Here is a 72,089-nt window from a genome sequence, read left to right on the forward strand (position 1 = left end):
GCTGAGTCACTAGTGGCTGAATCTTCTGCCAAGGTTCAGTGTGTTTGCTTAAATAATCTAAGAGCGTAAACAGTGCCTGCGCTGGAGATGAGCTTATATATATATATAACTGGATACATTCATTCATAGTTTAATATAATTTGTACCTAGAGGAATATACCTGAAGGCTTGAGTGTAGGGAGTCCTTGAAGTGATTCCGACTTAGTTGTATTTGTGACGAACTGTGACCGCCGCGGCCACAATACGTCACAAAACCGTCACAGCGCCCCTAGTGGTCAATCCGCAAACAGGCCTCCCAGCCACTTTCAGCACACCGACAGTCTAACTTGAGTCCGTACAGTCGATAGGCTGAAAGCGCAGGGATTGGACCGCCGATTGACCGCAAGTAAGCGTGTGAGCGACCGGACCGGAACCACACACAGGGTAGTTTAACTGCCACCACCTTGCAATTTATGGGAGCAAGGAACCCACTATCTGGATAACAGAACCGAGTAGCTTTCTCTTCGGAGAGGCTAGGGTAAGTTTTTGCAGTGTTTGAAAACAGGCATATGGCTAGAGAAATGACTTGGAGGTCATTTATTATATATATATATAAAATACAAATTATCAAGATGTACAGTAATTATTAAAACAATAATCAAGGAAAGTATAGTCCAATAAACAAAAAGAGATAAAAGAAAGAAAATACTTAGTTTCTGCAGATATGATGTCCGTTGGTGAAATAGTCCGTTGCAGGGATAAAGTCCAAGAAGCCTTTGTCCAGTGTAATAATCCGAATATGCCTACAGCCCACAGGTTCTCTGGCTGAGGCCCTCTTCAGGTGTTGTTAAAAGTGGAGAACTCCTTTAGCAGATTCTAGGTCTTTGTTATAAAGGGTCCCAGAATCAAGGCGGGGAATTGAGAGTCCGCCTGCTGGGGCCGGCTGTATTTCTGAGATGAATGCCAGTTCTGAAATATGGTATGTGCCATATCTCGGGATGTCTCCGCTGTACATAAGTAACGAGCACAGATTCACATTCCCCACAAAATATGGAGTCCAGGGATACCAAATATGACTATTATACCTGGTTCTATGATGGGGTAACACCATAACTTTACCTGGGCACCTCCTAGAGTTATGTTTGTCCTATGTACATGTCCAGTGAATTCTAAGTGATACAATGATGTAATTTTTATGTCCGTAAGATGCATGGTCTCTCTTAAAAAGGTAAAAATCATATCTCAGATTCATGTGTCAATCTGGGAACCTTGGTGCCGGCCTGGCTGAATCAAGCTAGCTTACAAGCCCCTTATGGCAGCGACACCAAATGGCTCCCCCCAGGTGTAGTCTTCACACCTAGCTGTGATATCTCTGCAGAAAAGGAAGTTCTTTTGTCAACCTAAGGAAGCCAGCTGTAATTGCGTTATCTGCTGGGCATCTATTGACTGACTTGAACAAAAGGACTATTTTGTTCTCTGGGTACACAGGAGGAGACGCTCTGAGTAATCAGATGGTAGGTTCTGGGGCCTAGGGAAATAAATACTGTTTAATAGATCTACTGATCAATAAGGGAGAGTAATATTGATAATATTGGGAGGACAGTTCAGTATTCTCGCAGATCATCCGTGACACCTCCCCCCCGCTTCTGCGGCTAGACATCCGTACACAAGACGGGTGGCGTCGCCGCTAACCTGCGCTGAACGGTCTGGATCGCCGTTGCATCGGGATAAGCCATCTGCATTTTGATGTTTGCTGCCTGTCCTGTGCTGGATGGTAAAATCGTACTGCTGCAGCAACAAGCTCCAACGTAGGAGCTTCCCGTTGGACCCCGCAGTACGGTTCAGCCAACTGAGAGGATTATGGTCCGTAATGATTGTGAAGGAGCGGCCGTACAGATAGGATTGAAGCTTCTGTAGGGCCCACACAATCGCCAGACACTCCTTTTCTGTAGTTGAGTAGGAGACTTCTCGGGGAAGAAGTTTCCGGCTCAGGTACAGAAGAGGATGCTCGTCCCCTTTTTGTCACGGCGGACAGGTACTCAGATACACAAACAACCAAATACACCAGTGTCTCGTGCCTGGGCTGCAAACACCCTAAAATCCCTGAGATGGTGAAAGGGGAGAAGGGGAAGAAGACACACAAATAGCCTAGAACGCAAATAATACAAACAGAAAAGCAACTTATCTGAGCTGGAACAGACAATCCTTCCTTCCTGAATCCAAGACCAGAATGAATACTATAACCCACACGGCCCTCTGGGAGAGAAGGCCATTTAAGCCAATGGAAGGAAGGCGGATCCAGCATGATTCCAAAACAAACAAAAAAGGTTAGACACGTGCTGCCAATCTGACAGATCTCCGCACACTGTCCGAGCCGGGCATGACACTTTTCCATCCACCTGGCTTAAGACAGCGCCGAGACCGTAATCTGATGCGTCTGTTTGCACTATGAACCGACGGCTGAAATCTGGGGCTTGAAGCACCGGGGCGCTAGCTAACGCCTGCTTCAAGGCCCGGAAGGCGTTCTCACACTCAGGGGTCCACGTAACCACTTTCGGGTGCTTCTTGCCAGTGGCATCCGTCGGGGGCTTCGCGATGGCACTATAGGCCGGTACAAACTTCCTATAGTAGCCCGCGGTCCCCAGGAATGCCTGAACCTGTCGCTTGGTGATAGGCAGAGGCCACGCTAAGATGGCATCAACCTTTCCCGTGTCCGGTTTCAGGGTGTTCCCTCCCACTCGTGCTCTAAATACTGGACTTCCGTCATGCCGATCTGACACTTACTTGGCTTAACTGTCAAATGAGCTGCAGCCAGCCGTTGCAGTACCTGGGACAGATGTTTGAGGTGTTCTTCCCAGGTGGGGCTAAACACCGCAATATCGTCCAAATATGCTGCAGCGAACGGTTGCATTTCCTCCAGCAGGTCGTTCATAACCCGCTGGAACGGGGCAGGCGCGTTTTTCATTCCAAAGGGCATCGTCGTAAATTCGAAGAGCCCGAAGGGAGTGATAAAGGCCGACTTCTGCCGCGCATCCGGGGCAAAAGGGGTCTGCCAGTACCCCCGGCTCAGATCCATGATTGATAGATAGCTGGCAGCCGCCAGCTTATCTAGCATCTCATCGATGCGAGGCATGGGGTAGGCGTCTGTAGTGGTTACAGCGTTCAACTTCCGGTAGTCCACGCAGAACCGCGTTGTCTTGTCTTTCTTGGGTACCAAGACGACGGGTGCCGCCCATGGACTACAGGACCGCTGAATGACCCCCAGTTCTAGCATTTCCCCCACCTCTCGCTGCATGTCTGCCTACACCTCCGGAGAGACCCGATAGGTGGATTGCTTGATGGGGGGATGTGTTCCGGTATCTACCCGGTGAGCGACCAAATTGGTCCGTCCTGGGATACCTGAGAAGGTCCGGTGGTACCGACCTAACACCTCCTGTAACTGCTCTCTCTGGGACGGGGAGAGCTGCGGGCTGACATTTATGTCCCCGTCCGTCTCCCGGGTGTCAGCCAGCAGTTCTACCAGAGGGTCTGTCTCGCCCTGTTCTAACCGGCTGCACACTGGGAGTACATACTGGGTTCTATCGTGGTGAGCCTTCAGCATGTTAATGTGACTTCTGTTTTCTACCCCCCATGTTCACCAAGTATGTCAGGGGGTTCAAACGCTTCTCTATGGTGTATGGCACATCCCATGCCGCCTGTAACTTATTGTGCCTTATGGGAAGAAGGGCATAGACCTTGTCTCCTGTTTCAAATGCCCGGTCTCCTGCGGTGCGGTCATACCATAGTTTCTGTTTGGCCTGGGCCAGATTCTCCGTTACCATGGCAGAGAGTGACTCCATTTTGTCTCTGAACTTCAGGATGTAATCCAGTACAGAGACATCCGTGGGATCACTTTTGCCTTCCCACATCTCTCGCATAAGCTGTAGCGGCCCTCGGACGTTCCTGCCATACAGGAGTTCAAACGGGGAGAACCCGGTGGACTCCTGCGGTACTTCCCTGTAGGCAAACAGCAGATGAGGCAGGTACCGTTCCCAGTCCCCACCCTGCGACTCACCGAACGTGGCCAGCATCTGCTTTAATGACGCGTTAAAGCGTTCGCAGAGGCCGTTGGTTTGCGGGTGGTATGGACTGGAGACGAGGTGCGTCATCTGGATCTTTGCCGCCAGGGCGTCCATCAGTTCAGACATAAACTGGGGTCCCTGATCTGTGAGCATCTCCGCAGGGAACCCTACACGTGAAAATATGGTAATTAGCGCGTCTGCTACCTTGTCTGCCCTCAGGGAAAAGAGGGCGACCGCATCCGGGTAGCGAGTCGCGTAATCCACCAGTGTCAAGATGTATCTCTTGCCGCTGTGGCTGGGAATGGGCAGAGGTCCAATTATGTCAACTGCCACTCAGCGAAATGGCTCACTTATGATTGGCAGTGGACACAAGGGAGCCTTGCGCGGATTCCCAGCTCGTTTTACCTTCTGACAAACCGTACAGGAGCGACAATAATTCATGACATCTATCCTCATTCTAGGCCAGTAGAAATGCCCCTGAATACGGTCAAGTGTCCTGCGAATTCCTAAGTGTCCTGTCAAGGGGATGTCATGTGCGGATTTCAGCACATGCCCCCAGAAGGCACTAGGTACCACAAGCGACTTGGTACTCACGGTAATTTCGCCTTCGGTGGGTTGTATCGCCTCACTATACAACTTCCCACCTTCCCAGTACACTTTGAACCCGGCCCCGTCCGCGAGGGGCTCAGAAGCCTGTCTTCTGAGACCCTCGAGGCTAGGATCGGTTTGGAGTGCGTGATCCGTTTCAGCCAGCTGGCCCATGGCGTACGAGGCCTGCGGCTGACAGTCACCCTCCCTGGGGTCAAAGGAGTGGGAGGAGGCCGGAGCCTCTTCCCCCTGTTCTGAGTTCAAGTTTTGGGTGGCCCGACTCTGAGTCACAGCTAGGACAGGTATGACTTCGGAGCAAGGCAGATTAGCATTTTTAATATCACATGTAGAGATCACATTAGCAGGTACGTCATGCATATCATCAACATTAACATTGGAGACATTCAACCCCCCTCCCCCAGATCTTTGCCCCCGGGTGCCAAGCACCTGGGTGGGGGCAGAGGGCGGACCCTCTTCCTGGGATCCCGAGGGGTTCGTGGCGGGTTCATAATAGGATACCAGCTTGCCTAGATCGGACCCCAACAAAACAGGAACTGGTAGCTGGTCTAGGATACCAACTACCTTTTCTTGAACACCCACACCCCAGTCGATGGAAACCCGGGCTTGGGGAATGTGAGAAAGAGTGCCCCCCACCCCAGTGAGGGTGAGATACTTGTCTGGGATGATGTCCTTTGTGGGCACAAGGTGCAGACGCACCAGGGTGACATCGGCTCCCGTTTCCCGGAAACCGGTGACTAGCTGGTCATTTACCGTAACAAGCTGATGATTGCTGGTGATAGGGTGAATCTCCTCCCCACCGGCGAACAAAACAGTTGAAGATGATGGTTCACGCTGGGACGCGCTGGCTGGCTGTGTCTGTCGTGGGCGAGGTACAGGTGGTTCAGATGCTGGCTGTGGCTGTCTCCGCTCAGGACAGTTGAATTTCATATGTCCAGGCTTGCGGCAGTAGTGACAGGTGATTCCATTAGGTGCCCCAGGTCTGGAAGCAGTAGCTGCACTTGGTGGCCTCTGTGGTGGATGGCCCACAGAGGCAGGGGGGTCTGCCCTGACTTGGGCGGACCTCCTCTCCAGTTAGATGGTGCAGATTTACGCAGATCGGGCACTCGGGTTATTACAAAAGTCTCAGCTAACTCTGCAGCAGCGGTTGCTGACGTAGGCTTCCGTTCTAGCACGAATTGTCTCACATCCGCAGGGCAAATACAAAGAAGCTGGTCTAGCACCATCAAGTCCTCTAGGAGGTCATAAGACCCTTTTGTTAGGCCTAAAGTCCACTGGCGGAATGTAGTGCGTAAGCTGCTGACCACATCCGGATAAGAGTCCGTACGATCCTTTTGTAAGGACCTAAACCTTTTCCGATAGACTTCAGGGGTCAGCTGGTATTTAGCAATGATAGCGTCTTTTATGGCGGAATAATCTTCATCCTGTCCATGGATAACTCCGCAAACGCGTCCAGCGCTTTGTAGCGCAACAGGGGTGTCAGGTGTCTGGCCCACTGCTCTTGGGGCAGACGATACTGACGGCAGGCTTTCTCAAAGGATCGCAAAAACAAGTCTATGTCAGTGTCCTTTTCAAAGGGAGCAAATTTAAATTTTGCACTCACGTGTGATGCTGTTCTTTCAGCGGGGAGGCTGGGCGACGAACTCCGGCTGGACTGTTGCACCCTGGCCATGTTTAATTCATGCTGACGCTGGCGCTCCCGCTCTGCGGCATCCCTCTCAGCTCGGCGTTCTGTGGCCTCCCTCTCTCTCTCCACTCGGCATTCTTCACGCTCCGCCATGTACTGTAGGTACTTTACCGGGTCAGTGTCCATTAGTTTTTGGAGAGCCTGCTGCATCATAGGGTCCGTACAAATAGATAGTCCGGTACTGGCCAGTCCGGTACTGGCCAAATTAGGATCCGTACTGAAATACTGCGCTGGGGGGCCAACAGGGCCCGCAGGATGTTCCCCCTCCGAGTAGTCAGGATTCTCAGTCTCCGGTTCCTCAGGACTCGAGTCATATGGGCCAGTGTCTCCCGCAGTAGACACATCCAACAGCCGCAGTTGTTGGCTATCCCATCGGAACAAGTCTTTTATCAGGACGGTCTTCGTCTCGCGACCGACTTCAATGCCCCGTTCTTGGCACAGATTTTCCAGATCTGCCAAAGCCATTTTCTTGTATTCCCCGGACATTTTCACACCAAATAAAAGATAGATAAAGAAAACAAGATATCGGGGAGGGTACTGGACTACACAATCTCTCTGTACACACAAATAAATGTATTGCACTCAGCCACACCACCACCAAATTGGTTTGGTTCTGACAGAGGTAAATTAGTTAATCTCTGTTTAGATGTTTTAAACACATGCAAAAAAGAATCCCAGTAGCTGCCAACCAATATGTGACGAACTGCGACCGCCGCGGCCACAATACATCACGAAACCGTCACAGCGCCCCTAGTGGTCAATCCGCAAACAGGCCTCCCAGCCACTTTCAGCACACCGACAGTCTAACTTGAGTCCGTACAGTCGATAGGCTGAAAGCGCAGGGATTGGACCGCCGATTGACCGCAAGTAAGCGTGTGAGCGACCAGACCGGAACCACACACAGGGTAGTTTAACTGCCACCACCTTGCAATTTATGGGAGCAAGGAACCCACTATCTGGATAACAGAACCGAGTAGCTTTCTCTTCTGAGAGGCTAGGGTAAGTTTTTGCAGTGTTTGAAAACAGGCATATGGCTAGAGAAATGACTTGGAGGTCATTTATTATATATATATATATATATATATATATATACACAATACAAATTATCAATATGTACAGTAATTATTAAAACAATAATCAAGGAAAGTATAGTCCAATAAACAAAAAGAGAGAAAAGAAAGAAAATACTTAGTTTCCGCAGAAAAGATGTCCGTTGGTGAAATAGTCTGTTGCAGGGATAAAGTCCAAGAAGCCTTTGTCCAGTGTAATAATCCGAATATGCCTACAGCCCACAGGTTCTCTGGCTGAGGCCCTCTTCAGGTGGTGTTAAAAGTGGAGAACTCCTTTAGCGGATTCTAGGTCTTTGTTATAAAGGGTCCCAGAATCAAGGCGGGGAATTGAGAGTCCGCCTGCTGGGGCCGGCTGTATTTCTGAGATGAATGCCAGTTCTGAAATATGGTATGTGCCATATCTCGGGATGTCTCCGCTGTACATAAGTAACGAGCACAGATTCACATTCCCCACAAAATATGGAGTCCAGGGATACCAAATATGACTATTATACCTGGTTCTATGATGGGGTAACACCATAACTTTACCTGGGCACCTCCTAGAGTTATGTTTGTCCTATGTACATGTCCAGTGAATTCTAAGTGATACGATGATGTAATTTTTATGTCCGTAAGATGCATGGTCTCTCTTAAAAAGGTAAAAATCATATCTCAGATTCATGTGTCAATCTGGGAACCTTGGTGCCGGCCTGGCTGAATCAAGCTAGCTTACAAGCCCCTTATGGCAGCGACACCAAATGGCTCCCCCCAGGTGTAGTCTTCACACCTAGCTGTGATATCTCTGCAGAAAGGGAAGTTCTTTTGTCAACCTAAGGAAGCCAGCTGTAATTGCGTTATCTGCTGGGCATCTATTGACTGAATTAAACAAAAGGACTATTTTGTTCTCTGGGTACACAGGAGGAGACGCTCTGAGTAATCAGATGGTAGGTTCTGGGGCCTAGGGAAATAAATACTGTTTAATAGATCTACTGATCAATAAGGGAGAGTAATATTGATAATATTGGGAGGACGGTTCAGTATTCTCGCGGATCATCCGTGAGAGTATTCTTGTACTTTGATGGGATGATGATCCTCCTCAGCATCTTGTGGCTCGAACCTTCGCGCATGTGCAGCTCTGGCCGTTAACTAGCGCGCGCTAGTGAGAGCCGACAGGTAGAGATGTTGCAAACATAAAATTTTCCGTTCGCGAGCAGCGAACGCAAATTTTCGCAAATGTTTGCGAACGGGCGAACCGCCATTGACTTCAACGGGCAGGCGAATTTTAAAACCCACAGGGACTCTTTCTGGCCACAATAGTGATGGAAAAGTTGTTTCAAGGGGACTAACACCTGGACTGTGGCATGCCGGAGGGGGATCCATGGCAAAACTCCCATGGAAAATTACATAGTTGACGCAGAGTTGGATTTTAATCCATAAAGGGCATAAATCACCTAACAATCCAATTTTTTTTTGAACAACTTGGTTTAAAACATCCAGTGTGTGTATACGATCAGGTATGATGTTGTATCGATCAGGTAGTGTAAGGGTTATGCCCGCTTCACAGACATTGACAGACCAAACTCCCTTTTTAACGCACCGCAAACCACCGCAAACAGTCCATTTGCCCAACCGCAAACTTCCCATTTGCACAAGGTTGGATACCAAGCTAGCCATGTCCCGTTGATGTCATTGAAGGTTTCTTCCTCCACCCAGCCACATACAACACCAAGGGTCCCAAAAAGGTGAATTGAATTGATATTTCGAATGGGGAGATGGTTAAAAAAAATGCTGGCTCCCTCCCCTTTGTTTGAATCCACGGTCACTACGTCTGTGCCGTGCAATTTACTGTCCCACGCGATATGAGTGCTATTTTCTATAGTTCTCTCTTCTCATCAGTTTAATCCCTGTTATGTCCCCAATCTGGGGTCCATTTATTAAATAGATTTTTCGAACGGGGAGATGGTTAAAAAATTGCTGGCTCCCTCCCCTTTGTTTGAATCCACGCCACGGTCACTGCGTCTGCGCTGTGCAATTTACTGTCACACCCGATATGAGTGCTATTCTCTGTAGTACTATTCTCATCAGTTTAATCCCTGTTACGTCCCATATCAGGGTGGGATTGCCTTTTGTGAAAAAAAATATTACACCGGGTATCTTCGACTGCCTTCACAGTGACAGACCAAACTCTGATACACCAAACTGAATTGATTTTTGGAACTGGGAGATGGAAAAAGCAGCTTGGTCGGTCCTCTTACTCCCAAGTTGGGGCACTGCGCGTGCACGGAGCAATGTGCTGTGACACCCTATATGAGTGGTGTCTTAACTAGTCCTATTCCTATCAGTTTAATCCCTGTTACGTCCCCTATCCGGGGACGGATGTCAAATTGATTAACCATTGTCGAATTAACGAACCATTAAATTGTCTGAATTATTTCTAATAAACTATTAAGATACTTTATTATGATTTTTTTATTTTATGTATTAAAAACCCACCCATACAACTTAAAAAAGATAAATAATATTTTTTTAGTTTTTTCTATGAAAAAACATCCAGCCGTCCCGATCGCTTTTGGTCTGATCATAATAAAGCAACGGCCTTATCATCTGGGGTGTGGCAACATTGCCAACACACTCATAGAGGTGATGATCGCTTCATTGTGATACGCAAGCCCCTTCACCACTGTGACGACCACCCGCCAATCCCGTCGTACTATGCCACAGTTGCCATACAGGTCTCCACTAGAGACTTCTGGAGGCGAATCCACTGTGAGCACAGAAGACGTTTAAGATTGGTTGGTGGGCCCAGAAAGGATGCAATCACGATTGTATGTACAATCGGTAAAAATAAAATTACTGATTTCACGCGGGAAATCAAATTATTTTGCTGCCACCACTCTTCGTATTGAATCGGGGCGAAGAGACCCTGGCTAGCTAATCCTAAAGGGACGAAATGGTTATTTGCAACCTAGCTAGTACATTAACAATTTATAAAAATAACACAATTTGGTAGTATGTCTTCTGAGGACAGAGTTCTTAGCATAGATCAGGTCATCAAGTAACAAGGGCAAAACTGGAACGATGAAATCGCTAGTTTTTATTCTAAAACTACACACAAAAATATATATATTATAACTGACAGATAAATCTACCGGCCAGTTGAACAGATTGGTTTGGATAGAAACAGGTAAGAGGTGGAAGGGAATAGAATTTCTGTAAGTTCAGAATTACCGTGGTAGTGTCCAGTAATAGGCAAAGTCTTTAAAATAATAATCCAAGATGGTGGGGTGCCCGTGTCCCTGCGGGCGGTCGAGATGTTAGACGACGTCAGATGGTAGGTGAAGGACGCAGGACCTGAGTGTGTCACTGTTTTTACCTACTCTTAAGCGGGGAGTGGTTATGACTAGAGTTGAGCGAACACCTGGATGTTCGGGTTCGAGAAGTTCGGCCGAACATCCCGGAAATGTTCGGGTTCGGGATCCGAACCCGATCCGAACTTCGTCCCGAACCCGAACCCCATTGAAGTCAATGGGGACCCGAACTTTTCGGCACTAAAACGGCTGTAAAACAGCCCAGGAAAGGGCTAGAGGGCTGCAAAAGGCAGCAACATGTAGGTAAATCCCCTGCAAACAAATGTGGATAGGGAAATGAATTAAAATAAAAATTAAATAAATAAAAATTAACCAAAATCAATTGGAGAGAGGTTCCATAGCAGAGAATCTGGCTTCCCGTCACCCACCACTGGAACAGTCCATTCTCAGATATTTAGGCCCCGGCACCCAGGCAGAGGAGAGAGGTCCCGTAACAGACAATCTGGCTTCATGTCAGCAGAGAATCAGTCTTCATGTCATAGCAGAGAATCAGGCTTCACGTCACCCACCACTGTAAGAGTCCATTTTCATAAATTTAGGCCCAGCACCCAGGCAGAGGAGAGAGGTCCCGTAACAGACAATCTGGCTTCATGTCAGCAGAGAATCAGTCTTCATATCATAGCAGAGAATCTGGCTTCCCGTCACCCACCACTGGAACAGTCCATTCTCAGATATTTAGGCCCCGGCACCCAGGCAGAGGAGAGAGGTCCCGTAACAGACAATCTGTCTTCATGTCAGCAGAGAATCAGTCTTCATGTCATAGCAGAGAATCAGGCTTCACGTCACCCACCACTGTAAGAGTCCATTTTCATAAATTTAGGCCCAGCACCCAGGCAGAGGAGAGAGGTCCCGTAACAGACAATCTGGCTTCATGTCAGCAGAGAATCAGTCTTCATATCATAGCAGAGAATCAGGCTTCACGTCAGCCACCACTGCAACAGTCCATTGTCATAAATTCAGGCCCAGCACCCAGGCAGAGGAGAGAGGTCCCGTAACAGACAATCTGGCTTCATGTCAGCAGAGAATCAGTCTGCATGTCATAGCAGAGAATCAGGCTTCACGTCAGCCACCACTGCAACAGTCCATTGTCATAAATTCAGGCCCAGCACCCAGGCAGAGGAGAGAGGTCCCGTAACAGACAATCTGGCTTCATGTCACCAGAGAATCAGTCTGCATGTCATAGCAGAGAATGAGGCTTCACGTCAGCCACCACTGCAACAATCCATTGGCATATATTTAGGCCTAGCACACAGGCAGAGGAGAGAGGTCCCGTAACAGACAATCTGGCTTCATGTCAGCAGAGAATCAGTCTGCATGTCATAGCAGAGAATGAGGCTTCACGTCAGCCACCACTGCAACAATCCATTGGCATATATTTAGGCCTAGCACACAGGCAGAGGAGAGAGGTCCCGTAACAGACAATCTGGCTTCATGTCAGCAGAGAATTAGTCTGCATGTCATAGCAGAGAATCAGGCTTCACGTCAGCCACCACTGCAACAGTCCATTGGCATATATTTAGGCCCTGGCACCCAGACAGAGGAGAGGTTCATTCAACTTTGGGTAGCCTTGCAATATAATGGTAAAATGAAAATAAAAATAGGATTGAATGAGGAAGTGCCCTGGAGTCCAATAATATATGGTTATGGGGAGGTAGTTAATGTCTAATCTGGACAAGGGACGGACAGGTCCTGTGGGATCCATGCCTGGTTCATTTTTATGAACGTCAGCTTGTCCACATTGGCTGTAGACAGGCGGCTGCGTTTGTCTGTAATGACGCCCCCTGCCGTGCTGAATACACGTTCAGACAAAACGCTGGCTGCCGGGCAGGCCAGCACCTCCAAGGCATAAAAGGCTAGCTCTGGCCACGTGGACAATTTAGAGACCCAGAAGTTGAATGGGGCCGAACCATCAGTCAGTACGTGGAGGGGTGTGCACACGTACTGTTCCACCATGTTAGTGAAATGTTGCCTCCTGCTAACACGTTGCGTATCAGGTGGTGGTGCAGTTAGCTGTGGCGTGTTGACAAAAGTTTTCCACATCTCTGCCATGCTAACCCTGCCCTCAGAGGAGCTGGCCGTGACACAGCTGCCTTGGCGACCTCTTGCTCCTCCTCTGCCTTGGCCTTGGGCTTCCACTTGTTCCCCTGTGACATTTGGGAATGCTCTCAGTAGCGCGTCTACCAACGTGCGCTTGTACTCGCGCATCTTCCTATCACGCTCCAGTGCAGGAAGTAAGGTGGGCACATTGTCTTTGTAGCGTGGATCCAGCAGGGTGGCAACCCAGTAGTCCGCACAGGTTAAAATGTGGGCAACTCTGCTGTCGTTGCGCAGGCACTGCAGCATGTAGTCGCTCATGTGTGCCAGGCTGCCCAGGGGTAAGGACAAGCTGTCCTCTGTGGGAGGCGTATCGTCATCGTCCTGCCTTTCCCCCCAGCCACGCACCAGTGATGGACCCGAGCTGCGTTGGGTGCCACCCCGCTGTGACCATGCTTCATCCTCATCCTCCTCCACCTCCTCCTCATCCTCGTCCTCCTCGTCCTCCAGTAGTGGGCCCTGGCTGGCCACATTTGTACCTGGCCTCTGCTGTTGCAAAAAACCTCCCTCTGAGTCACTTCGAAGAGACTGGCCTGAAAGTGCTAAAAATGACCCCTCTTCCTCCTCCTCCTCCTCCTCCTGGGCCACCTCCTCTTCCATCATCGCCCTAAGTGTTTTCTCAAGGAGACATAGAAGTGGTATTGTAACGCTGATAGTACTCAAAACAGCGCAACAGGGCACACAGGTCTCGCATGGAGGCCCAGTCATTGGTGGTGAAGTGGTGCTGTTCTGTAGTGCGACTGACCCGTGCGTGCTGCAGCTGAAACTCCATTATGGCCTGCTGCTGCTCGCACAGTCTGTCCAGCATGTGCAAGGTGGAGTTCCACCTGGTGGGCACGTCGCATATGAGGCGGTGAGCGGGAAGGCCGAAGTTACGCTGTAGCGCAGACAGGCGAGCAGCAGCAGGATGTGAACGCCGGAAGCGCGAACAGACGGCCCGCACTTTATGCAGCAGCTCTGACATGTCGGGGTAGTTGTGAATGAACTTCTGCACCACCAATTTCAGCACATGCGCCAAGCAAGGGATGTGCATCAAATTGGCTAGTCCCAGAGCTGCAACGAGATTTCGCCCATTATCACACACCACCAGGCCGGGCTTGAGGCTCACCGGCAGCAACCACTCGTCGGTCTGTTGTTCAATACCCCGCCACAACTCCTGTGCGGTGTGGGGCCTGTCCCCCAAACATATGAGTTTCAGAATGGCCTGCTGACGTTTACCCCGGGCTGTGCTGAAGTTGGTGGTGAAGGTGTGTGGCTGACTGGATGAGCAGGTGGAAGAAGAGGAGGAGGAAGCCGAGAAGGAGGAGGTGGCAACAGGAGGCAAAGAATGTTGCCCTGCGATCCTTGGCGGCGGAAGGACGTGCGCCAAACAGCTCTCCGCCTGGGGCCCAGCTGCCACTACATTTACCCAGTGTGCAGTTAGGGAGATATAGCGTCCCTGGCCGTGCTTACTGGTCCACGTATCTGTGGTTAGGTGGACCTTGCTACAGATGGCGTTGCGCAGTGCACACTTGATTTTATCGGATACTTGGTTGTGCAGGGAAGGCACGGCTCTCTTGGAGAAGTAGTGCCGGCTGGGAACAACATACTGTGGGACAGCAAGCGACATGAGCTGTTTGAAGCTGTCTGTGTCCACCAGCCTAAATGACAGCATTTCATAGGCCAGTAGTTTAGAAATGCTGGCATTCAGGGCCAGGGATCGAGGGTGGCTAGGTGGGAATTTACGCTTTCTATCAAATGTTTGTGAGATGGAGAGCTGAACGCTGGCGTGTGACATGGTTGAGACGCTTGGTGACGGAGGTGGTGGTGGTGGTGTTGGTGGTACATCCCCTGTTTGCTGGGCGGCAGGTGCCAACGTTCCTCCAGAGGCGGAGGAAGAGGCCGAGGCGGCAGCAGCAGAATAGGCCGAGGCGGCAGCAGCAGAAGAGGTAGCAGGGGGAGCCTGAGTGACTTCCTTGGTTTTAAGGTGTTTACTCCACTGCAGTTCATGCTTTGCATGCAGGTGCCTGGTCATGCAGGTTGTGCTCAGGTTCAGAACGTTAATGCCTCGCTTCAGGCTCTGATGGCACAGCGTGCAAACCACTCGGGTCTTGTCGTCAGCACATTGTTTGAAGAAGTGCCATGCCAGGGAACTCCTTGAAGCTGCCTTTGGGGTGCTCGGTCCCAGATGGCGGCGGTCAGTAGCAGGCGGAGTCTCTTGGCGGCGGGTGTTCTGCTTTTGCCCACTGCTCCCTCTTTTGCTACGCTGTTGGCTCGGTCTCACCACTGCCTCTTCCTCCGAACTGTGAAAGTCAGTGGCACGACCTTCATTCCATGTGGGGTCTAGGACCTCATCGTCCCCTGCATCGTCTTCCACCCAGTCTTGATCCCTGACCTCCTGTTCAGTCTGCACACTGCAGAAAGACGCAGCAGTTGGCACCTGTGTTTCGTCATCATCAGAGACATGCTGAGGTGGTATTCCCATGTCCTCATCATCAGGAAACATAAGTGGTTGTGCGTCAGTGCATTCTATGTCTTTCACCGCTGGGGAAGGGCTAGGTGGATGCCCTTGGGAAACCCTGCCAGCGGAGTCTTCAAACAGCATAAGAGACTGCTGCATAACTTGAGGCTGAGACAGTTTCCCTGGTATGCATGGGGGTGATGTGACAGACTGATGGGGTTGGTTTTTAGGCGCCATCTGTGCGCTTTCTGCAGAAGACTGGGTGGGAGATAATGTGAACGTGCTGGATCCACTGTCGGCCACCCAATTGACTAATGCCTGTACCTGCTCAGGCCTTACCATCCTTAGAACGGCATTGGGCCCCACCATATATCGCTGTAAATTCTGGCGGCTACTGGGACCTGAGGTAGTTGGTACACTAGGACGTGTGGATGTGGCAGAACGGCCACGTCCTCTCCCAGCACCAGAGGGTCCACTAACACCACCACGACCATGTCCACGTCCGCGTCCCTTACTAGATGTTTTTCTCATTGTTATGGTTCACCACAACAACAAATATATTATTTGGCCCAATGTATTGTATTCAAATTCAGCGGGATATAAATTTGAGGCCTAGTATTTAGGCGCTGGGTGACCGGTATGGATTTAGTGACAGAATTAGACTTGGAAATGCACAGAAGCGTGTGTGTGAAGTTATTCTGAATGACCCTATGTGCACCTTGAATATTATATACCCTTTTTGGGATAGATTTCAAATAGCTCTGATATAGCAGAAACCACTAAATTATGAAATTGCTAAATTGGGAATTGTACTTCAACCCAGAACAAAAAATGTGCTTTGACGGACACTAAATAACTTTCCCAGCTACAACAGGACAGCGGTAACGAGAGATTTAGCGGGATATAAATTTGAGGCCTAGTATTTAGGCGCTGGGTGACAGGTATGGGTTTAGTGACAGAATTAGACTTGGAAATACACAGTAGCGGGTGTGTGTGAAGTTATTCTGAATGACCCTATGTGCACCTTCAATATGATCTACCCTTTTAGGGATAGATTTCAAATAGCTCTGATATAGCAGAAACCACTAAATTATGAAATTGCTAAATTGGGAATTGTATTTCAACCCAGAACAAAAAATGTGCTTTGACGGACACTAAATAACTTTCCCAGCCACAACAGGACAGCGGTAACGAGAGATTTAGCAGGATATAAATTTGAGGCCTAGTATTTAGGCGCTGGGTGACAGGTATGGGTTTAGTGACAGAATTAGACTTGGAAATACACAGTAGCGGGTGTGTGTGAAGTTATTCTGAATGACCCTATGTGCACCTTCAATATGATCTACCCTTTTAGGGATAGATTTCAAATAGCTCTGATATAGCAGAAACCACTAAATTATGAAATTGCTAAATTGGGAATTGTATTTCAACCCAGAACAAAAAATGTGCTTTGACGGACACTAAATAACTTTCCCAGCTACAACAGGACAGCGGTAACGAGAGATTTAGCAGGATATAAATTTGAGGCCTAGTATTTAGGCGTTGGGTGACAGGTATGGGTTTAGTGACAGAATTAGACTTGGAAATACACAGTAGCGGGTGTGTGTGAAGTTATTCTGAATGACCCAATGTGCACCTTGAATATTATATACCCTTTTAGGGATAGATTTCAAATAGCTCTGATATAGCAGAAACCACTAAATTATGAAATTGCTAAATTGGGAATTGTACTTCAACCCAGAACAAAAAATGTGCTTTGACGGACACTAAATAACTTTCCCAGCTACAACAGGACAGCGGTAACGAGAGATTTAGCGGGATATAAATTTGAGGCCTAGTATTTAGGCGCTGGGTGACCGGTATGGATTTAGTGACAGAATTAGACTGGGATATGGCCAAAAAATAACCACACTATTGCTGGTTAAATGCACTTGGTGACGGGCGCAGCTTGCCCCTGATGTAGTATATGGCCAAAAAATGAACAGACTATTGCTGGTTAAATGCACTTGGTGTCACAGCTTGACCAACCACACTACTGAGGGTTAAATGCACTTGGTGACGGGCGCAGCTTGCCCCTGATGTAGTATATGGCCAAAAAATAAACAGACTATTGCTGGTTAAATGCACTTGGTGTGACAGCTTCACCCTGATGTAGGCTTTAGCCAAAAAACAACCACACCATTGAGGGTTAAATGCACTTGGTGACAGGCGCAGCTTGCCCCTGATTTTGTATATGGCCAAAAAATGAACAGACTATTGCTGGTTAAATGCACTTGGTGTGACAGCTTCACCCTGATGTAGGCTTTAGCCAAAAAACAACCACACCATTGAGGGTTAAATGCACTTGGTGACAGGCGCAGCTTGCCCCTGATTTTGTATATGGCCAAAAAATGAACAGACTATTGCTGGTTAAATGCACTTGGTGTGACAGCTTCACCCTGATGTAGGCTTTAGCCAAAAAACAACCACACCATTGAGGGTTAAATGCACTTGGTCGCAGCTTGTGCTGGCGCACCACAAGACACAAAATGGCCGCCGATCACCCCAGAAAAATGTGACTGACAAACGGTCTGGGCAGCCTAAAAACAGTGAGCAATTGAGGATCAGCAGCTCAATGATCCACAGCTGCAGATCGATCAGTTAATCAAGTCCTTTGGAGGAGTTAATCTGCCTAATCTCGCCCTACTGTCGCAGCCGCAACCTCTCCCTACGCTAATCAGAGCAGAGTGACGGGCGGCGCTATGTGACTCCAGCTTAAATAGAGGCTGGGTCACATGGTGCTCTGGCCAATCACAGCCATGCCAATAGTAGGCATGGCTGTGATGGCCTCTTGGGGCAAGTAGTATGACGCTTGTTGATTGGCTGTTTTTCAGCCTTTCAAAAAGCGCCAAGAAAGCGTCACAAAAGCGCCAAGAAAGCGACGAACACCGAACCCGAACTCGGACTTTTACGAAAATGTCCGGGTTCGGGTCCGTGTCACGGACACCCCAAAATTCGGTACGAACCCGAACTATACAGTTCGAGTTCGCTCATCCCTAGTTATGACACGTTCAGGTCCAGCCTTGGGTAATTGGAACAGGGGCAGTCCTTTGCCCCATAGGGAGAAAATCTGGCAGAATCTTTGCTTTGCCCATTTCTCCATATCCCGTAAGTCCAATCAAGAAATATAGTTGATATTGATAATCAGTACAATTTTACGCATCATCTGATAACAAATACGACTAAAAGATAATACAGGGTGCCCGAGAACCTTTATATCTCTGAGCGGGAATCTCTGATTTGCCCGCGGGTTTCCTAGAAGGTGGCTTAGAAGAACCAAAACCATCTCTGAAAAGATGGTTCCTTTCACATTTCCATAACCCATGAAATATTAGGAAAATATGGGAAAAATATGAAGCTTATGGATTGAAGGGGACTTTCAGGTCATCTTCCTTCCTGTACCAACCAGCTGTGTGTTAAGGATCTGTCCTTTTCTTCTGAAGCTCGCTGCCCAGGCTAAAGGTGTGAGACCCCTGCTGGTATTGGAGACACTATGGCTGCAGAAAGACCAGGTTTATGAGGTTCTGTCATAAGAGAACTAGATGGATTGGTACTCAACTTGGCATGGGCAGGAAAGGTTTGTCACAAGGTGGTGATAATGGCACCTCTGCTCTGTGAATTACTTTTTTTTTAGTCAAAAGAGAAGATTCTTAGTGAAGGCTCTTTTGTCTTTGTGATTGTGAAATAAGATAGGGCCAGGGGCTATCCATAGTATTCAGTATATTGTGCAGACTAGATAGGCCAAATGGTTCTTATCTGCCGACACATTCTATGTTTCTATATTTCTATGTTGATTTGGCGCATTTGCGATTTCCTAGTATCGCAAAGCGTCACAACCACAACAAGGTAACGATCACGAAAGGGAAATTGACACTTGTATGTGCCTTTTTTTTGTTTTGTTTTTGCAGCCACAGTGCAGCACCAGAGGCCAGAAAAATTAGGCATGTACACATGCCTGAAAAACAATGTTATTGTTGCAGCCGATGTTGTAGCAGCGGCTGGAAAAAATGATGTTTTCCAGGCAGAAAGCTGACTAAAACATTGCGGCTTGAAGCCTCTTTGGTGGCGGAGAATTCACGAAAGTCATCAGGTATGCAGACATTAGATACAGCAGCGTGGGGACCATTTTGAGGCCAAGGCATATCATCAGGCCTTTTGCTAGTTAAACGTATCCCCTACTGTCAGTCCCTTCGGGATCCATGCCTCATTCATCTTAATGAAGGTGAGGTAATCAACACTTTTTTGACCGAGGCGACTTCTTTTGTCAGTGACAATGCCTCCTGCTGCACTGAAGGTCCTTTCTGATAGGTTACTTGAAGCGGGACAGGCCAGAAGTTCTATCGCAAACAGGGATAGCTCAGGCCACAGGTCAAGCCTGCACACCCAGTAGTCAAGGGGTTCTTCGCTACTCAGAGTGTCGATATCTGCAGTTAAGGCAAGGTAGTCTGCCACCTGTCGGTCGAGTCGTTCTCTAAGGCTGGATCCCGAAGGGCTGTGGCGATGTGTAGGACTGAAAAAGCTCTGCATGTCCTCCATCAACAACACATCTGTAAAGCGTCCTGTCCTTGCCGCCGTGGTCGTGGTAGGAGAAGGATTACTTTGACCTCTTCCCCAGTTAGATTCCCGTTGTGCTGTGACATCCCCCTTATAAGCTGTGTAAACCATATTTTTTTGTTTTGTTTTGAACTGCTGCATCCTTTCTGACTTCCGGTAATTTGGTAACATTTCCACCACTCTCTGCTTATACCGGGGGTCTAGTAGCGTGGCCACCCAGTACAGGTCGTTCTCCTTCATCCTTTTTATACGAGGGTCCCTCAACAGACTTGACAGCATGAAAGATCCCATTTGCACAAGGTTGGATGCCGAGCTACTCATTTCCCGTTCATCCCCCTCACTGATGTCATTGACGGTCTGTTCTTCCCCCCAGCCACGTACAAGACCACGGGTCCCAGATAGGTGACAACAACGAGCACCCTGGGATGCCTGCTGTGGTTGGTCTTCCTCCTCCTCAAAGCCACATTCCTCCTCTGACTACTCTTCCTCATACTCCTCTTGCAGCGTTGCCGTTGAGATTCAACACATGTGCCATGCACGGCACATGTGACAACTTGCCCAAATTCAATGCCGCCAACAAATTGCTTCTGTTGTCACACACCACTTTGCCGATCTCCAGTTTGTGCGGGGTCAGCCACTGATCCACCTGTGCGTTCAGGGCGGACAGGAGTGCTGGTCCGGTGTGGCTCTCTGCTTTCAGGCAAGTCAACCCCAAGACAGCGTGACACTGTAGTATCCGGGATGTGGAATAGCCCCTGGGGAGCTGGGGGGGTTCAGTTAATGTGCAGCCAGACGCCGCAGCAGAAGAGGACTCAGCCGAGGAGGTTATGGAAGAGGATGGAGTAGGAGGAGTAGAGGAGGTGGCAGTAGGCCTGCCTGCAAGTCGTGGCGGTGTCACCAACTCCGCTGCAGAGCCACGCATTCCATGCTTGGCAGCCGTCAGCAGGTTGACCCAATGTGCAGTGTAGGTGATATACCTGCCCTGACCGTGCTTTGCAGACCAGGTATCAGTGGTCAGATGGACCCTTGCCCCAACACTGTATGCCAGAGATGCCATGACTTCCTTTTCAATCACCGAGTAGAGGTTTGGGATTGCCTTATTAGAAAAAATTCGTCCGGGTACCTTCCACTGTGGTGTCCCAATAGCGACAAATTTTTTGAAGGCCTCAGACTCCACCAGCTGGTATGGTAAAAGCTGGCGTGCTAAGAGTTCCGTCAAGCCAGCTGTCAGACGCAGGGCAAAGGGGTGACTCTGTGACATTGGCTTCTTACGCTCAAACATATCCTTAACAGACACCTGACTGTGGGCAGATGAGATAGAACTGCTCAAGGTGAGAGGCGGAGTGGCGGGTGGTTGAGAGGGGGCAAGGAGGACAGCAGTGGTTGACGTGGCTGAAGATGCTAGACCAGGAGAAGGATGGTGGCTTTGAGCTTGTGTGCTGCTTCTACTCGTCATCATGTGTTGATCCCATAGGCGTTTGTGATGTGCGGTCATGTGCCATCGCAAAGCAGTCTTACCTAGGTGGGTGTTGGATTTCCCACGACTCAGTTTCTTTTCGCACAGGTTGCAAATGGCATTGCTGTTGTCAGAGGCAGACACACAAAAAAAATTCCACACTGCTGAGCTTTGCAATGACAGCATTCTGGTGGTGGCAACAGCATGCGTTGATTGGCGTGCTGTCTGGCTGACCCCGGGTGCCGATACATGCTGTCTGACTGTGCCACTAGCTCCTTGCGACGACCTCCCCCTGTTTCCAACTCGTCTCCTCCTTCTCTCTGTCTCCACTTCTGAACTTTCCCCCTCTTCTTCTTCTCTTCGAGCAGGCACCCACGTGGCATCCATGGACACATCGTCATCATCAACCGCTTCACTTGTATCTGACACCTCAGCAAAGGAAGCAGCAGCGGGTACAATATCATCATCATCATCACACTGTACGTCCATGTGTGTAATGCTGCCTGACTGAGACATATCCCTGTTATCTACATCCCCTGGCAATAATGGTTGTGCATCACTAATTTCATCCAACTGATGTGTAAATAACTCCTCTAAGGGATCAAGTGAAGCGGCTGTGTTGGCTGTGGTGGTAGTGGTGGTGGTGGCGGCGGGCGGGAGAGTGGTGACAAAAGCTGAGCTGGAGGAACATGGTGTGTCAAGGTTCTTAGCGGAAGCTGTTGAAGATTGGGTGTCCTGTGTAAGCCATTCAACTATTTTCTCAGAATTTTTGGGGTTCAGGGTACGTGGCCTCTGAACACTGGGCATTATTCCAGGGCCAGTGGAAATCACAGCACAACGAACATGACGGCCCCTGCGGCATGGCCTGCCTCTGCCTGTCATTTTTAATTAGATAAGTGTTACTATGCGTGCAAGGTACTGTGCCACCCTATATAAGTGGTGGGCAGTGGCACAGTACAGTCTGTTTGGACCTGGCTGACAAATGTGATTAGATCACAGTTAAATTTTAAATAGAATTTTTTTTTCTGAAAGGTATTTGGGTGAATGACACCCTGTAATGGTATGAGTGCAGGCCGAACCAGCCACTAGCCAGCGGACACAATACAGTATGTGTGGGGGCCTCACACACACGAGCTTGCAAATGTGATTAGATCACAGTTAAATTTTAAATAGAGTTTTTTTTTCTGAAAGGTATTTGGGCGAATGACACCCTGTAACGGTATGAGTGCAGGCCGAACCAGCCACTAGCCAGTGGACACAATACAGTATGTGTGGCGCCTGACACACACGGGCTTGCAAATGTGATTAGATCACAGTTAAATTTTAAATATATTTTTTTTTTCTGAAAGGTATTTGGGCGAATGACACCCTGTAACGGTATGAGTGCAGGCCTAACCAGCCACTAGCCAGTGGACACAATACAGTATGTGTGGGGGCCTGACACACACGGGCTTGCAAATGTGATTAGATCACAGTTAAATTTTAAATATATATTTTTTTTCTAAAAGGTATTTGGGTGAATGACACCCTGTAACGGTATGAGTGCAGGCCTAGCCAGCCACTAGCCAGTGGACACAATACAGTATGTGTGGGGGCCTGACACACACGGGCTTGCAAATGTGATTAGATCACAGAAAAATAATAAATATATTTATTTTTTTTATCTGCAAGGTATTTTCTGTCACACCCTGTATGAATGGTGTGCACACAGTGCTGTCTATGACTGAGCCTGCAGCCTCTCACACACGGGCAGCCAGGCAACTGCAATATATATATATATGAGAAAAAAAAAAAAGCAGACTGATGTACCAGCCCTGAAAAGGGCTTTTTGGGGTGCTGTCTGGATGCTGTCCTTACAGCAGATGAGTCTGTGGACACAGAACAATGCCCTAGCTAACGCTTTTCCTATTGAATCAGCAGCAGCAGTACTGTCCCTCCTCTCACTGTGAATGCAGCTTCCGAATGAATCTAAAATGGATGCTGTCCAGGAGGTGGGAGGGTCTGGGAGGGAGGGTCTGCTGCTGATTGGCTGGAATGTGTCTGCTGACTGTGAGGTAGAGGGTCAAAGTTTACTCAATGATGATGTATAGGGGGTGGACCGAACATCGCCCGCTGCGGCGAACGTGAACAAGCTATGTTCGCCGGGAACTATTCGCCGGCGAATAGTTCGGGACATCACTAATTGCTGATACACATAAGATGTTCCCCCCACCTGTTCTTGTGCAATGATCTGCAAACACTTCCTCACAGACAGCAGAAGAGCACAGAGGAAATAACTCCTCTAATCTTTGTTAGCTCTGTGCTTGAAGAGTGAGGAGGGAGGAAGGATCCTGTGCACAGCATTTGTTCCTTCAGTTCCTGGAGAAGAGGAAATCTTGCAGCTGCTCAGAACCTTAGAGAGAGCTTCCAGTCCTGAGTCTGTGCTACTGATGGTAGAAGGGGTTAAACTCTGCTGAAGAATCCACTGGTAAGGGAGACTCAGGGCAGACACTTTAAAGGCTTTATGTTTTGATCATGACGGAATGCTTCTTTCCATTTTTTTTTCTCCTATTGAACTCTTTGAGGATGGACGGTTTGCGGTCTGTTTTTGCAATTCCGTTATTTTCCTTTTTAATCACATTTGAATGGATTGCATAAACGGAAAGTGAAACGTTGATATGAACTCTCCCCTAACCAACACATACCATGATGTTCTGTGCACAAAGCAGACCTGCTCTGTCCTGCAGCTGAGGCTTGTGCATGAAACTTCATCAGAGCAGGGAAAAAAGCTGATGTCAAACGTCATGTGATGCTCAGCTAACTAGGAGAACGGGGCCACTGTAGATGAAGTAAGTGAATTGAAGACCCCTTACATTTGCTTAGTTAGAAATATACAAAGAATAAAAAATAATTAAAAAACTTGGACAACCCCTTAACACGGCTTTATTCTCTATTTCTAAATATGTGCAGATTATATGACGTATAATATTTTCTTACCTGTTGTATTTGATACTTCACCCTCGGAACATGGGACACAGTCGTAGCAGCAGACACGATATCCTCCCTTCTTGTATCCTGGAGAACACGGCTTGTTACACCGAGACTGTGGCATCTGGGATATTAAGTAATTTTTAATTAGAGTATCAAATCTAAAATAATTTTTATATAACAAGCTAACAAACTGTAACTGTATTAAAGATAAGCAAATCAATTCTAAAAGAACCACATTTGAGTTTCACAAAAAATAATCTGCCAAAGGAATCCAAAATTTTGTCTATTCACCTCCCGGTGCCATTTTGATATAAAAATCAGTGGTGGAAAAAAAAAGAGATGAAGAAAATAAAGGAATACATGATACTGGGAGGAAGTCAGCGGGGGCTTGCTCTGATCGGCTTAGAAGCTGACAAACTGATCGATCAGGGGCAGTATTCAGCCAGGTCCTTCTATTGCTATTCTGTACACATTTGGTGTTGTGATAGCATGTGTGGTGGCTGTGTTTGGAAAAAAACAATTGCACACACAAGCCAGATACCGGGAACACTTTAGACAGAGAATTGGAGATATAATTGGGTAGACTTTAGATTTTTAGCATGAAAAGCTTAGCATAGAGAGAAAGTCAATAAGGGACTCATCACTATCTCCATTGTTTCATGTAGCTTGCTAGCAAGTTTTGCATTACCAATCCCTACAAGAATTTCATATTTTTTCATGATCAACCAGCCGGATTTCAGATTTTTTTGTGACAGTTCTACAGTTCAAAGGCTTATTGCCAGCACCCCAATAACCTATATTCTGCTACAAAGGAACAGAGGAACTACATTTTTTTCTAAAACAGTTTCTATTTACCCTTTGTTATTAGGCATTTAAGAACAGTCAACAGTTTCTTGAAGTAATAAAACAATGTGTTTACTAACAAGGGTAAAATAATGGCGTTATTGCCGTATTGCTCTTGCTGTAACAGTGAATGATTTTGTGAAGTAATATACAAAGTGTGCAATCACATGGGTATAATGCATTGAAACGTTCATTTTCAAACAGTAAATGAAAACATTTATTTAGAAAAAAACTGGACCAATTCCTCACTATTAGCAGCAGAATGTAGGCTAAAAAAACAAACAAAAAACTGTCTGCTTGTTTATACAGAAAAATCTGAAATTCTTTCAGGACTCTATAATGCAGAGTTTCCTAGTAAGCTGCATAAAACAACTCTAAAAGTTTTCTTACAGTAAAATGTGTTTGGTATAACTAAACAGTGTCTTTAACTAATAAAACAATGTGTTCACTAACAAGAACAAGGATATGATAATGACGTTATACTAAAAGCAACATAGTAATAATGTCATTATTGCACTTGTGTTAGTGAATGTGCTGTATGTAACATCATGAAACCAATCACTGTTATAGGAAAACCAATATAGCAATAACTCAATTATTATACCATTGTTTGTGAATAAGTTGTTTTATTACTTCATGAAACTGTTTAATTGTATTTCTGTGCGAGAGCAGAGGTCTCTCCTGTTCTGGTAGTACTCATCTGTCCAGGATGCAGACTATTTCACTATTCCTGTCTAGAGATGAGCGAATCTAAGCTGACGAAGTGGAATTCGATCCCAATTTAAGGAAAAATTTGATTCGCAACAAATGCTAATTTTTTTCACGCTTCGTAATAACAAATCGCATTTTTCCTAAAATGGTGGTGGCACGTGTGAGGACATGGAGAAAGGAAGTCTGGGAAGGTGGGATCATCCATATTGCCATGCATGCAGCCAATGAGCAGCCATCCAGACCTGTGATGTCAGAGCCCTAGAAATACGGTGGGCATCTTAGATTCAGACATTTTACAGCATTCTGTAAAGTGCAGGGAGAGACGTGAGAAGGAGCTAGGGAGAGCAATTGAAAAAACGATTTAAAAGTGCAGAGAACGGATGGGGATGAATCACTTTACAGCATCTTAGTGCAGGGAGAGACGTCAGAAGGTGCTAGAGACAGTGCTAGAAAAGCGATTTAAAAGTGCATAGAAAAGAAAAGGGAAGAATCATTTCACAGCATCTTAGTGCAGGGAGAGACGTCAGAAAGCACTGGGGACAGTGCTAGAAAAGTGACTTAAAAGTGAAGGACAAGATTATTTGGAAATCCAAATAGCCATTATACAGCTCTGTCATTCCAGCAAATAGTTCTTGTTATTGGGTGCAAGTACTATGTTGAAAAGTCTTTAGTGGCCTATTTTAGTACAAAAAGAAAAATATACACGCACTTCACTGTTGCAGTTATTTGTGGCAAAATAATCTAGTGGCCTATTTCAGTAAAGAAAAAAAAAGTATATACATATTTCACTTCTGCAGTTATTGTAAATGTGGTGATATTGGGCTATTTCAGTACAAAAATAGAAATATATACACAGTTAACTTTTTCAGTTATTTGCACTAAAAGCGTTTACCGCCCTATTTCTGTGCAAAAAGAGAAATATATACACAGTTCACTTCTGCAGTTATATGTAGTGATTTATTGCTGTATTTCAGTACAAAAGAAAAATATATACGTAGTTAATGTTTTCCGTTATTTGCACTAAAAGCGTTTACTGGCCTATTTCAGTACAAAAAGAGAAATATATACGCATTTCACTTCTGCAGGTATATGTGGTGATAGAGTATATTTGCCTATTTCAGTACAAAAGAACAATATATACGCAATTCACTTTTTCTGTTATTTGCACTAAAAGCGTTTAGTGGCCTATTTCAGTACAGATAAAAAAATATATGCATTTCACTTCTGCAGTTATATGTGCTGATAGCATTTATTGGGCTATTTCAGTACAAAAAATAGAAATATCTAATCAGTTCACTTTTTCAGTTGATTGCACTAAAAGCATTTACCGCCCTATTTCTGTGCAAAAAAGAGAAATATACATGCAGTTCACAGATTTTCTTGGGATTCTGTGTTCTATTTCCTCCATGCATAACGCCCCTTGTTATGGCCAAATAACTCAATTTTAGTTTCATCAGTCCACAGCACCATATTCCAAAATTTGCCAATTTGAGTTCCAATAATTAGTTCTAAAGGTTTTGGAATCAATAAAATGACAACAGTGCCCAAATGTATGCACCTGCCTAATTTAGTTTAAACAATTATAGCACACTTTCTGTAAATCCAATAAACTTCTTTTCACTTCTCAAATATCACTGTGTGTGTCTCCTATATCATATATTTAACTGACATTTTTTATCGTAACAACCAACAATTTATACCGGAAAATCATGACGATTAATAAGATTGCCCAAACTTTCGCTTCCCACTGTATTGTCCCTGACCATAGTTATAGCTCCACATTTTGTCACTGCCATGCACTTTGGAAGACACTGACAGGCTCAAGGACTGGCCCACCTTCAATTCTACATATTTGTGCAGGGCTGGTACTTTTTCGAAAAGAAATGATGGCTTGGGACTCTCCACCTCGACTCGGCACAAACCATCAGTTCTCTGAAAGGTGCAGAGTCCACCACTTGGAAAGGGAGGGACTGCAGCACCAGCAACTTGGACAGGAGCACATTCAGCTTCTGCGCGGTTGGATGAGTGCACGCATACTGCTGTCTCTTGGCAATCGCTTCGGTGATCGATTGCTGTCGGAATGACTGACGAGGAGTAGGAGGAGTAGGAGCAGGAGCATCTGGACCAACAAAAGGTGGGAATGACAGACAGCTGCCTTTGGCTGAGGTGGTGGAGCATTTACAGCCTGAAACCGGGTGCATGCCCCTGGGTGATACACCGGTTGCTGTGGCAGGCTGGACCACCACATCGGAGCCACAGTTCTCCCAGGCCACTTTATGGTGACGCTGCATATGTTGACACAGGGCCATAGTGGCAACATTGGCACCCTAGCCACGCTTCACCTTCTGCCCACATATTCTACATATGGCCATGTTAACCTCCTCTGGCGGCTTGACAAAAAACTGCCACACCGCCGAGTAGGTGATTTTCCCCCCAACAGTCTGCACTGACAGACTGCTACTGCTGCTGCCTCCGTGAACCCCTGCACCACTACCTCCCGGGCAGGTAGTCTGCTGCTAAGCAGGTGGTCTACCCTGGGCACGTTTTGCTCCAGACTTCTGACTGCTGCCACCCTGCTGTCTCCAAACCATGCTACCACCTTGCTGGATCAGCTGCTGCCTCACGGGCAAGCTGCCTCCCTCTTCTCCTGATGATGATGAAGCCCCTTCCGCACCTGACTCCCAAGTGTGATCAGCTTCATCATCATCGGGTAGTGTCTGCACGTCACTGATGTCAATCTCAATGGTCTCTGGGCCAGGAGCCTGACCGCTCGCAACACCAGCTCCCATGCCACTCTCCTCATCACTACTTGCCGGCCTAGCGGTGGAAGTGGCGGATGTCTCCTCCAGATCTTGGCTGGGCAGTAGCTGCTGACTGTCCTCTAGTAGCTCGTCCTCGCTGTATAGTGGAGCTGAGCCCACAGCATACAATACTTCTCTGGGTGATGTAAAGCAAAGGACAGAGGCAGTTTGAGGACAAGTGAGGGCAAAGGGCCTGCTCCCGTGCAATGCCAACTAAGGGTTGTGTTTGACGAACCCACTGACTTTTGGCTGGGAGTGTATGATGTCGCTTGGGATCAGGTGGATGACTGAGTTAGGCCTCATGCACATGACCGGCACGGCACGGACAGCCATTGATATAACTGCCTATTCTTGTCCGCAAAACGGACGAGAATAGGACAGGTTATATTTTTTTTGCTGACCACGGAACTGAGCAACGGCATCTTTTGCGGCCCCATTGAAGTGAATGGGTCCGCTCCACATCCAAGCCACAAAAACTGCGGCTCGGATGCGGACCAAAACAACGGTCGTGTGAATGAGGCCTTTAACAATCAATAACCGCTGGGTTGCTGGTCAAGACACAGCCACTAGATGACAACGGGAGCTCAGGCCTCTCGCTGCGACTCCTGGTGCCACGACCCTTAGGCCCCTTTCACACGGGCGTTGTGGTAAAATGTGCGGGTGCGTTACGGGAACACCCGCAATTTTTCTGCGCGAGTGCAAAACATTGTAATGCGTTTTGCACTCGCGTGAAAAAAATTGCGCATGTTTGGTACCCAAACCCGAACTTCTTCACAGAAGTTCGGGTTTGGGATCTGTGTTCTGTAGATTATATTATTTTCCCTTATAACATGGTTATAAGGGAAAATAATAGCATTCTGAATAAAGAATGCATAGTAAAATAGTGCTGGAGGGGTTAAATTTTTTTTTTTTATTTAACTCACCTTAGTCCACTTGTTCGCGTAGCCCGGCATCTCCTTCTGTCTCTTTTGCTGAACAGGACCTGGGGTGAGCATTAATTACATGAACAGGACCTGTGATGACGTCACTCCGGTCATCACATGGTCCGTCACATGATCTTTTACCATGGTGATGGATCATGTAATGGAACATGTGATGACCGGAGTGACGTCATCACAGGTCCTGTTCATGTAATTAATGCTCACCCCAGGTCCTGTTCAGCAAAGGAGACAGAAGGAGCTGCCGGGCTACACAAACAAGTGGACTAAGGTGAGTTAAATATTTTTTTATTTTATTTTTAACCCCTCCAGCACTATTTTACTATGCATTCTTTATTCAGAATGCTATTATTTTCCCTTATAACCATGTTATAAGGGAAAATAATAATGATCGGGTCTCGATTTTCACGCAACCCCATTCATTTCTATGGGGCCTGCTTTACGGAATATAGAGCATGCTGCGATTTTCACGCAACACACAAGTGATGCGTGAAAATCACCGCTCATGTGAACAGCCCCATAGAAATGAATGGGTCGGTATTCAGTGCGGGTGCAATGCGTTCAACTGACGCATCGCATCCGCGAGGAATTCTCACCCGTGTGAAAGGGGCCTTACTCTGCTGCGACCTCTGCCTGCGCCAGATACATTTAGGCCTCTGTTATTCCTCTGAGCATGGCCTGGCACTTCTCTGTCTGACATACTTTTAGCTGAACTAAATAAATTAAAAGAAAATTAAAACACCCATGAAAGCGACAAATATATATATATATATATATATATATTTTTTTTTTATACTGAAATTGGACACTTTACGCTTTCAGCGCAAATAACTGCCAAAGTGAACAGCATATATATTTCTCTTTTTGTGCCGAATTAGGCCAATAAACGCTTTCACCACATATAACTGCAACAGTAAAATTCATATATATTTCTCTTTTTATACTGAAATAGGCCAGTAAACACTTTTAGTGCAAATAACAGAAAATGTGAACTGCGTATATATTTCTCTTTTTGCACAAAAATAGGCCAGTAAACGCTTTTAGTGAAAATTACTGCAAAAGTGAACTGCATATATATTTCTCTTTTTGTACTGAAATAGGCCAATAAACGCTTTTAGTGAAAATTACTGCAAAAGTGAACTGCATATATATTTCTCTTTTTGTACTGAAATAGGCCAATAAATGCTATCACCGCTAGTGTTGAGCGAGCATGCTCGGCACATGGCGGTACTCGGCCGAGTACAGCATGTGCTCGAGCGCCATGCTCAAGTCTCCTCCCCGCACGTTTTGCGGCTGCTAATCAGGTTCCATGGCCCCATCCACCAGTGTAGTGAGCCGTCTACACGAGCGACATTTCCCCAATGTCGTTGCTGGTACCTCAACCCAACCGTCACCCCGAAAAAGATGTTGTGTCTGTAGCAGGAGTGGAATAAGGCGTGACACTCTCTATTTCTGTCCTGACTGCCCTGACCACCCTGCCCTATGCTTAGGGGAGTGTTTCCGGAAGTACCACACACAGGTACACTTAGCATAGGGATCTCATCTCACAGGACAGGTACACAGGGCTATTAGGGCCCATTCACACAGAGCTGCTGCAAACCTCTCCTTTCACCTGGGACAAAGTCCATAATGTACTTCGCCACATCTTTGGGCGATTTGCGCTTTGCACATTGTCCCATGGGGAAGGAGAGGTTTGTCCTATAAAGGTAAAAAAAAAAAAAAAATCACCAGTAAGCAAAAAAGTTAACGTTATGTTCAAAAAGTTAAATAAAGTTTATATGTTCTGTTCAAAAGTTATTATAAAGTTAATAAATGTATTGCGTTGCAGCCTGTTTTTTTTTTTTTTTACCTTTCAGGTGGACCAACCGATCGACTAGCTGCAGCACTGATGTGCATTCTGACAGAAGCATTGCGCTGCTGTCAGATTACACAAAATTCGGTGTATGCGGCGCTGCAAGACAAGATTTCTCCTCTGCAGTAAAAGATACATTTGCCGAGGCATATGAGCTGAGGAGGCGGCGGTGTTCATATGCTTTGGCAAACACTTTGTACAAAACGGATTCCAAAAAAGTTGGGACACTAAACAAATTGTGAATAAAAACTGAATGCAATGATGTGGAGATGGCAAATGTCAATATTTTATTTGTAATAGAACGTAGATGACAGATCAAACGTTTAATCCGAGTAAATGTATCAGTTTAAAGGAAAAATTTTCACGGTGTCAACAAATCCCAAAAAAGTTGGGACAAGTAGCAATAAGAGGCTGGAAAAAGTAAATTTGAGCATAACGAAGAGCTGGAAGACCAATTAACACTAATTAGGTCAATTGGCAACATGATTGGGTATAAAAAGAGCTTATCAGAGTGGCAGTGTCTCTCAGAAGCCAAGATGGGTAGAGGATCACCAATTCCCACAATGTTGCGCAGAAAGATAGTGGAGCAATATCAGAAAGGTGTTACCCAGCGAAAAATTGCAAAGACTTTGCATCTATCATCATCAACTGTGCATAACATCATCCGAAGATTCTGAGAATCTGGAACAATCTCTGTGCGTAAGGGTCAAGGCCGTAAAACCATACTGGATGCCCGTGATCTCAGGGCCCTTAAAACGACACTGCACCACAAGCAGGAATGCTACTGTAAAGGAAATCACAGAATGGGCTCAGGAATACTTCCAGAAACCATTGTCAGTGAACACAATCCACCGTGCCATCCGCCGTTGCCAGCTGAAACTCTACAGTGCAAAGAAGAAGCCATTTCTAAGCAAGATCCACAAGCTCAGGCGTTTTCACTGCGCCAGGGATCATTTAAAATGGAGTGTGGCAAAATGGAAGACTGTTCTGTGGTCAGACGAGTCACGATTCAAAGTTCTTTTTGGAAATCTGGGACGCCATGTCATCCGGACCAAAGAGGACAAGGACAACCCAAGTTGTTATCAACGCTCAGTTCAGAAGCCTGCATCTCTGATGGTATGGGGTTGCATGAGTGCGTGTGGCATGGGCAGCTTGCATGTCTGGAAAGGCACCATCAATGCAGAAAAATATATTCAGGTTCTAGAACAACATATGCTCCCATCCATAACGTCATCTCTTTAAGGGAAGACCCTGCATTTTTCAACAAGATAATGCCAGACCACATTCTGCATCAATCACAACATCATGGCTGCGTAGGAGAAGGATCCGGGTACTGAAATGGCCAGTCTGCAGTCCAGATCTTTCACCTATAGAGAACATTTGGCGCATCATAAAGAGGAAGGTGCAACAAAGAAGGCCCAAGACGATTGAACAGTTAGAGGCCTGTATTAGACAAGAATGGGAGAGCATTCCTATTTCTAAACTTGAGAAACTGGTCTCCTCGGTCCCCAGACGTCTGTTGAGTGTTGTAAGAAGAAGGGGAGATGCCACACAGTGGTGAAAATGGCCTTGTCCCAACTTTTTGGGGATTTGTTGACACCATGAAATTCTGATTCAACATATTTTTCCCTTAAAATTGTACATTTTCTCAGTTTAATCTTTTGTTCCGTGATTTATGTTCTATTCTGAATAAAATATTAGAAGTTGGCACTAGAGTTGAGCGAACACCTGGATGTTCGGGTTCGAGAAGTTCGGCCGAACATCCCGGAAATGTTCGGGTTCGGGATCCGAACCCGATCCGAACTTCGTCCCGAACCCGAACCCCATTGAAGTCAATGGGGACCCGAACTTTTCGGCACTAAAAAGGCTGTAAAACAGCCCAGGAAAGAGCTAGAGGGCTGCAAAAGGCAGCAACATGTAGGTAAATCCCCTGCAAACAAATGTGGATAGGGAAATGAATTAAAATAAAAATTAAATAAATAAAAATTAACCAAAATCAATTGGAGAGAGGTCCCATAGCAGAGAATGAGGCTTCACGTCAGCCACCACTGCAACAGTCCATTGGCATATATTTAGGCCCAGCACCCAGGCAGAGGAGGGAGGTCCCGTAACAGAGAATCTGTCTTCATGTCAGCAGAGAATCAGTCTGCATGTCATAGCAGAGAATGAGGCTTCACGTCACCCACCACTGCAACAGTCCATTGGCATATATTTAGGCCCAGCACACACACAGGCAGAGGAGAGAGGTCCCGTAACAGAGAATCTGTCTTCATGTCAGCAGAGAATTAGTCTGCATGTCATAGCAGAGAATGAGGCTTCACGTCAGCCACCACTGCAACAGTCCATTGGCATATATTTAGGCCCAGCACCCAGGCAGAGGAGGGAGGTCCCGTAACAGAGAATCTGTCTTCATGTCAGCAGAGAATCAGTCTGCATGTCATAGCAGAGAATGAGGCTTCACGTCAGCCACCACTGCAACAGTCCATTGGCATATATTTAGGCCCAGCACACACACAGGCAGAGGAGGGAGGTCCCGTAACAGAGAATCTGTCTTCATGTCAGCAGAGAATCAGTCTGCATGTCATAGCAGAGAATGAGGCTTCACGTCAGCCACCACTGCAACAGTCCATTGGCATATATTTAGGCCCAGCACCCAGGCAGAGGAGGGAGGTCCCGTAACAGAGAATCTGTCTTCATGTCAGCAGAGAATCAGTCTGCATGTCATAGCAGAGAATGAGGCTTCACGTCACCCACCACTGCAACAGTCCATTGGCATATATTTAGGCCCAGCACACACACAGGCAGAGGAGAGAGGTCCCGTAACAGAGAATCTGTCTTCATGTCAGCAGAGAATTAGTCTGCATGTCATAGCAGAGAATGAGGCTTCACGTCAGCCACCACTGCAACAGTCCATTGGCATATATTTAGGCCCAGCACCCAGGCAGAGGAGGGAGGTCCCGTAACAGAGAATCTGTCTTCATGTCAGCAGAGAATCAGTCTGCATGTCATAGCAGAGAATGAGGCTTCACGTCAGCCACCACTGCAACAGTCCATTGGCATATATTTAGGCCCAGCACACACACAGGCAGAGGAGGGAGGTCCCGTAACAGAGAATCTGTCTTCATGTCAGCAGAGAATCAGTCTGCATGTCATAGCAGAGAATGAGGCTTCACGTCAGCCACCACTGCAACAGTCCATTGGCATATATTTAGGCCCAGCACCCAGGCAGAGGAGGGAGGTCCCGTAACAGAGAATCTGTCTTCATGTCAGCAGAGAATCAGTCTGCATGTCATAGCAGAGAATGAGGCTTCACGTCACCCACCACTGCAACAGTCCATTGGCATATATTTAGGCCCAGCACACACACAGGCAGAGGAGAGAGGTCCCGTAACAGAGAATCTGTCTTCATGTCAGCAGAGAATTAGTCTGCATGTCATAGCAGAGAATGAGGCTTCACGTCAGCCACCACTGCAACAGTCCATTGGCATATATTTAGGCCCAGCACCCAGGCAGAGGAGAGAGGTCCCGTAACAGAGGATCTGGCTTCATGTCAGCAGAGAATCAGTCTGCATGTCATAGCAGAGAATCAGGCTTCACGTCAGCCACCACTGCAACAGTCCATTGTCATAAATTCAGGCCCAGCACCCAGGCAGAGGAGAGAGGTCCCGTAACAGACAATCTGGCTTCATGTCAGCAGAGAATCAGTCTGCATGTCATAGCAGAGAATGAGGCTTCACGTCACCCACCACTGCAACAGTCCATTTTCATAAATTTAGGCCCAGCACCCAGGCAGAGGAGAGAGGTCCCGTAACAGAGGATCTGGCTTCATGTCAGCAGAGAATCAGTCTGCATGTCATAGCAGAGAATCAGGCTTCACGTCAGCCACCACTGCAACAGTCCATTGTCATAAATTTAGGCCCAGCACCCAGGCAGAGGAGAGAGGTCCCGTAACAGACAATCTGGCTTCATGTCAGCAGAGAATTAGTCTGCATGTCATAGCAGAGAATCAGGCTTCACGTCAGCCACCACTGCAACAATCCATTGGCATATATTTAGGCCTAGCACACAGGCAGAGGAGAGAGGTCCCGTAACAGACAATCTGGCTTCATGTCAGCAGAGAATCAGTCTTCATATCATAGCAGAGAATCAGGCTTCACGTCAGCCACCAATGCAACAGTCCATTGTCAGATATTTAGGCCCAGCACCCAGGCAGAGGAGAGAGGTCCCGTAACAGAGGATCTGGCTTCATGTCAGCAGAGAATCAGTCTTCATGTCATAGCAGAGAATCAGGCTTCACGTCACCCACCACTGTAAGAGTCCATTTTCATAAATTTAGGCCCAGCACCCAGGCAGAGGAGAGAGGTCCCGTAACAGAGGATCTGGCTTCATGTCAGCAGAGAATCAGTCTGCATGTCATAGCAGAGAATCAGGCTTCACGTCAGCCACCACTGCAACAGTCCATTGTCATAAATTCAGGCCCAGCACCCAGGCAGAGGAGAGAGGTCCCGTAACAGACAATCTGGCTTCATGTCAGCAGAGAATCAGTCTGCATGTCATAGCAGAGAATGAGGCTTCACGTCAGCCACCACTGCAACAATCCATTGGCATATATTTAGGCCTAGCACACAGGCAGAGGAGAGAGGTCCCGTAACAGACAATCTGGCTTCATGTCAGCAGAGAATCAGTCTGCATGTCATAGCAGAGAATGAGGCTTCACGTCAGCCACCACTGCAACAATCCATTGGCATATATTTAGGCCTAGCACACAGGCAGAGGAGAGAGGTCCCGTAACAGACAATCTGGCTTCATGTCAGCAGAGAATTAGTCTGCATGTCATAGCAGAGAATCAGGCTTCACGTCAGCCACCACTGCAACAGTCCATTGGCATATATTTAGGCCCTGGCACCCAGACAGAGGAGAGGTTCATTCAACTTTGGGTAGCCTTGCAATATAATGGTAAAATGAAAATAAAAATAGGATTGAATGAGGAAGTGCCCTGGAGTCCAATAATATATGGTTATGGGGAGGTAGTTAATGTCTAATCTGGACAAGGGACGGACAGGTCCTGTGGGATCCATGCCTGGTTCATTTTTATGAACGTCAGCTTGTCCACATTGGCTGTAGACAGGCGGCTGCGTTTGTCTGTAATGACGCCCCCTGCCGTGCTGAATACACGTTCAGACAAAACGCTGGCTGCCGGGCAGGCCAGCACCTCCAAGGCATAAAAGGCTAGCTCTGGCCACGTGGACAATTTAGAGACCCAGAAGTTGAATGGGGCCGAACCATCAGTCAGTACGTGGAGGGGTGTGCACACGTACTGTTCCACCATGTTAGTGAAATGTTGCCTCCTGCTAACACGTTGCGTATCAGGTGGTGGTGCAGTTAGCTGTGGCGTGTTGACAAAAGTTTTCCACATCTCTGCCATGCTAACCCTGCCCTCAGAGGAGCTGGCCGTGACACAGCTGCCTTGGCGACCTCTTGCTCCTCCTCTGCCTTGGCCTTGGGCTTCCACTTGTTCCCCTGTGACATTTGGGAATGCTCTCAGTAGCGCGTCTACCAACGTGCGCTTGTACTCGCGCATCTTCCTATCACGCTCCAGTGCAGGAAGTAAGGTGGGCACATTGTCTTTGTAGCGTGGATCCAGCAGGGTGGCAACCCAGTAGTCCGCACAGGTTAAAATGTGGGCAACTCTGCTGTCGTTGCGCAGGCACTGCAGCATGTAGTCGCTCATGTGTGCCAGGCTGCCCAGGGGTAAGGACAAGCTGTCCTCTGTGGGAGGCGTATCGTCATCGTCCTGCCTTTCCCCCCAGCCACGCACCAGTGATGGACCCGAGCTGCGTTGGGTGCCACCCCGCTGTGACCATGCTTCATCCTCATCCTCCTCCACCTCCTCCTCATCCTCGTCCTCCTCGTCCTCCAGTAGTGGGCCCTGGCTGGCCACATTTTTACCTGGCCTCTGCTGTTGCCAAAAACCTCCCTCTGAGTCACTTCGAAGAGACTGGCCTGAAAGTGCTAAAAATGACCCCTCTTCCTCATCCTCCTCCTCCTCCTCCTGGGCCACCTCCTCTTCCATCATCGCCCTAAGTGTTTTCTCAAGGAGACATAGAAGTGGTATTGTAACGCTGATAACGGTGTCATCGCCACTGGCCATGTTGGTGGAGTACTCGAAACAGCGCAACAGGGCACACAGGTCTCGCATGGAGGCCCAGTCATTGGTGGTGAAGTGGTGCTGTTCTGTAGTGCGACTGACCCGTGCGTGCTGCAGCTGAAACTCCACTATGGCCTGCTGCTGCTCGCACAGTCTGTCCAGCATGTGCAAGGTGGAGTTCCACCTGGTGGGCACGTCGCATATGAGGCGGTGAGCGGGAAGGCCGAAGTTACGCTGTAGCGCAGACAGGCGAGCAGCAGCAGGATGTGAACGCCGGAAGCGCGAACAGACGGCCCGCACTTTATGCAGCAGCTCTGACATGTCGGGGTAGTTGTGAATGAACTTCTGCACCACCAAATTCAGCACATGCGCCAAGCAAGGGATGTGCGTCAAATTGGCTAGTCCCAGAGCTGCAACGAGATTTCGCCCATTATCACACACCACCAGGCCGGGCTTGAGGCTCACCGGCAGCAACCACTCGTCGGTCTGTTGTTCAATACCCCGCCACAACTCCTGTGCGGTGTGGGGCCTGTCCCCCAAACATATGAGTTTCAGAATGGCCTGCTGACGTTTACCCCGGGCTGTGCTGAAGTTGGTGGTGAAGGTGTGTGGCTGACTGGATGAGCAGGTGGAAGAAGAGGAGGAGGAAGCCGAGAAGGAGGAGGTGGCAACAGGAGGCAAAGAATGTTGCCCTGCGATCCTTGGCGGCGGAAGGACGTGCGCCAAACAGCTCTCCGCCTGGGGCCCAGCTGCCACTACATTTACCCAGTGTGCAGTTAGGGAGATATAGCGTCCCTGGCCGTGCTTACTGGTCCACGTATCTGTGGTTAGGTGGACCTTGCTACAGATGGCGTTGCGCAGTGCACACTTGATTTTATCGGATACTTGGTTGTGCAGGGAAGGCACGGCTCTCTTGGAGAAGTAGTGCCGGCTGGGAACAACATACTGTGGGACAGCAAGCGACATGAGCTGTTTGAAGCTGTCTGTGTCCACCAGCCTAAATGACAGCATTTCATAGGCCAGTAGTTTAGAAATGCTGGCATTCAGGGCCAGGGATCGAGGGTGGCTAGGTGGGAATTTACGCTTTCTATCAAATGTTTGTGAGATGGAGAGCTGAACGCTGGCGTGTGACATGGTTGAGACGCTTGGTGACGGAGGTGGTGGTGGTGGTGTTGGTGGTACATCCCCTGTTTGCTGGGCGGCAGGTGCCAACGTTCCTCCAGAGGCGGAGGAAGAGGCCGAGGCGGCAGCAGCAGAATAGGCCGAGGCGGCAGCAGCAGAAGAGGTAGCAGGGGGAGCCTGAGTGACTTCCTTGGTTTTAAGGTGTTTACTCCACTGCAGTTCATGCTTTGCATGCAGGTGCCTGGTCATGCAGGTTGTGCTCAGGTTCAGAACGTTAATGCCTCGCTTCAGGCTCTGATGGCACAGCGTGCAAACCACTCGGGTCTTGTCGTCAGCACATTGTTTGAAGAAGTGCCATGCCAGGGAACTCCTTGAAGCTGCCTTTGGGGTGCTCGGTCCCAGATGGCGGCGGTCAGTAGCAGGCGGAGTCTCTTGGCGGCGGGTGTTCTGCTTTTGCCCACTGCTCCCTCTTTTGCTACGCTGTTGGCTCGGTCTCACCACTGCCTCTTCCTCCGAACTGTGAAAGTCAGTGGCACGACCTTCATTCCATGTGGGGTCTAGGACCTCATCGTCCCCTGCATCGTCTTCCACCCAGTCTTGATCCCTGACCTCCTGTTCAGTCTGCACACTGCAGAAAGACGCAGCAGTTGGCACCTGTGTTTCGTCATCATCAGAGACATGCTGAGGTGGTATTCCCATGTCCTCATCATCAGGAAACATAAGTGGTTGTGCGTCAGTGCATTCTATGTCTTTCACCGCTGGGGAAGGGCTAGGTGGATGCCCTTGGGAAACCCTGCCAGCGGAGTCTTCAAACAGCATAAGAGACTGCTGCATAACTTGAGGCTGAGACAGTTTCCCTGGTATGCATGGGGGTGATGTGACAGACTGATGGGGTTGGTTTTTAGGCGCCATCTGTGCGCTTTCTGCAGAAGACTGGGTGGGAGATAATGTGAACGTGCTGGATCCACTGTCGGCCACCCAATTGACTAATGCCTGTACCTGCTCAGGCCTTACCATCCTTAGAACGGCATTGGGCCCCACCATATATCGCTGTAAATTCTGGCGGCTACTGGGACCTGAGGTAGTTGGTACACTAGGACGTGTGGATGTGGCAGAACGGCCACGTCCTCTCCCAGCACCAGAGGGTCCACTAACACCACCACGACCATGTCCACGTCCGCGTCCCTTACTAGATGTTTTTCTCATTGTTATGGTTCACCACAACAACAAATATATTATTTGGCCCAATGTATTGTATTCAAATTCAGCGGGATATAAATTTGAGGCCTAGTATTTAGGCGCTGGGTGACCGGTATGGATTTAGTGACAGAATTAGACTTGGAAATGCACAGAAGCGTGTGTGTGAAGTTATTCTGAATGATCCTATGTGCACCTTGAATATTATATACCCTTTTAGGGATAGATTTCAAATAGCTCTGATATAGCAGAAACCACTAAATAATGAAATTGCTAAATTGGGAATTGTATTTCAACCCAGAACAAAAAATGTGCTTTGACGGACACTAAATAACTTTCCCAGCCACAACAGGACAGCGGTAACGAGAGATTTAGCAGGATATAAATTTGAGGCCTAGTATTTAGGCGCTGGGTGACAGGTATGGGTTTAGTGACAGAATTAGATTTGGAAATGCACAGTAGCGGGTGTGTGAAGTTATTCTGAATGACCCTATGTGCACCTTCAATATGATCTACCCTTTTAGGGATAGATTTCAAATAGCTCTGATACAGCAGAAACCAATAAATTTTTAAATTGCTAAATTGGGAATTGTATTTCAACCCAGAACAAAAAATGTGCTTTGACGGACACTAAATAACTTTCCCAGCCACAACAGGACAACGGTAACGAGAGATTTAGCGGGATATAAATTTGAGGCCTAGTATTTAGGCGCTTGGTGACCGGTATGGATTTAGTGACAGAATTAGACTTGGAAATACACAGTAGCGGGTGTGTGTGAAGTTATTCTGAATGACCCAATGTGCACCTTGAATATTATATACCCTTTTAGGGATAGATTTCAAATAGCTCTGATATAGCAGAAACCACTAAATTATGAAATTGCTAAATTGGGAATTGTATTTCAACCCAGAACAGAAAATGTGCTTTGACGGACACTAAATAACTTTCCCAGCCACAACAGGACAGCGGTAACGAGAGATTTAGCAGGATATAAATTTGAGGCCTAGTATTTAGGCGCTGGGTGACAGGTATGGGTTTAGTGACAGAATTAGACTTGGAAATACACAGTAGCGGGTGTGTGTGAAGTTATTCTGAATGACCCAATGTGCACCTTGAATATTATATACCCTTTTAGGGATAGATTTCAAAAAGCTCTGATATAGCAGAAACCACTAAATTATGAAATTGCTAAATTGGGAATTGTATTTCAACCCAGAACAAGAAATGTGCTTGAACGGACACTAAATAACTCGCCCAGCTACAGCACTAGGGACAGATTTAGCGGGATATAAATTTGAGGCCTAGTATTTAGGCGCTGGGTGACAGGTATGGGTTTAGTGACAGAATTAGACTTGGAAATACACAGTAGCGGGTGTGTGTGAAGTTATTCTGAATGACCCAATGTGCACCTTGAATATTATATACCCTTTTAGGGATAGATTTCAAATAGCTCTGATATAGCAGAAACCACTAAATTATGAAATTGCTAAATTGGGAATTGTATTTCAACCCAGAACAAGAAATGTGCTTGAACGGACACTAAATAACTCGCCCAGCTACAGCACTAAGGACAGATTTAGCGGGATATAAATTTGAGGCCTAGTATTTAGGCGCTGGGTGACAGGTATGGGTTTAGTGACAGAATTAGACTTGGAAATACACAGTAGCGTGTGTGTGTGAAGTTATTCTGAATGACCCAATGTGCACCTTGAATATTATATACCCTTTTAGGGATAGATTTCAAATAGCTCTGATATAGCAGAAACCACTAAATTATGAAATTGCTAAATTGGGAATTGTATTTCAACCCAGAACAAGAAATGTGCTTGAACGGACACTAAATAACTCGCCCAGCTACAGCACTAGGGACAGATTTAGCGGGATATAAATTTGAGGCCTAGTATTTAGGCGCTGGGTGACAGGTATGGATTTAGTGACAGAATTAGACTGGGATATGGCCAAAAAATGAACAGACTATTGCTGGTTAAATGCACTTGGTGTGACAGCTTCACCCTGATGTAGGCTTTAGCCAAAAAACAACCACACCATTGAGGGTTAAATGCACTTGGTGACAGGCGCAGCTTGCCCCTGATTTAGTATATGGCCAAAAAATGAACAGACTATTGCTGGTTAAATGCACTTGGTGTGACAGCTTCACCCTGATGTAGGCTTTAGCCAAAAAACAACCACACCATTGAGGGTTAAATGCACTTGGTGACAGGCGCAGCTTGCCCCTGATTTAGTATATGGCCAAAAAATGAACAGACTATTGCTGGTTAAATGCACTTGGTGTGACAGCTTCACCCTGATGTAGGCTTCAGCCAAAAAACAACCACACCATTGAGGGTTAAATGCACTTGGTCGCAGCTTGGATGCACTTGGTCGCAGCACCGCACAAGACACAAAATGGCCGCCGATCACCCCATAAAAAAGTGACTGACAAACGGTCTGGGCAGCCTAAAAACAGTGAGTGAGCATTTGAGTATCAGCAGCTCAATGATGCACAGCTGCAGATCGATCGATTAATCAAGTGAAGTCCTTTGGAGGAGTTAATCTGCCTAATCTCGCCCTACTGTCGCATCCGCAACCTCTCCCTACGCTAATCAGAGCAGAGTGACGGGCGGCGCTATGTGACTCCAGCTTAAATAGAGGCTGGGTCACATGGTGCTCTGGCCAATCACAGCCATGCCAATAGTAGGCATGGCTGTGACGGCCTCTTGGGGCAAGTAGTATGACGCTTGTTGATTGGCTGCTTTGCAGCCTTTCAAAAAGCGCCAAGAAAGCGTCACAAAAGCGCGAAGAAAGCGACGAACACCGAACCCGAACCCGGACTTTTACGAAAATGTCCGGGTTCGGGTCCGTGTCACGGACACCCCAAAATTCGGTACGAACCCGAACTATACAGTTCGAGTTCGCTCATCCCTAGTTGGCACCTCCACATCATTGCATTCAGTATTTATTCACGATTTGTATAGTGTCCCAACTTTTTGGGAATCCGGTTTGTATATATATATATATATATACAGGTCCTTCTCAAAAAATTAGCATATTGTGATAAAGTTCATTATTTTCTGTAATGTACTGATAAACATTAGACTTTCATATATTTTAGATTCATTACACACCAACTGAAGTAGTTCAAGCCTTTTATTGTTTTAATATTGATGATTTTGGCATACAGCTCATGAAAACCCCAAATTCCTATCTCAAAAAATTAGCATATTTCATCCGACCAATAAAAGAAAAGTGTTTTTAATACAAAAAAAGTCAACCTTCAAATAATTATGTTCAGTTATGCACTCAATACTTGGTCGGGAATCCTTTTGCAGAAATGACTGCTTCAATGCGGCGTGGCATGGAGGCAATCAGCCTGTGGCACTGCTGAGGTGTTATGGAGGCCCAGGATGCTTCGATAGCGGCCTTAAGCTCATCCAGAGTGTTGGGTCTTGCGTCTCTCAACTTTCTCTTCCCAATATCCCACAGATTCTCTATGGGGTTCAGGTCAGGAGAGTTGGCAGGCCAATTGAGCACAGTAATACCATGGTCAGTAAACCATTTACCAGTGGTTTTGGCACTGTGAGCAGGTGCCAGGTCGTGCTGAAAAATGAAATCTTCATCTCCATAAAGCTTTTCAGCAGATGGAAGCATGAAGTGCTCCAAAATCTCCTGATAGCTAGCTGCATTGACCCTGCCCTTGATAAAACACAGTGGACCAACACCAGCAGCTGACATGGCACCCCAGACCATCACTCACTGTGGGTACTTGACACTGGACTTCAGGCATTTTGGCATTTCCCTCTCCCCAGTCTTCCTTCAGACTCTGGCACCTTGATTTCCGAATGACATGCAACAGTCCAGTGCTGCTTCTCTGTAGCCCAGGTCAGGCGCTTCTGCCGCTGTTTCTGGGGAATGCGGCACCTGTAGCCCATTTCCTGCACACGCCTGTACACGGGGGCTCTGGATGTTTCTACTCCAGACTCAGTCCACTGCTTCCGCAGCTCCCCCAAGGTCTGGAATCGGCCCTTCTCCACAATCTTCCTCAGGGTCCGGTCACCTCTTCTCGTTGTGCAGCGTTTTCTGCCACACTTTTTCCTTCCCACAGACTTCCCACTGAGGTGCCTTGATACAGCACTCTGGGAACAGCCTATTCGTTCAGAAATTTCTTTCTGTGTCTTACCCTCTTGCTTGAGGGTGTCAATGATGGCCTTCTGGACAGCAGTCAGGTCGGCAGTCTTACCCATGATTGCGGTTTTGAGTAATGAACCAGGCTGGGAGTTTTTAAAAGCCTCAGGAATCTTTTGCAGGTGTTTAGAGTTAATTAGTTGATTCAGATGATTAGGTTAATAGCTTGTTTAGAGAACCTTTTCATGATATGCTAATTTTTTGAGATAGGAATTTGGGGTTTTCATGAGCTGTATGCCAAAATCATCAATATTAAAACAATAAAAGGCTTGAACTACTTCAGTTGGTGTGTAATGAATCTAAAATATATGAAAGTCTAATGTTTATCAGTACATTACAGAAAATAATGAACTTTATCACAATATGCAAATTTTTTGAGAAGGACCTGTATATATATATATAAAAAAAATCCCGGCAATGATTTATTCATCCACATCGATTGATGTGAATGGAGAAATCTGGTTTGCCAGGGCATACGAGCTAAGTGGGTATGGATGTTGGGCGGAGCTCCTATGTCCTGGCAGACGCCTTTCCCCTCCTTTTTTTTTTTTGGGCAGAGATTTTTTCATCCACATTGATCGATGCGAATGAAGAAATCTGTGCCGTTCATTTTTTCTTTCAGCCCTGAGGCTGAACGAAAAAAAAATCTCATTACCTGTATGCTCAATATAAGGAGAATAGCAGAAACTCCTAATGCTGGCCATACATGTAATGATTGCGGAGACCCTCAAATGCCAGGGCAGTACAAACACCCCACAAATGACCCCATTTTGGAAAGAAGACACCCCAAGGTATTCGCTCAGGGGCATATTCAGTCCATGAAAGATTGAAATTTTTGTCTCAAGTTAGCGGAAAGGGAGACTTTGTGAGAAAAAACAAAAAAAAATATAAATTTCCGCTAACTTGTGCCCAAAAATTTTTTTTCTATGTACTCGGCATGCCCCTCATTGAATACCTTGGGGTGTCTTCTTTCCAAAATGGGGTCACATGTGGGGTATTTATACTGCCCTGGATTTTTAGGGGCCCTAAAGCGTGAGAAGAAGTCTAGGATCCAAATGTCTAAAAATGCCCTCCTAAAAGGAATTTGGGCCCCTTTGCGCATCTAGGCTGCAAAAAAGTGTCACATATGTGGTATCGCCGTACTCAGGAGAAGTTGGGGAATGTGTTTTGGGGTGTAATTTTACATATACCCATGCTGGGTGAGATAAATATCGTGGTCAAATGCCAACTTTGTATAAAAAAAAATGGGAAAAGTTGTCTTTTGCCGAGATATTTATCTCACCCAGCATGGTTATATGTAAAATGACACCCCAAAACACATTCCCCAACTTCTCCTGAGTACGGCGATACCACATGTGTGACACTTTTTTGCCGCCTAGGTGGGCCAAGGGGCCCACTTTCCAAAGAGCACCTTTCGGATTTCACAGGCCATTTTTTACATATTTTGATTTCAAACTAGTTCGCACGCATTTGGGCCCCTAAAATGCCAGGGCAGTATAACTACCCCACAAGTGACCCCATTTTGAAAAGAAGATACCCCAAGGTATTTCATGATGGGCATAGTGAGTTCATGGAAGTTTTTTTTTTTTTGTCACAAGTTAGTGGAATATGAGACTTTGTAAGGGAAAAAAAAAAAAAAACATCATTTTCCGCTAACTTGTGACAAAAAATAAAAAGTTCTATGAACTCACTATGCCCATCAGCGAATACCTTAGGGTGTCTACTTTCCGAAATGAGGGAATTTGTGGGGTTTTTCTACTGTCTGGGCATTGTAGAACCTCAGGAAACATGACAGGTGCTTCACATTTTTGTACCATAGATTGTAAACGCTATAACTTTTACCCAAACCATTTATTTTTTACCCAAACATTTTTTATTATCAAAGACATGTAGAACAATACATTTTGTGAAAAATCTATTTATGGATGTCGTTTTTTTGAAAAATTTTACAACTGAAAGTGAAAAATGTCATTTTTTTTGCAAAATTTCGTTAAATTTCGATTAATAACAAAAAAAAATTTCAGCAGCAATGAAATACCACCAAATGAAAGCTCTACTAGTGAGAAGAAATGGAGGTAAAATTCATTTGGGTGGTAACTTGCATGACCGAGCAATAAATGGTGAAAGTAGTGTAGTGCAGAATTATAAAAAGTGGTCTGGTCATTAAGGGTGTTTAAGCTAGGGGGGTTGAGGTGGTTAACTGTCCGCAGTGGACACCATCTACAAAAAAAGTACACTGGAAGTCACTGATATTTTTTAGATCCGCAAACTTTACACAGGAGATCTAGCGCAGCTAGTGTCACTGTCTGCAGCGGACACCGTCTACGGAAAAAGTACACTGGATGTCACAGATATTTTTTGGATGCACACACTTTAGACAGGAGAAGTAGCACAGGTAATGTCGCTGTCTGCAGCGGCCTAACTATTGCACGCTATTTAGCGCAGGATGCGCTAAAAAAAAGATATTGCTGCCGCACACAATAGTCCTTAAAAGGACTTTTGGGTCAGTAAAGTTTTAGCAATTTAGTGCAGGTTGCGCTAAAAATATATATTGCTGCTGCCACACACAATAGTCCTTAAAAGGACTTTTGGGTCTCTGAAAAGTTTTTTGTATAAAAATATTCCTATATCACTCCCAACACTGTCTGTTCCTTCCTCAGCACAGATCTCCCTGACTAAGACTGAGCCAAATACGTGTCATTGGGTGCCATATAGCACCCGATGACGCGTTCCGGCCAGCCAATCACTGTAATGCCAGTAGCCAACATGGCTGCGGCATTACAGTGAGGGCAGTACTTACCTGCACGTTTATTGGCTGCATAGCAGCCAAGAAACGTGCGGGAGGGAGAATGCTCGATCAACACTACTCTTTAAGTGATCTTTCTGCAGTCAGAGCAACACAAGAAGACTTAAACAGCTCCAGCTGCCTGATTACAAGACAAACAGTATACTAACTGCCTTTATGCTCTCCTAAAACCTTGCTTTCTACCTACGGTAGTAATTCAATCTACCTAACTAGTTATATCTGCTTCACAAGCTCTACATTATTCCTGCAAGTCCCTAAAATGGCTGCAGGGGTCCATCACTAATGAGACCAGGTGAGTCGATCACCTCAGGTAGCACCAGGTGGGGCCCAGATGGGGGCAGTGGAAGGGCAATAGTGGAAACACTCCTCTCTACATACTCAACTGCATTGCTGTACTCAGGATAGCCAAACAGTTGAATGCTGCAACAGGACATGGGAGCGATGGCTCCCTGGTCCACCGTTTCCGCATTTCCTCTAACAAGCTTTAGTCCTAGTTCCTGTAGCCTATCAGAGATCGGTGTCCTCATTATTGTGCTCCCTGAGATGGGCTGCATAGAGCTCAGGGCACAGACTAGAAGAGGTCCGTGTCTTGCACTGCATCGCTGACAGCAGAATGGAGGTGAGTATTTGAGTTTATTATTTTTATTTGGCAGCATGGTGTTCGGCCACAATGGGGTGGGGGTAATGATTTTGTAATTGGAGAAAGAACTAAAGGGACATTGCAGCTGTAAAAAGGAGCATTTTTGTACAGCCACACATTATAAGGGAGCCACTATGGGGACATTCGCTGTATTGGGGACACTAAAAGGGGGTAGGTTTTTGTACTGACACACATTATAAGGGAGTCTTTTTTGTACTAGCACATAAGGGGACATTTTTTGCACTTAGCTCACATTATAAGGGAGCATTTTTTGTACTGGCACACACTCTAAACTGGTCACTATGGGGACATTTCTTCTACATGGGGCACTAAAAGTTTTTTTTTTGTACTGGCACATGTCATAAGGGGGCATTTTTTGCATTGGTACACACAAGAGGGTATTTTTGTACTGGCACACATTGCTGGCAAACATTATTTTAATGGGAAACATTCTAAGGAGGAATTTTCCTTTACAATCACACATTATTACGCAGAATTATTACTACTGGGGGCACTAAGGAAGCATTTTTGTACTGGCACATATTCTAAGGTGGCCACTATGGGGACATTTCTTCTACATGGGGCGCTAAAAAAATTTTTTTTGTACTGGCACATGTCATAAGGGTGCAATTTTTGTATTTGCACACATAAGAGGGTATTTTTGTACTGCCACACATTGCAAGGGGGAATTATTTTACTGGCAAAAATTATAAGAAGTCCTTTTTTATTCTGGCACACATTATAAGGGGGATTTTTTTTTACAATCACAAATTATAGGCGGAATTATTACTATTGGGGGCACTAAGGGCGTATTATTACTTCTGGGGGCAAAATGAGTGACATTATTACTATTGGGTGCACTGTTATGACTCTGCACTCTGGCAGAGAATTATTACTATTTGTGGGACTTTTGGGAGGACTATTACATTGGGAGGGACCCTGGCACAGTATCAGCTTAGCACAATTATATTTGGAGGACACTATGTTTACGGCACTAGAAGTTTCAGGGACTCTATTTGCTCGGCACAGTTATTTTTTATGGCATTGTTTCTGCAGTATAGTATTGGGAAGCAACTCCAAAATAGAATATGGGGATGCCGCGCACCTCTAATTTACCTACTATGTGTTATGATATGGGGGTACTGTTTAGGGGTCAAGCCTAATGGGCTGTTTTACCTTATTTTCTTTGCAGATCCTCCTCGCGATGATTGCTAAATCCACTGAGGGTTTGGTTCAGGTTTTGTTGATTTTCTTATTTCTCTTATTCAAGGGTCTCCACTGAAGGCAGGCAAAGTTCTTTTAACAGTCTTATTCAAAAGCTCGCCCCGGCCGGTGGCGCAGCCTTTACTTTTTGAATTTCGCTCGTGCTCACAGTGTGGAGCAGGTGACGTCACCAGAGCTACGGTTCCTCTCAGACACCAACGCGTTTCTAGCACTGCGGTGCTCTTCGTCAGGGATTCTTCTGGGTGCCATCTTTGTCTGTCTTTTATCAGCTGCTATCCTTGTATGTTTAACCCTTAAGCTGCTGTAATATATTTAGTCAAATCCAAACAGCTCAATTTCTCTATTTAACCCCCTTGGTTCCATTGAATCCATGTTAAAGATTCCACTGAGTCTCTTTCTTTGACAAAATTTTAATATGGTCTCCTCCAAGTATGTCCGCCTTTACTATTTCGACCCCATAAAAGGATGAACCTTCAAATATACCTCTATGTCGTTCTTTATAGTGCCTGGATAGAGGATGGTCATCTGTTTTCTTTTTTATATTATATAGGTGCTCACTAGGGATGAGCGAACTCGAACTGTATAGTTCGGGTTCGTACCGAATTTTGGGGTGTCCGTGACACGGACCCGAACCCGGACATTTTCGTAAAAGTCCGGGTTCGGGTTCGGTGTTCGTCGCTTTCTTCGCGCTTTTGTGACGCTTTCTTGGCGCTTTTTGAAAGGCTGCAAAGCAGCCAATCAACAAGCGTCATACTACTTGCCCCAAGAGGCCATCACAGCCATGCCTACTATTGGCATGGCTGTGATTGGCCAGAGCACCATGTGACCCAGCCTCTATTTAAGCTGGAGTCACATAGCGCCGCCCGTCACTCTGCTCTGATTAGCGTAGGGAGAGGTTGCGGCTGCGACAGTAGGGCGAGATTAGGCAGATTAACTCCTCCAAAGGACTTGATTAACTGATCGATCTGCAGCTGTGGATCATTGAGCTGCTGATCCTCAATTGCTCACTGTTTTTAGGCTGCACAGACCGTTTGTCAGTCTCATTTTTCTGGGGTGATCGGCGGCCATTTTGTGTCTTGTGGTGCGCCAGCACAAGCTGCGACCAAGTGCATTTAACCCTCAATGGTGTGGTTGTTTTTTGGCTAAAGCCTACATCAGGGTGAAGCTGTCACACCAAGTGCATTTAACCAGCAATAGTCTGTTCATTTTTTGGCCATATACAAAATCAGGGGCAAGCTGCGCCTGTCACCAAGTGCATTTAACCCTCAATGGTGTGGTTGTTTTTTGGCTAAAGCCTACATCAGGGTGAAGCTGTCACACCAAGTGCATTTAACCAGCAATAGTCTGTTCATTTTTTGGCCATATACAAAATCAGGGGCAAGCTGCGCCTGTCACCAAGTGCATTTAACCCTCAATGGTGTGGTTGTTTTTTGGCTAAAGCCTACATCAGGGTGAAGCTGTCACACCAAGTGCATTTAACCAGCAATAGTCTGTTTATTTTTTGGCCATATCCCAGTCTAATTCTGTCACTAAATCCATACCGGTCACCCAGCGCCTAAATACTAGGCCTCAAATTTATATCCAGCTAAATCTGTCCCTAGTGCTGTAGCTGGGCGAGTTATTTAGTGTCCGTTCAAGCACATTTCTTGTTCTGGGTTGAAATACAATTCCCAATTTAGCAATTTCATAATTTAGTGGTTCCTGCTATATCAGAGCTATTTGAAATCTATCCCAAAAAGGGTATATAATATTGAAGGTGCACATTGGGTCATTCAGAATAACTTCACACACACCCGCTACTGTGTATTTCCAAGTCTAATTCTGTCACTAAACCCATACCTGTCACCCAGCGCCTAAATACTAGGCCTCAAATTTAAATCCCTCTAAATCTCTCGTTACCCACCGCTGTACTGTTGTTGCTGGGCAAGATATTTAGTGTCCGTCAAAGCACATTTTTTGTTCTGGGTTGAAGTACAATTCCCAATTTAGCAATTTCATAATTTAGTGGTTTCTGCTATATCAGAGCTATTTGAAATCTATCCCTAAAAGGGTATATAATATTGAAGGTGCACATAGGGTCATTCAGAATAACTTCACACACACCCGCTACTGTGTATTTCCAAGTCTAATTCTGTCACTAAATCCATACCGGTGACCCAGCGCCTAAATACTAGGCCTCAAATTTAATTCCCTCTAAATCTCTCGTTACCGCTGTCCTGTTGTTGCTGGGCAAGATATTTAGTGTCCGTCAAAGCACATTTTTTGTTCTGGGTTGAAGTACAATTCCCAATTTAGCAATTTCATAATTTAGTGGTTTCTGCTATATCAGAGCTATTTGAAATCTATCCCTAAAAGGGTATATAATATTGAAGGTGCACATAGGGTCATTCAGAATAACTTCACACACACGCTTCTGTGCATTTCCAAGTCTAATTCTGTCACTAAATCCATACCGGTGACCCAGCGCCTAAATACTAGGCCTCAAATTTAAATCCCTCTAAATCTCTCGTTACCCACCGCTGTACTGTTGTTGCTGGGCAAGATATTTAGTGTCCGTCAAAGCACATTTTTTGTTCTGGGTTGAAGTACAATTCCCAATTTAGCAATTTCATAATTTAGTGGTTTCTGCTATATCAGAGCTATTTGAAATCTATCCCTAAAAGGGTATATAATATTGAAGGTGCACATAGGGTCATTCAGAATAACTTCACACACACGCTTCTGTGCATTTCCAAGTCTAATTCTGTCACTAAATCCATACCGGTGACCCAGCGCCTAAATACTAGGCCTCAAATTTAATTCCCTCTAAATCTCTCGTTACCCACCGCTGTACTGTTGTTGCTGGGCAAGATATTTAGTGTCCGTCAAAGCACATTTTTTGTTCTGGGTTGAAGTACAATTCCCAATTTAGCAATTTCATAATTTAGTGGTTTCTGCTATATCAGAGCTATTTGAAATCTATCCCTAAAAGGGTATATAATATTGAAGGTGCACATAGGGTCATTCAGAATAACTTCACACACACCCGCTACTGTGTATTTCCAAGTCTAATTCTGTCACTAAATCCATACCGGTGACCCAGCGCCTAAATACTAGGCCTCAAATTTAATTCCCTCTAAATCTCTCGTTACCCACCGCTGTACTGTTGTTGCTGGGCAAGATATTTAGTGTCCGTCAAAGCACATTTTTTGTTCTGGGTTGAAGTACAATTCCCAATTTAGCAATTTCATAATTTAGTGGTTTCTGCTATATCAGAGCTATTTGAAATCTATCCCTAAAAGGGTATATAATATTGAAGGTGCACATAGGGTCATTCAGAATAACTTCACACACACCCGCTACTGTGTATTTCCAAGTCTAATTCTGTCACTAAATCCATACCGGTGACCCAGCGCCTAAATACTAGGCCTCAAATTTAAATCCCTCTAAATCTCTCGTTACCCACCGCTGTACTGTTGTTGCTGGGCAAGATATTTAGTGTCCGTCAAAGCACATTTTTTGTTCTGGGTTGAAGTACAATTCCCAATTTAGCAATTTCATAATTTAGTGGTTTCTGCTATATCAGAGCTATTTGAAATCTATCCCTAAAAGGGTATATAATATTGAAGGTGCACATAGGGTCATTCAGAATAACTTCACACACACCCGCTACTGTGTATTTCCAAGTCTAATTCTGTCACTAAATCCATACCGGTGACCCAGCACCTAAATACTAGGCCTCAAATTTAAATCCCTCTAAATCTCTCGTTACCCACCGCTGTACTGTTGTTGCTGGGCAAGATATTTAGTGTCCGTCAAAGCACATTTTTTGTTCTGGGTTGAAGTACAATTCCCAATTTAGCAATTTCATAATTTAGTGGTTTCTGCTATATCAGAGCTATTTGAAATCTATCCCTAAAAGGGTATATAATATTGAAGGTGCACATAGGGTCATTCAGAATAACTTCACACACACGCTTCTGTGCATTTCCAAGTCTAATTCTGTCACTAAATCCATACCGGTGACCCAGCGCCTAAATACTAGGCCTCAAATTTAAATCCCTCTAAATCTCTCGTTACCCACCGCTGTACTGTTGTTGCTGGGCAAGATATTTAGTGTCCGTCAAAGCACATTTTTTGTTCTGGGTTGAAGTACAATTCCCAATTTAGCAATTTCATAATTTAGTGGTTTCTGCTATATCAGAGCTATTTGAAATCTATCCCTAAAAGGGTATATAATATTGAAGGTGCACATAGGGTCATTCAGAATAACTTCACACACACGCTTCTGTGCATTTCCAAGTCTAATTCTGTCACTAAATCCATACCGGTCACCCAGCGCCTAAATACTAGGCCTCAAATTTATATCCCGCTGAATTTGAATACAATACATTGGGCCAAATAATATATTTGTTGTTGTGGTGAACCATAACAATGAGAAAAACATCTAGTAAGGGACGCGGACGTGGACATGGTCGTGGTGGTGTTAGTGGACCCTCTGGTGCTGGGAGAGGACGTGGCCGTTCTGCCACATCCACACGTCCTAGTGTACCAACTACCTCAGGTCCCAGTAGCCGCCAGAATTTACAGCGATATATGGTGGGGCCCAATGCCGTTCTAAGGATGGTAAGGCCTGAGCAGGTACAGGCATTAGTCAATTGGGTGGCCGACAGTGGATCCAGCACGTTCACATTATCTCCTACCCAGTCTTCTGCAGAAAGCGCACAGATGGCGCCTGAAAACCAACCCCATCAGTCTGTCACATCACCCCCATGCATACCAGGGAAACTGTCTCAGCCTCAAGTTATGCAGCAGTCTCTTATGCTGTTTGAAGACTCCGCTGGCAGGGTTTCCCAAGGGCATCCACCTAGCCCTTCCCCAGCGGTGAAAGACATAGAATGCACTGACGCACAACCACTTATGTTTCCTGATGATGAGGACATGGGAATACCACCTCAGCATGTCTCTGATGATGACGAAACACAGGTGCCAACTGCTGCGTCTTTCTGCAGTGTGCAGACTGAACAGGAGGTCAGGGATCAAGACTGGGTGGAAGACGATGCAGGGGACGATGAGGTCCTAGACCCCACATGGAATGAAGGTCGTGCCACTGACTTTCACAGTTCGGAGGAAGAGGCAGTGGTGAGACCGAGCCAACAGCGTAGCAAAAGAGGGAGCAGTGGGCAAAAGCAGAACACCCGCCGCCAAGAGACTCCGCCTGCTACTGACCGCCGCCATCTGGGACCGAGCACCCCAAAGGCAGCTTCAAGGAGTTCCCTGGCATGGCACTTCTTCAAACAATGTGCTGACGACAAGACCCGAGTGGTTTGCACGCTGTGCCATCAGAGCCTGAAGCGAGGCATTAACGTTCTGAACCTGAGCACAACCTGCATGACCAGGCACCTGCATGCAAAGCATGAACTGCAGTGGAGTAAACACCTTAAAACCAAGGAAGTCACTCAGGCTCCCCCTGCTACCTCTTCTGCTGCTGCCGCCTCGGCCTATTCTGCTGCTGCCGCCTCGGCCTCTTCCTCCGCCTCTGGAGGAACGTTGGCACCTGCCGCCCAGCAAACAGGGGATGTACCACCAACACCACCACCACCACCTCCGTCACCAAGCGTCTCAACCATGTCACACGCCAGCGTTCAGCTCTCCATCTCACAAACATTTGATAGAAAGCGTAAATTCCCACCTAGCCACCCTCGATCCCTGGCCCTGAATGCCAGCATTTCTAAACTACTGGCCTATGAAATGCTGTCATTTAGGCTGGTGGACACAGACAGCTTCAAACAGCTCATGTCGCTTGCTGTCCCACAGTATGTTGTTCCCAGCCGGCACTACTTCTCCAAGAGAGCCGTGCCTTCCCTGCACAACCAAGTATCCGATAAAATCAAGTGTGCACTGCGCAACGCCATCTGTGGCAAGGTCCACCTAACCACAGATACGTGGACCAGTAAGCACGGCCAGGGACGCTATATCTCCCTAACTGCACACTGGGTAAATGTAGTGGCAGCTGGGCCCCAGGCGGAGAGCTGTTTGGCGCACGTCCTTCCGCCGCCAAGGATCGCAGGGCAACATTCTTTGCCTCCTGTTGCCACCTCCTCCTTCTCGGCTTCCTCCTCCTCTTCTTCCACCTGCTCATCCAGTCAGCCACACACCTTCACCACCAACTTCAGCACAGCCCGGGGTAAACGTCAGCAGGCCATTCTGAAACTCATATGTTTGGGGGACAGGCCCCACACCGCACAGGAGTTGTGGCGGGGTATTGAACAACAGACCGACGAGTGGTTGCTGCCGGTGAGCCTCAAGCCCGGCCTGGTGGTGTGTGATAATGGGCGAAATCTCGTTGCAGCTCTGGGACTAGCCAATTTGACGCACATCCCTTGCTTGGCGCATGTGCTGAATTTGGTGGTGCAGAAGTTCATTCACAACTACCCCGACATGTCAGAGCTGCTGCATAAAGTGCGGGCCGTCTGTTCACGCTTCCGGCGTTCACATCCTGCTGCTGCTCGCCTGTCTGCGCTACAGCGTAACTTCGGCCTTCCCGCTCACCGCCTCATATGCGACGTGCCCACCAGGTGGAACTCCACCTTGCACATGCTGGACAGACTGTGCGAGCAGCAGCAGGCCATAGTGGAGTTTCAGCTGCAGCACGCACGGGTCAGTCGCACTACAGAACAGCACCACTTCACCACCAATGACTGGGCCTCCATGCGAGACCTGTGTGCCCTGTTGCGCTGTTTCGAGTACTCCACCAACATGGCCAGTGGCGATGACACCGTTATCAGCGTTACAATACCACTTCTATGTCTCCTTGAGAAAACACTTAGGGCGATGATGGAAGAGGAGGTGGCCCAGGAGGAGGAGGAGGAGGAGGAGGAAGAGGGGTCATTTTAAGCACTTTCAGGCCAGTCTCTTCGAAGTGACTCAGAGGGAGGTTTTTGGCAACAGCAGAGGCCAGGTACAAATGTGGCCAGCCAGGGCCCACTACTGGAGGACGAGGAGGACGAGGATGAGGAGGAGGTGGAGGAGGATGAGGATGAAGCATGGTCACAGCGGGGTGGCACCCAACGCAGCTCGGGTCCATCACTGGTGCGTGGCTGGAGGGAAAGGCAGGACGATGACGATACGCCTCCCACAGAGGACAGCTTGTCCTTATCCCTGGGCAGCCTGGCACACATGAGCGACTACATGCTGCAGTGCCTGCGCAACGACAGCAGAGTTGCCCACATTTTAACCTGTGCGGACTACTGGGTTGCCACCCTGCTGGATCCACGCTACAAAGACAATGTGCCCACCTTACTTCCTGCACTGGAGCGTGATAGGAAGATGCGCGAGTACAAGCGCACGTTGGTAGACGCGCTACTGAGAGCATTCCCAAATGTCACAGGGGAACAAGTGGAAGCCCAAGGCCAAGGCAGAGGAGGAGCAAGAGGTCGCCAAGGCAGCTGTGTCACGGCCAGCTCCTCTGAGGGCAGGGTTAGCATGGCAGAGATGTGGAAAACTTTTGTCAACACGCCACAGCTAACTGCACCACCACCTGATACGCAACGTGTTAGCAGGAGGCAACATTTCACTAACATGGTGGAACAGTACGTGTGCACACCCCTCCACGTACTGACTGATGGTTCGGCCCCATTCAACTTCTGGGTCTCTAAATTGTCCACGTGGCCAGAGCTAGCCTTTTATGCCTTGGAGGTGCTGGCCTGCCCGGCAGCCAGCGTTTTGTCTGAACGTGTATTCAGCACGGCAGGGGGCGTCATTACAGACAAACGCAGCCGCCTGTCTACAGCCAATGTGGACAAGCTGACGTTCATAAAAATGAACCAGGCATGGATCCCACAGGACCTGTCCGTCCCTTGTCCAGATTAGACATTAACTACCTCCCCATAACCATATATTATTGGACTCCAGGGCACTTCCTCATTCAATCCTATTTTTATTTTCATTTTACCATTATATTGCGATGCTACCCAAAGTTGAATGAACCTCTCCTCTGCCTGTGTGCTAGGCCTAAATATATGCCAATGGACTGTTGCAGTGGTGGCTGACATGAAGCCTGATTCTCTGCTATGACATGCAGACTAATTCTCTGCTGACATGAAGCCAGATTGTCTGTTACGGGACCTCTCTCCTCTGCCTGGGTGCTGGGCCTAAATTTATGACAATGGACTGTTGCAGTGGTGGCTGACGTGAAGCCTGATTCTCTGCTATGACATGCAGACTGATTCTCTGCTGACATGAAGCCAGATCCTCTGTTACGGGACCTCTCTCCTCTGCCTGGGTGCTGGGCCTAAATTTATGACAATGGACTGTTGCAGTGGTGGCTGACGTGAAGCCTGATTCTCTGCTATGACATGCAGACTGATTCTCTGCTGTCATGAAGCCAGATTGTCTGTTACGGGACCTCTCTGCTCTGCCTGTGTGCTAGGCCTAAATATATGCCAATGGACTGTTGCAGTGGTGGGTGACGTGAAGCCTGATTCTCTGCTATGATATGAAGACTGATTCTCTGCTGACATGAAGCCAGATTGTCTGTTACGGGACCTTTCTCCTCTGCCTGGGTTCTGGGCCTAAATTTATGAAAATTGACTCTTACAGTGGTGGGTGACGTGAAGCCTGATTCTCTGCTATGATATGAAGACTGATTCTCTGCTGACATGAAGCCAGATTGTCTGTTACGGGACCTTTCTCCTCTGCCTGGGTTCTGGGCCTAAATTTATGAAAATTGACTCTTACAGTGGTGGGTGACGTGAAGCCTGATTCTCTGCTATGATATGAAGACTGATTCTCTGCTGACATGAAGCCAGATTCTCTGTTACGGGACCTCTCTCCTCTGCCTGGGTGCTGGGCCTAAATTTATGACAATGGACTGTTGCAGTGGTGGCTGACGTGAAGCCTGATTCTCTGCTATGACATGCAGACTGATTCTCTGCTGTCATGAAGCCAGATTGTCTGTTACGGGACCTCTCTGCTCTGCCTGTGTGCTAGGCCTAAATATATGCCAATGGACTGTTGCAGTGGTGGGTGACGTGAAGCCTGATTCTCTGCTATGATATGAAGACTGATTCTCTGCTGACATGAAGCCAGATTGTCTGTTACGGGACCTTTCTCCTCTGCCTGGGTTCTGGGCCTAAATTTATGAAAATTGACTCTTACAGTGGTGGGTGACGTGAAGCCTGATTCTCTGCTATGATATGAAGACTGATTCTCTGCTGACATGAAGCCAGATTCTCTGTTACGGGACCTCTCTCCTCTGCCTGGGTGCTGGGCCTAAATTTATGACAATGGACTGTTGCAGTGGTGGCTGACGTGAAGCCTGATTCTCTGCTATGACATGCAGACTGATTCTCTGCTGACATGAAGCCAGATCCTCTGTTACGGGACCTCTCTCCTCTGCCTGTGTGTGTGCTGGGCCTAAATATATGCCAATGGACTGTTGCAGTGGTGGCTGACGTGAAGCCTCATTCTCTGCTATGACATGCAGACTGATTCTCTGCTGACATGAAGCCAGATTCTCTGTTACGGGACCTCTCTCCTCTGCCTGTGTGTGTGCTGGGCCTAAATATATGCCAATGGACTGTTGCAGTGGTGGCTGACGTGAAGCCTCATTCTCTGCTATGACATGCAGACTGATTCTCTGCTGACATGAAGCCAGATTCTCTGTTACGGGACCTCTCTCCTCTGCCTGTGTGTGTGCTGGGCCTAAATATATGCCAATGGACTGTTGCAGTGGTGGCTGACGTGAAGCCTCATTCTCTGCTATGACATGCAGACTAATTCTCTGCTGACATGAAGACAGATTCTCTGTTACGGGACCTCCCTCCTCTGCCTGGGTGCTGGGCCTAAATATATGCCAATGGACTGTTGCAGTGGTGGCTGACGTGAAGCCTCATTCTCTGCTATGACATGCAGACTAATTCTCTGCTGACATGAAGACAGATTCTCTGTTACGGGACCTCCCTCCTCTGCCTGGGTGCTGGGCCTAAATATATGCCAATGGACTGTTGCAGTGGTGGCTGACGTGAAGCCTCATTCTCTGCTATGACATGCAGACTGATTCTCTGCTGACATGAAGACAGATTCTCTGTTACGGGACCTCTCTCCTCTGCCTGGGTGCCGGGGCCTAAATATCTGAGAATGGACTGTTCCAGTGGTGGGTGACGGGAAGCCAGATTCTCTGCTATGGAACCTCTCTCCAATTGATTTTGGTTAATTTTTATTTATTTAATTTTTATTTTAATTCATTTCCCTATCCACATTTGTTTGCAGGGGATTTACCTACATGTTGCTGCCTTTTGCAGCCCTCTAGCTCTTTCCTGGGCTGTTTTACAGCCTTTTTAGTGCCGAAAAGTTCGGGTCCCCATTGACTTCAATGGGGTTCGGGTTCGGGACGAAGTTCGGATCGGGTTCGGATCCCGAACCCGAACATTTCCGGGATGTTCGGCCGAACTTCTCGAACCCGAACATCCAGGTGTTCGCTCAACTCTAGTGCTCACTTATAACCTTTTAGTTTGCCCTATGTAGATCTTATGGCATGAACAATCTATGGCATAGATAACCCCTTTTGCATTGCAGGATATGTGATCCTTTATATGGAATTTATATGTGCCATTTTTACTTTCTATATCTGTCCTTTTTTTGTTTTGTGTTTGCCTGCATCCAGCACATTTTTTGCAAGGGTAAAAACCTGTCAATGGGTTCTTTAGTGATTTGTTATTAATTATTGCTGCACATTTTTTTGTTGGTGCAATTATATTTCCTATGTTAGCTGCTTTCCTGTATACAAAAGTTGGCGCTTCTGGTATCAATTCCCCAATCCATTTGTCTTCCCTCAGTACGTCCCAATGTCTGCCTACTATTTTCCTGAACATATGTGTCTGGGAATTAAAGGGGACAATGATAGGTGGTATTTCTTTATTCCCATACTTATCTCCCTCCATTCCTTTTTTGTCCCTATTACTATCCCCCAATAGTTGTGCTCTTTCTAATACCCTAACCTCCCCCTTCTGCACTATTAGTTTGTTCATTTCATATCCTTTATCCTCAAATTTATTCTTCAGTTTTTTCTTGGGAAGCACAGTGGGCACAGTATCAGAGGTGGCAGGATGGGGCATTCAGAAGATGGGGAGGAGGATGGAAAAGTATTTGTTAAACTGCAGAGACATGAGAAGGCTGAAAGAAATAATGATGGCGGTCTGGTCTGAATGGAGAAGATAAAGAAAGAGGACACATCACTGGATATAAGAGGTATGTGCGCTATATTACCCTGTATGTCCTTAACAGTAGGGCTGAAGGGAAGGGGTTAGGCTAAGAAATTGACATGGGGGGGAGACACTGTTTCATTATTCGCCTCAGGCAGCAGCAAGGCTAGGTGCACCCCTGGATGGCTGTCTCATGTTTCTCTAAATGGTGTCTTTTAGACACATGACAGACATCCGTGGCTGAGCTCACAATGGTGTCTGTGCTTTAGAGTTAGCACATAGCCTGATATTCAAAATCATCCCTCCTGCTTGGCTGTCATACAGCATTGTGGGCAAGCCTGCTGGCCTGGGTCCTTCCCAGGGTCATGTCATCTTCTATCTTCAACTTCCCTGCCCTTCCCTGCACAATTCATAACCCAAAATTTGTTTGGATAAAGAATGTTTGTGAAATTTGTGATTAATCCAATTGATTTAGAATCATTTTTTTCATCTCTACTGATCTCCAAATATCAGTAAATGGCAGCCTATAAAATGAAAGTGCTGAATATATAACTATAGAGCTGCATGTAAGGGAGTGTTCAACTGTTTTTTTTTATTATTCATTGGTCCTACCTACCACCAATGTGGCCATGGCTGGCCCAATTATTTGTGTTGACTCCATCTTCTACACATTTAGTTTTTTTTTTATTAACCAGAAATATACCTATATTAGGAGTAATTTTCCCTCTCACCTAGGTCTAAAAAAGTGGGCGTTGCAAGAGCGTAGGAGTAGCAAGGAAGCTTAATTACATTTAGACTGGTGCTGGATGTGCCGAAGTTATGTAGAGGCCTGGGCCTCTTGATAACTTCGGCGGATCCACCCCCAGATATAGGGGTTATTAAGACTAGCGTCTAGGGATGAGTGAACCCAAACTGTATAGTTCGGGTTCGTACCGAATTTTGGGGTGTCCGTGGCACGGACCCGAACGTTTTCGTAAAAGTCCGGGTTCGGTGTTCATCACTTTCTTGGCGCTTTTTGAAAGGCTGCAAAGCAGCCAATTAACAAGCGTCATACTACTTGCCCCAAGAGGCCATCACAGCCATGCCTACTATTGGCATGGCTGTAAGTGGCCAGTGCAGCATGTGACCCAGCCTCTATTTAAGCTGGAGTCACGTAGCGCCCCACGTCACTCTGCTCTGATCAGTGTAGGGAGTGGATGCGGCTGCTGCTGTTAGGGCGAGATTAGACAGGGATTTACTCAGCAAAAATACTTAATGAAGTGATTGATCTACAGCTGTGAATCATTCACCTTCTGCTATTCAATTGCTCACTGTTTTTAGGCTGCCCAGAGCAGTTTTCAGTAACTTTTTTCTGGGGTGATCGGCGGCCATTTTGTGTCTTGTGGTGCGCCAGCACAAGCTGCCACCAAGTGCATTTAACCATCAATGGTGTGTTGTTGTTTTTTTTTTTTTGCTATATCCTACATCAGGGGCTTGGCTGTGCTTGCTATTTTATTGAGGGGTGAAATACAATTTCCAAAATAGCAGTACCCTAAATCTGGTGTTTTCAGCTGTGGCTAGCCAATTGTAATACTGTCTGCTGTCTGGTAAAGGATATATTTTTGTTCTGGGTTGAAATACAATTCCCAACTTAGCAATTCCCTAAATCAGTGGTTTCTGCTGTATCAGGCCTACTTTAAATCTATCCATAAAAGGGTATATTAGATTGAAGGTGCTGATAGGGTCATCCACAATAACTTCACACGCTACCGTGCATTTCCAAGTCTAATTCTGTCAGTAAACCTATACCTGTCACCCAGCGCCTAAATACTAGGCCTACAATTTATATTCAGCTAAATCTGTGGTTACTGCTGTGCCTGTATTAGTGTAATACGGTATCTAAATAGATAGCCAGATAGTGTTAGGTGTCTGTAAAAAATGGCCTGAATTTGAATTCAATACATTGGGCCAAATAATTTTTTTCTTATTGTGGTGAACGGTAACAATGAGGAAAACATCTAGTAAGGGACGCGGACGCGGACATGGTCGTCGTGGTGTTAGTGGACCCTCTGGTGCTGGGAGAGGACGTGGTCGTTCTGCCACAGCCACACGTCCTAGTGAACCAACTACCTCAGGTCCCAGTAGCCGCTAGAATTTACAGCGATATTTGGTGGGGCCCAATGCCGTTCTAAGGATGGTAAGGCCTGAGCAGGTACAGGCATTAGTCAATTGGGTGGCCGACAGTGGATCCAGCACGTTCACATTATCTCCCACCCAGTCTTCTGCAGAAAGCGCACAGATGGCGCCTGAAAACCAAGCCCATCAGTCTGTCACATCACCCCTATGCATATCAGGGAAACTGTCTGAGCCTCAAGTTATGCAGCAGTCTCTTATGCTGTTTGAAGACTCCGCTGGCAGGGTTTCCCAAGGGCATCCACCTAGCCCTTCCCCAGCGGTGGAAGACATAGAATGCACTGACGCACAACCACTTATGTTTCCTGATGATGAGGACATGGGAACACCTCCTCAGCATGTCTCTGATGATGACGAAACACAGGTGCCAACTGCTGCGTCTTTCTGCAGTGTGCAGACTGAACAAGAGGTCAGGGATCAAGACTGGGTGGAAGACGATGCAGGGGACGATGAGGTCCTAGACCCCACATGGAATGAAGGTCGTGCCACTGACTTTCACAGTTCGGAGGAAGAGGCAGTGGTGAGACCGAGCCAACAGCGTAGCAAAAGAGGGAGCAGTGGGCAAAAGCAGAACACCCGCTGCCAAGAGACTCCGCCTGCTACTGACCGCCGCCATCTGGGACCGAGCACCCCAAAGGCAGCTTTAAGGAGTTCCCTGGCATGGCACTTCTTCAAACAATGTGCTGACGACAAGACCCGAGTGGTTTGCACGCTGTGCCATCAGAGCCTGAAGCGAGGCATTAACGTTCTGAACCTTAGCACAACCTGCATGACCAGGCACCTGCATGAACTGCAGTGGAGTAAACACCTTAAAAACAAGGAACTCACTCAGGCTCCCCCTGCTACCTCTTCTGCTGCTGCCGCCTCGGCCTCTTCTGCTGCTGCCGCCTCGGCCTCTTCTGCTGCTGCCGCCTCAGCCTCTTCTGCTGCTGCCGCCTCGGCCTCTTCCTCCGCCTCTGCAGGAACGTTGGCACCTGCTGCCCAGCAAACAGGGGATGTACCACCAACACCACCACCTCCGTCACCAAGCATCTCAACCATGTCACACGCCAGCGTTCAGCTCTCCATCTCACAAACATTTGAGAGAAAGCGTAAATTCCCACCTAGCCACCCTCGATCCCTGGCCCTGAATGCCAGCATTTCTAAACTACTGGCCTATGAAATGCTGTAATTCAGGCTGGTGGACACAGACAGCTTCAAACAGCTCATGTCGATTGCTGTCCCACAGTATGTTGTTCCCAGCCGCCACTACTTCTCCAAGAGAGCCGTGCCTTCCCTGCACAACCAAGTATCCGATAAAATCAAGTGTGCACTGGGCAACGCCATCTGTGGCAAGGTCCACCTAACCACAGCTACGTGGACCAGAAAGCACGGCCAGGGACGCTATATCTCCCTAACTGCACACTGGGTAAATGTAGTGGCGGCTGGGCCCCAGGCGGAGAGCTGTTTGGCGCACGTTCTTCCGCCGCCAAGGATCGCAGGGCAACATTCTTTGCCTCCTGTTGCCTCCTGCTCCTACTCGGCTTCCTCCTCCTCTTCTTCCACCTGCTCATCCAGTCAGCCACACACCTTCACCACCAACTTCAGCACAGCCCGGGGTAAACGTCAGCAGGCCATTCTGAAACTCATATGTTTGGGGGACAGGCCCCACACCGCACAGGAGTTGTGGCGGGGTATAGAACAACAGACCGACGAGTGGTTGCTGCCGGTGAGCCTTAAGCCCGGCCTGGTGGTGTGCGATAATGGGCGAAATCTCGTTGCAGCTCTGGGACTAGCCGGTTTGACGCACATCCCTTGCCTGGCGCATGTGCTGAATTTGGTGGTGCAGAAGTTCATTCACAACTACCCCGACATGTCAGAGCTGCTGCATAAAGTGCGGGCTGTCTGTTCGCGCTTCCGGCGCTCACATCCTGCCGCTGCTCGCCTGTCTGCGCTACAGCATAACTTCGGCCTTCCCGCTCACCGCCTCATATGCGACGTGCCCACCAGGTGGAACTCCACCTTGCATATGCTGGACAGACTGTGCGAGCAGCAGCAGGCCATAGTGGAGTTTCAGCTGCAGCACGCACGGGTCAGTCGCACTGCGGAAGAGCACCACTTCACCACCAATGACTGGGCCTCCATGCGAGACCTGTGTGCCCTGTTGCGCTGTTTCGAGTACTCCACCAACATGGCCAGTGGCGATGACGCCGTTATCAGCGTTACAATACCACTTCTATGTCTCCTTGAGAAAACACTTAGGGCGATGATGGAAGAGCAGGTGGCCCAGGAGGAGGAGGAGGAGGAAGAGGGGTCATTTTTAGCACTTTCAGGCCAGTCTCTTCGAAGTGACTCAGAGGGAGGTTTTTTGCAACAGCAGAGGCCAGGTACAAATGTGGCCAGCCAGGGCCCACTACTGGAGGACGAGGAGGACGAGGATGAGATGGAGGTGGAGGAGGATGAAGCATGTTCACAGCGGGGTGGCACCCAACGCAGCTCGGGCCCATCACTGGTGCGTGGCTGGGGGGAAACGCAGGACGATGATGATACGGCTCCCACAGAGGACAGCTTGTCCTTACCTCTGGGCAGCCTGGCACACATGAGCGACTACATGCTGCAGTGCCTGCGCAACGACAGCAGAGTTGCCCACATTTTAACGTGTGCGGACTACTGGGTTGCCACCCTGCTGGATCCCCGGTACAAAGACAATGTGCCCACCTTACTTCCTGCACTGGAGCGTGATAGGAAGATGCACGAGTGCAAGCGCACATTGGTAGACGCGCTACTGAGAGCATTCCCAAATGTCACAGGGGAACAAGTGGAAGCCCAAGGCGAAGGCAGAGGAGGAGCAAGAGGTCGCCAATGCAGCTGTGTTACGGCCAGCTCCTCTGAGGGCAGGGTTAGCATGGCAGAGATGTGGAAAAGTTTTGTCAACACGCCACAGCTAACTGCACCACCACCTGATACGGAACGTGTTAGCAGGAGGCAACATTTCACTAACATGGTGGAACAGTACGCGTGCACACCCCTCCACGTACTGACTGATGGTTCGGCCCCATTCAACTTCTGGGTCTCCAAATTGTCCACGTGGCCAGAGCTAGCCTTTTATGCCTTGGAGGTGCTTGCCTGCCTGGCGGCCAGCGTTTTGTCTGAACGTGTATTCAGCACGGCAGGGGGCGTCATTACAGACAAACGCAGCCGCCTGTCTACAGCCAATGTGGACAAGCTGACGTTCATAAAAATGAACCAGGCATGGATCCCACAGGACCTGTCCATCCCTTGTGCAGATTAGACATTTATAACAACCTCCCCTTAACCATATATTATTTTACTCCAGGGCACTTCCTCATTCAATCCTCTTTTTATTTTCATTTTACCATTATATTGCGGGGCAACCCAAAGTTGAATGAACCTCTCCTCTGTCTGGGTGCCGGGGCCTAAAAATATCTGACAGTGGCCTGTTCCAGTGTTGGGTGACGTGAAGCATGATTCTCTGCTATGACATGAAGCCTGATTCTCTGCTGACATGAAGCCTGAATCTCTGCTATGGGACCTCTCTCCTCTGTCTGGGTGCCGGGGCCTAAATATCTGACAATGGACTGTTCCAATTTTGGCTGACGTGAAGCCTGATTCTCTGCTATGACATGAAGCCTGATTCTCTGCTGACATGAAGCCTGAATCTCTGCTATGGGACCTCTCTCCTCTGTCTGGGTGCCGGGGCCTAAATATCTGACAATGGACTGTTCCAGTTTTGGCTGACGTGAAGCCTGATTCTCTGCTATGACATGAAGCCTGATTCTCTGCTGACATGAAGCCTGAATCTCTGCTATGGGACCTCTCTCCTCTGTCTGGGTGCCGGGGCCTAAATATCTGACAATGGCCTGTTCCAGTGGTGGGTGACGTGAAGCCTGATTCTCTGCTATGACATGAAGCCTGATTCTCTGCTATGACATGAAGCCTGATTCTCTGCTATGGGACCTCTCTCCTCTGTCTGGGTGCCGGGGCCTAAATATCTGACAATGGACTGTTCCAGTTTTGGCTGACGTGAAGCCTGATTCTCTGCTATGACATGAAGCCTGATTCTCTGCTATGGGACGTCTCTCCTCTGTCTGGGTGCCGGGGCCTAAATATCTGACAATGGACTGTTCCAGTTTTGGCTGACGTGAAGCCTGATTCTCTGCTATGACATGAAGCCTGATTCTCTGCTGACATGAAGCCTGAATCTCTGCTATGGGACCTCTCTCCTCTGTCTGGGTGCCGGGGCCTAAATATCTGACAATGGCCTGTTCCAGTGGTGGGTGATGTGAAGCCTGATTCTCTGCTATGACATGAAGCCTGATTCTCTGCTATGACATGAAGCCTGATTCTCTGCTATGGGACCTCTCTCCTCTGTCTGGGTGCCAGGGCCAAAATATCTGACAATGGCCTGTTCCAGTGGTGGGTGACGTGAAGCCTGATTCTCTGCTATGACATGAAGCCTGATTCTCTGCTATGGGACCTCTCTCCTCTGTCTGGGTGCCAGGGCCAAAATATCTGACAGTGGCCTGTTCCAGTGGTGGGTGACATGAAGCCTGATTCTCTGCTATGGGACCTCTCTCCAATTGATATTGGTTAATTTTTATTTATTTTATTTTTATTTTTATTAATTTCCCTATCCACATTTGTTTGCAGGGAATTTAACTACATTTTGCTGCCAATTGCAGCCCTCTAGCCCTTTGCTGGGCTGTTTTACAGCCTTTTTAGTGCCGAAAAGTTCGGGTCCCCATTGACTTTAATGGGGTTCGGGTTTGGGACGAAGTTCGGGTCAGGTTCGGAACCCGAACCCGAACATTTCCGGGAAGTTCGGCCGAACTTCTCGAACCCGAACATCCAGGTGTTCGCTCAACTCTACTAGCGTCTAAAATGGCACCTAAATGACTAGAATAATGCAAGTCACCCGTACATACTAAATGGTAAAACACTCGGTAACACTGACAAGGAAAGGAAGGAATTTTAGTGAACAGCAAACTAAGCTGTAGAAACCAGTGTCAGGCAGCCGCTGCCAAGGCCAATAAGATAATGGGTTGCATCAAAACAGGCATAGATGTTTGTGATGGGAACATAGTCCTACTACTTTAGAAATCACTAGTCAGACCACACATGGAGTACTGTGTACAGTTCTGGGCTCCTGTGAACAAGGCAGACATAGCAGAGCTGGAGAGGGTCCAGAGGAGGGCAACTAAAGTAATAACTGGAATGGGGCAACTACAGTACCCTGAAAGATTATCAAAATTAGAGTTATTCACTTTAGAAAAAAGACGACTGAGGGGAGATCTAATCACTATTTATAAATATATCAGGGGTCAGTACAGAGATCTATCCCATCATCTAGTTATCCCCAGGACGGTGACTGTGACGAGGGGACATCCTCTGCGTCTGGAGGAAAGAAGGTTTGTACACAAAGATAGAAAAGGATTCTTTACGGTTAGAGCAGTGAGACTATGGAACTCTCTGCCTGAGGAGGTGGTGATGGTGAGTACAATAAAGGAATTCAAGAGGGACCTGGATGAATTTCTGGAGCGTAATAATATTACAGGCTATAGCTACTAGAGAGGGGTCGTTGATCCAGGGAGTTATTCTGATTGTCGGGGAGTGAGGAAGGCATTTTTTTTTTTCTTAAAATTAGAAATTGGCTTCTACCTCACAGTTTTTTTCTTTTTTTTTTCTTACATAACAGTAACATATTAAAATGTGTTTTCTCTTACTCTGTTATTTTTCCATATTATTTTTCCTGGGTCAATATAAAGCACTTTTTCTTCTTGTGAAGATTCTTTGAAAGATATCAAGTCTGTTGTATACATATTATAAAAGTTTAAATTCTTTAGAAAAACCCAGTTCACTAATTTCCACATCAATGGCAGTTTTCCTCTCTTATTAAAGATAATAGGGTTTCCAGACTGATCCATAAAAGCAGCATGTTTCATATACTTTGACACCTGTTGAATAGCAGTGAACATCTCAGAACAATTTAGACATTAAAGAACCACTAATCAAAAAAAGACAAAAAAAACATAATATGCAAAGTATAATTTGTCTCTTACTATTTCTACATTTACATCCACAATCTGGCACAGGAAGCAATTTTAGCAACACCCTCTCCAACAAAAAGGGTTATCCTTCTCTCCTAAATGTTTTGAATGCTAAGTTTGCCTATGTAGACTGGAAGGAATCTTCACTGTTTGCCTAGGCAAATTTGACATTCATCAGTGTAGAAAAAAAGAGGCAATAGAGAACATAGAGAAACTAGTAAGCGCTGTAACATGCCATCAGTATGCCCTACACAACCCACTAGTCCAGACCCATGAAAGGTCCTCTTTAAAAGTCTTGTGGAGTTGTACACATTGTCCACAGGGTCGGCACTATAATAAGGCAGACCAAGCAAGGGGGGGGTGGAAAAATTAAACTTTTTTTTTAAATACCCCGTATTTTCTGCCCCTGGGTCATATGGGGCGAAAATTAATGAAGCGCTTTATTATTATCGGAGGAGAATCTGTACTCACCGCTTCATGGTCCTCTGCTCAGCTGTCTGCTGTAAAGGGCTGCGCACCATGTTGACCTCACTGTGCGCAGCCTTCACAGCTGACAGCCGAGAACCAGGAAGAAGAGGAGCGGCAGTGGTGGTGAGGAGCGGCGGCATCCAGGAGCAGGAGAGGTAAGTTATTTTATTTTATTTTTTATTTGAGCTGATGACTGACATGGGGGGCCTAGAGAAAAAAAGACAATGCAACAGCACCCTGCATACCAGATAAAGTACAATAATGCCATAGTCTCAAAAAATATTATAGTGCTAATACTACACTTATTTATAAAGTAAGATGCTTGGCCAATGCATTTTGTTCAAAACCATCTGAGCCCGTCTGCCGAACGTTAAGGCGATCTCTGTAAGACGGGTCCTAACACTAAATACTACCTGTTATGCACCAAAAATGGTAAAAGGCAGAGTGGACCCAGCATGCATGTTGAGCCAACACTTCCTGAACTTTATGGCGGCCATTATGGCGCATAACAGGCAGTATTTCGTGTTAGAATCCGTCTTACAGAGATCACCTTGACGTCCGGCAGACGGGCTCAGATGGTTTTGTTCAAAATGCATTTGCCAAGCATCTCACTTTATAAATAAACTTAGCATTAGCACTTTAATATTCTTTGTGACTATGGCATTGTTATACTTTATCTGGTTAGCAGGGTGCTATTGCATTTTTATTTTTTCTCTATGTTTTTAGCCATGGCTGCGTGCACCTGCACATTGGGATGTGCTGACTAACCCCCTTTTCTTTGCTGACATGGTGGGCCATGATGGCTGACATGGAGGCATGATGGCTGACATGGAGGGCATGATGGCTGACATGGGGGCATGATGGCTGACATGGGGGCATGATGGCTGACATGGGGGTCTGATGAATGACATGGGGGCATGATGGCTGACATGGGGGGCTGATGAATGACATGGGGGCATGATGGCTGACATGGGGGGTTTATGGCTGACATAGGGACACGATGGCTGACATGGGGGGCTGATGGATGGGGGCTGATGGCTGACATTGGGGGTCTGATCTGACGTCTGATTAACAATGGGGGTCTGATTGCTAGTCTGACCTGAGGTGCAATGGAAAATATTTTTTTCTTATCCTCCTCTAAATTCTAGGTGCGTCTTAGAGGGCGAAAAATACGGTCCTCAAACCATTGATTGTCTGAAGCAGAGAGAAGATACCAGGACCACACAGAGGAGAAGCCAGCTGCTGCAGATGGGACCTGGGCTAGGTGAGCTGCGAGGGGGGGGGTGCCAAAATGTAGCTTCACTTATGTTGGCAAAAATCCTTGCACCGGCCCTGATTGTCCATATATTTTGAACTTTATATTGTGAAAGTAACCCAGCTCTCCCAGAACCCTGAAAGGCAAATCTGTCTAGTATTAGCACTATTTAGGAGTTGAAGGGAGGATTTACCTTGGTAAGTTTACTTTTCTGCATTCTTTATTACAATGCCGTATGGTGGTAGACTTAGTATTTAGCAGTCTCTATTACACGTCCCTACAAAGTATTATGGAGCTTCCATGGGACCTTGAATGACAAATCTGGATGTTCCAGATTGGATGATTTGACATTTGACTAAAAAAATCCTGCTGGGTGTGCTACAATACTGAGTATTTAACATTGCACCAACAAGCAGATCTGGCATTCTGTGGGTGGTGATGGGGGAATAATGCTTATAGAAAATACACACAAACCTGCCTGGATGCTTTGTGTGAATCTATCAAATGGCAATGGGGTAACATAATCTATTGTCTTTGTAGCTGCATAGTGTTGTCACCACCTTTTCCAGGACCCTGAATGACAAGTTGGTCTAGTTATATGAAGGGGTTTATTACTACATAATTATGCAAATTTGGAATTCAGCAGTCTGGGAAAGCTCGGTAATAACCTCTGCAGATAAGTAATGGGGACAACACTTGGTACCTTCAAAGAGGAAACAGAAGAAGCTCATACTTTACCTAAATCTTCCGCTGTCCTTGCATCTGAAATACGTACAATCACCTCCAACCAGGAGCTGGAGTAGGTTTCTAGTGCAGTGTCTTGTTAAATGAGTCTGATGCACAGCCCCTACACATGGCCCATCTCTTCCTTCGGAAAAGTAACAAGGGCATTGGAAAAGACTAAAACGTGACAAGCTCTGTGCTGCCTTTGGATTGTTTCATGGATTTGCATGAACTCTGCCTGCCCAGACCTGTGTCTTTTTACTGACTATGTGTATTGTCTACTCCTTCAGTGCCATGCACTGGTGTCTCTGAACCCCAAGGGTAGGCTGCAACCACAATGGGACTACTCCAAGAGGCAGTGGCCTAGTGAAACCAACAGACTGCGAAGATAACACCCTCTGGAATAGGCAAAAGTCAAACCTGTTATTGGGTACATTGGTTCCACAACCATTGTCCGTAACAGCGACCTTCCCTGTAGTGCTGTAAATGATCCCCAATTAGCTGTGTAAACACTATTTGGTACTATTGGTGCTATGGCTGGTTCTGTGTTTGTAATACAGCTGGTACAATGTGTTTTTTCTATACATGTATTAGAGCTGGTACAATGGAAAGTTCTACAGTATGTATGTATTAAAGCTGATACTATTGGTTCTATGGCTGGTTCTTTGCATGCACTGCAACTGGTACTATGGCTGGCACTCTTAACATGTTTATTTTATGCTATTTGTAACTAGGAGATTCCTTACAACAAAATGGTCCAACTCACTGTGTAGACAAAAAGTATGCAGCCTAAACCTAACCTCCTCTTCCTAACAATAATGACTCACATGCACTAGAGGGGGAAGAGAAAGGGGAGATGACATACCTGCAGCCTTTGTCAGGGTCTGCAATTGTGATATCGGAGAAATGACTTAGTGACCACCCACACACTATTTTACAGTGGACACTTAGGCTGGTCATTATAATCTAAGCACTGCGCGTGTCTTCCATGCAGTGGACAGCTGGGGGTTGGCTCTAGCATGTGAGCTGTGCTCCTGCTCTAACATTCCAGACAGGCCAGACCTCAGATCCAAGCTGTTTAACCACTTAGATGCCATGGGCAATGGCGTCTAGAGCATGAAAACAGTTACCGACGGAGCGGACTCCCTCTATCTTCTATCACACGCTACAAATGAGATTGCAGTGTGCTGATACCAACGCATGCAGGTAGGGGGGTCTAGTGTTTGGCCCCAAGACTGCCTCCAGAGTTTACTAGCAGGCTGCGCTTCTTTAAATGCAGCAGCAGCCATACAGAATGGAGCATGATAGAGAGGAAGAAAGTGGCTTACGGGAAAAGAAGGTGGACAGTGGCCTGCCTCTACAACTGGCCAGATGGCTGGTGCGGTTTGAGCTGCTGCTTGCAGTACTGCGAACACCCAAATTCAAACTTGCTGAAGACTTGGCACAAGTCTTTTGTTTCCTTTACCCTGCCAA

The sequence above is a fragment of the Bufo gargarizans genome, chromosome 1, assembly GCF_014858855.1.
Source record: "Bufo gargarizans isolate SCDJY-AF-19 chromosome 1, ASM1485885v1, whole genome shotgun sequence".
Lineage (NCBI taxonomy): Eukaryota > Metazoa > Chordata > Amphibia > Anura > Bufonidae > Bufo > Bufo gargarizans.